Genomic DNA, 72,089 nt, shown 5'->3' with positions numbered 1-72,089 from the left:
AACGATGAATAACACAATTTATCATCAACCAAACGGAAGGTACAGACAACACACACGCTAGCATTAAGACAACAAACTAGCATGCTTATCAACGGGGAAACTCAAGATAGTTCCGAGGAACACACAAGACACCTCTTGGTCCAACGAAACACAATGTTGAACACTTAGCACGATTCAAGACACCAAAGTCCTACATGGATACCTACCATATAGTTCTAGACGTACGAAACATCAAGAAGTCACTCAAATAGATCCACAAAAGAACAACGGGAAGCCAAAAGACCAAATACCGAGTCAAACAAATCACGGGGAATAAATCCCGAACAAACACCACTCGTGTACCCGCGGGTGGACCCACGGGTAGTGCCCCACCCGTGGTTCCGCCTGCGGGAACACCATCCCACAGGCTATGTACCCGTGGGTAGGCCGGCGGGTGGTGCCCCGCCCGCCGTTCCGCCCGTGGGAACAACCCTGTTCCAAAACAAATCCCTTCGGGGATTTTCTTCTCCAAACACAAATTCAAGTCCAAAACATGGCAAATCTCACCAAACACAACAAAATGACTTGAACCATGGAAAATGCCAAGCAATGGCACAAAGGAACCCTAAACACAAGCTCTAGATATGCAATATCACAAGACAAATGCATAAACCCTCATATTTCATAGCAAAACACAAGTAGAATCCAAGAAATCACATATAGGTAAGCAAAATAGGTTTTGTAGAGCATGGGTTACCTCTTGAAGACCAAAAGACTTCACTTTACACCACAACAAGCTCTCCACAAGGCTTACTTTCCAAACCCACTTCAAGATTAAACCAAAAGATCATAAAGATCCTACCTTTAAGAAAAAGACAACTAAGATGGAACCAAAAACTCAAGATGAACTTAGATCTTACCCTCCTAGATGCCCAAATAGGTGAAAGGTTGAATCTTGGAAGAAAATCTTGGAATCTTGACAAGGGTGTCAACTTGGCGGAGAATAAGCTACACTTCTTTTCTAGAGAGAAGGTAGAACTATTTTTCTAGGAATTGTAAGGAATGAAATGAAGAAGTCTTCTAGGTTAGGTTACAATACTAACTCTTGGTGAAAAGACAAGAATACCCTTACTAACCTTTAGAAAGTGTAAGGAACAAGGGAACTCCCCTCAAAGCACAAGGTACAACACAACTTAAAGGTTGACTAGTCAAATTCTACTCCTTGAGTATTAAAAATCAGGATTTTAGGAATTAATTCCTCAAATAAAAATAGGATTAATTACTCAATTAATCCATGGATTGAATGCGGATTTTTGGGGTGTCACAGGGCGGCCGGAAACCATGGCAGTCCCAGGCGGAATGCACTCCAGTCGCCGGAAAAACGAACGGGCGACATTCATGGCGACGTTCAGATTCGCCGGTCGTTGGTTTTCGACGTCGATGCGGAGCCATTCGTCGAGCCCAGCGGTGTAGAGGTCGACCTCCATGTCTCGTCGGACAGTAGTCGTGCGTAGGAGCATCGTTTGGAACTTGTCGTTGTATTCCTTGACGTGTTGGCCATCCTGGTTGAGTTTTGCCAGAGAGCTCAAGACGTTGCTACGGAGGCCTGGACCGAAACGTAAGATAAGCTGGTATTTGAACTGCTGCCAGCTCGGGTCCGGTTCCTCCATGTCTTGCCGAAAGTGCCATAACTGCGCGATGCCTGTGAGGTGAAAGGCCGCCGTGCTCACGAACTCGTGAGGCGGGGTCCCCTGCGTTTTGAAGAATTGCTCGCAGTGGTGGAGCCAGCTGGTGGGGTCATCCCGACCGTCATAACAAGGGAACTTGAGCCGGGTGAATTTAGGGACCGTCGTTGGAGAAGCAAGGGGACGCGATTGCGGGCACGCCGGAGGTGGTGGGGCGTTGTCCTCGTCCGTGTGCGTGCGACTGCTAGAGGCCTTGGCAGGCCCTTTCGCCGCCAAGAACTGGTGGAACATTTGTTGCAGAGAGGCCTGGTTGTCCTTCAAGGATCCAATGGCAGTCTTGAGGTCGAGAACCCCGTCGTGCAACGTGGTCTGGAGCTGGTGAACCTCCCCGCGTAGAGCCGTGACTGACTCAGCTAGAGATTGGTCGCCCATGACGGATGGCTCTGATGCCAAATCTGTTACAGGCAAGGGTGGATGGGATCTCGTCACCAGACGACATACCGGGTTGGAGTGGCGAGCGAGAGGGGGAATGGATCCTTGACTTCTACCTATGATTACAGATGGAAGTAGGAATAGCAAAAGAGAAACGAAGGCAAAGACAATTGTGAAGAAATCAGGAGTTCTTCTTCTTTCAAATAACATTAGCCAAAATTACATAAATATTCATGATGCCTTGATGTCTTGTAGCATCTTCCTTAAATACAAAAAGCAGCAACGGTCAAGAACCAAAAAATTAGGAATGAATAAAACAAAACATAAGAATAGGTAGTAGGAAAAGACTAATATGAAATATTCCAACTAATCTGAATTATTCCACTTGTTTCCATTTTATTAGCTTGAATCAATCCACTTTGGTAGCTTGTTTCTTGCGTCTTTGATATTGTCTGCCAGTGAATGTATCATTACAACTACGCACCCACTTCGGTGACTAGATTGCTAAACAAGTTTTATAAACTAACGATATAAGTCTATAACTCTAAGCGATGAAAAACATCTCAAATTTAGTTTTCATTTCCCGCACATATGTAAAAAAATATATCGGATAAGATTAGAATAGATCATCCAAATAGCTATAGCTGCTCATCACTACCAAAATCATCAACTCTCCATCATATCTAATAATTTTCACCTCAAATAGCCTGAATTTATTTGGTCTAACACCAAGATCATGTTAACAACAGTATCCCTTCCAAAACTCTATTGAAATTGGCCTTGAATCAAAACTTGTGATATTAAAATTCCATTCTAATTACTAAGCTTCAAAGTTAGAAAGCATAGAATGAAAACACCTTTAACAATAACCTTTATTAACAAAGAACGCATTTCCTGTTCTTGTTACAGAAGAAAGCAAGGGAAACAAAGCTGAAATAAAAATAAAATATAATAAAAAAAAAAAAAAAAAAGCAAGGGAACGAACCTGCAGTATTGGCTGGGGCGGTAGCTGTTGGGTCGCAGGGGAGACGAAGTAGTGGCGGTGGAGACATCGTTCGGCAGCTGTGACGGTGGAGACGGTGCGGTGGTGGCTGTGATGGAAGAAAGCAATAGAACGAAGGGAAAGGAGACAAAGAGACCTGAAACAAAAATAAAAAATTAAAAAAAAAAAAAGAAGAATAACGAACCTGCAGATCGGAAGGGGAGACGAAGCTGTGGCGTCGGCGGTTATGGCGGTGGAGACTCGTGCGGTGTGCGATCGACGGTGAGATGGTGTGTGATCGACGGTGAGATTTGGGGCTGAAGCGACGATCGACGATGTGTGCGTCTGAAGATTTGGGGCTGAACGAATTGAAGATTTAGGGTTGAAGCGCAGTTATTAGATGGACATTTAGGCCATGTTCGGTAAAAAATTGACCTATAGGTCAATTTTGGCTTATTTGACCACTATTAATTGTTTGATTTAGTTAAAATATCAATATAAATGTTTGGTTAATTAGCTTTTTGCAACTCCAAAAGGCTAAAATTCAAAAAGCTACTCCAAGCAACTTTTTCAATTAGCTTTTTGAGAAAAGAAATTATACCAAACAGCTATCAGCTAACAGCTAATTACTAGACACTTTTCTACAATCAGCTAATGTTATCAACTATTTATACCCTCTAATTAACACAATCAGCTAACAGTTAACAGCTATCAGCTAACAGTCATTTTACCAAATAGGACCTTAGTCACCGTTTTAAGAGAAATTGTGGCGAAACTAAAAAAGAATTCTATTTATTTTTTTTTAAAAAATACTTTCCGCCACCGTTTCGGGGAGAAACGGTGGCATTTTATTTTTATATTCTGCTACTGTTTCAACTAGAAACAGTGGCGGAATCTAAAAGTCTTATTTTAATTTTTAAATCCGCATCCGTTACACCTAAAGACAGTAGCAGAATTATCTATCAATTATTACAAAATTGCCACCGCAAATTTTTTAATTAAGAATACACTACTGTTCTTTTAACAACAGTAGCTAAATGTCAATCTCCTATGTTCTATTTTGTACTAGTGTGTTGAAACTTATAGTTCAAATATTCTTGATTTAATCTATGCTGATATTTGGGGTCCAGCTCCTATCTTGTTTGCTGAAGGTTATAGATATTTTGTTCTCTTTGTCGATGACTTCTCTCGTTTTACTTGGTATTTCCCATGAAACAAAAATCTGATCTCTATGATATTTTCGAGAACTTTCGTGCTCTTGTTGAACGATTTTTCAATCGTAAGATCAAATCTATCCAATCTGATTTAGGTGCCGTGTACAAAAAGTTGCATTTCTATCTCACAAAATTAGGGATCTATCATAGACAGTCATGTGCTTATACTCACGAACAAAATGGTCGTGTGGAGCGAAAACATATACAGTCGAAACCAGTCATACTCTCATGGCTCGTGCTTCTGTTTCATCTAGGTTTTGGAATTTTGCATTTGAAACTATGGTTTATTTAATTAACAGAATGTCATCTGCTGTAGTAAATAATTCCAGTCCTCATTCAAATTGCATAAATCTCCTCCCTCCTACTATTTTCTTCATGTCTTTGGTTGTCTATGTTATCCTCACCTACGACCCTATAATCATCACAAAATGTCTTACAGATCCTCTCCGTCTGTCTTTCTTGGTTATCCTGAGTCTTTTAGGGGGTATAGATGCATGGACTTACAAACTAATAAGGTGTTCGTATGCAGGCATGTTAAATTTCATGAGGCAGTTTTTCCTTTTGCTACTAAAAATGCTTTGTAGAAAATTTCAGATTCACAATCTAAACCATGGGTTGCATCTATTCTTCACCCCGTGGTGACCAAGTCTGCTGCCCGCGTTCAGTCCGAACCAGCACTGTCGACTGCACCAGTTCGGATCGAACCAGCACTACCGCCAGCGCCAGAACAGACCAACACTGCACTGCCAGCAGTGCCTCTTGAGGCCAAGACAACATATCAGGCTGTCTTGGTGGCAGCCACTTGTCCGAGGGCGTCCACGGGGCTGGTCCACTTGGCTGAATGTCTGCACGCACGATATGGAAACAGGGAGCCAGTTTTGCACACCACCACTGATCCTACTTGTTACACACAGGCTTTCAAACACTTGGAATGGCGCCAGGCCATGGATGCCGAATTTAATGCTTTACTACAGAATCAAACTTGGTGTTTGGTTCCGTCTCAATCTAACCAGAATGTGATTGGCTGTAAATGGGTCTTTTGAACCAAGAGAAAGACATATGGTTCAATTGAGAGATACAAAGCCAGGTTAGTAGCAAAGGGATTCAATCAGGTTCCTGGTCAGGACTTTTTTGATACATTCAGTTCAGTTGTAAAACCTACCATAGTCAGGTTAGTTCTTTCTTTGGCTATATCTTCTGGTTGGACTGTGAGGCAGCTAGATGTTCATAATGTTTTTCTCAATGGTAATTTGACTGAAACTGTTTACATGCGGCAACCACCTGGATACATTGATGTTCAATTTCCTAATCATGTCTATTTGTTTAAGAGATCTTTGTATGGGTTGAAACAAGCTCCAAGAGCTTGGTTTAACCACCTTCATGTGTTTTTATTGTCTATTGGATTCCAGGCATAAAAAATAGATGTGTCACTATTTTATTACTCCAGAATTCCACTTATGTTTATCTTCTAGTTTATGTTGATGACATTCTGGTGATGGGCAGTGATCCGAATCTTGTGAGTTATTTATTGTCAAAATTATCTACTATTTTCAAGATTAGGAATCTTGGTGAACCAGCTTCTTTCTTGGTATTGAAACCATTAAGTGCAGTTATGGGATCCTTCTATCTCATCAACGATATATGCTTGATATTTTGAAACGTGTTAGTATGACTGATTTCAAACTTCTGTCCACCCTAATAACTGTTTCGAAATCTCTTTCTAACTCTACATATTTATATGATGATCCTACGCAATATCGGAGCCTGGCTGGAGCTCTTCAGTATCTTACTATCACCATACTAGATTTATCCTTTGCGGTTAATCAACTTTGTCAACATATGCATGCTCCTACGGTCACTCATTAGGAACAAGTCAAGCGTGTGTTGAGGTATGTCAAAGGGACTCTATCTTATGGTTTACGCATCCGAAAATCTGAGTTTAGAGAATTGCATGCCTTCTCTGACTCAGACTAGGCCGGCTGTCCTAAGGATCGTAAGTCAACCAGTGGTTATGCTGTTTTTCTTGGATCAAATCTTGTGTCTTGGGTGTGCAAGAAGCAAAGAACTGTGTCCAGATCTTCTATGGAGGCTGAATACAAGGGTTTAACTAATGTTTGTGTGAGGTAATCTGGGTTTTCTCCTTCTTACGAGAGATTGGCGTTGCTGGGATCTCTATTCCTAAGATGTGGTGTGATAATCTTGGTGCTACCTATCTATGTGCTAATATCCTTTTTCATGCTCGCATTAAACATGTTGAGATTGACTATCGTTTTGTGAGAGACAGAGTTGCCAAGGGAGAGATTCAAGTCAACTTTATCTCCACCAAAGATCAGCTTGCTGATATATTTACAAAAGCTTTAGCAGGTCCTACGTTTTGTTTTCCTAGAGACAAGCTACTGTACATGTCACGTCTGTACCCTATGCTTGAGGGGGAGTATTAGGACTCCATGTATTTGAGTTTTTTTATGATTCACAATTCTAGTCTCCCTATGTCTCCTCTTCTATATATACTTAGAATCTGTACTCTTGTAATTATCACTGTTAATACAATCAATAACAATTCTCATCCTTAGCTAAAAATCAAGTATATCATGCAAGAACCAAGCATGTTAATGTAATGTTTCATAAGATTAGAGAGTTGGTTACTTCTTGTGAGGTTTTGTTACAGAAAATTCATACAAGTGAGAACACAGCAGACATGTTGACAAAGGCAGTTACCAGTGACAAGTTCAATCATTGTTTGGACTTGTTGGGTGTTTCCAAATGCTAGATTTGTGTGAGTTCTGTGTCCTTGGGAAATACTCCAGAGCTAGTTTTTCTACTGTGAAGCATAAAACTAAAGGGATTATAGATTATGTGCATTCTGATGTTTGGGGGACCTACCAGGGAACCTTCGATGGGTGGCTCGTGGTATTATCTTACAATTACTGATGATTTTTCTAGTAATGTTTGGGTGTATTTCTTGAAACACAAATCTGAAGTGTTTGAGAAGTTCAAGCTGTGAAAGGTTGAGGTTGAGAACTAGACTGGCAGAAAAATCAAGTACTTGAGGTCTAACAATGAGACAAAATATACTGAGAAATAATTTCAAACTTTTGTGCAGAACAAGGAATTCAAGGGCACTATATAGTGCGTAAAACACCACAACAGAATGGTGTTGTTGAGTGGCTTAATAGGACCATTGTTGAGAGAGCAAGGTGTCTCGGATTTAATGCTGGACTCTTTAAGCGTTTTTGGGCAGAAGCAATGAACATGGCATGTTACTTGATCAATAGATCACCACGAACAACACTTGGTGGCAAGGTTCCTAATGAGGTCTGGTCAAGTAATCTTGTGAGCGTGGATTCCCATGCGGATGTGCGGTGGACTAATGTGCGTGAGATTTGTACTCAATGTGCGTGAGTGTTGTGCTTAATGTGCCTGAGATTTGTACTTAATGTGCGTAAATGTGTAAAATGAGCAGAAAATATTGATGTCAGTTTCTTCCCCATCCCCAGTAACCATTTGCCCCCTCCTGATGACGATGATGCGGAGGCGAGCTATGGTGGTTAAAAATTATGTGAATAATACAATAGAAATCCACACTTTGCAGCTGTGCAAATTTTACTGTGCGTGCGTCATTTATATAAACATTCAACTGCACTGAAGGTAGCTGATAATCCAGAATCCATGGCCAAATTGAAGGAAGAAGTAACAAGAAGCTTGGGCGTTAATGTGCGTGAGTTTCTGTTCTGCTTCCTTCTGAGCTCGTAATTCTGAAATATGCACGCACATTAAGCACAAATCTCACGCACATTAAATACAATACTCATGCACATTAAGTACAGAACTCACGCATATTAACATGACGCACATTAAGTACAAATCTCAGGCACATTGAGTACAAATCTCACGCACATTAAGTATAAACCTCACGCACATTAATCCACCGCACATCCGCACGGGAAGCAACAAATACACCTGATCCCTTCCCTATATATATATATATATATATATATATATATATATATATATATATATATATATATATATATATATATATATATATATATATATATATATATATAAATGAGAATAGGACTACACCTCTCACGTACATTTCCAACTAACTCACCTTTGAGAAAAGAGAGGTGGAAGGAAATATGCACACAAAGTGTTTGCTTAAACGCCTCATCTAGGTAAGTTGTCATGAGAATGAAACTTTGAACTAAGTGATACGATAGTCTAGCATTCACGAGAGTGGCATCGGCACCTATACCATTTCCCCAAACTCTTCATTGAATATTACATGACTTAAAACCTAGGACACTCAAGAGTATCTATGCTAATTAAAGTTGTTTAATCCATGACTCTCTTTTATCAATTGTCTTTTACTTTATTACTTGTTCTCGTTATTTGATTTATCATACATGGATTCCTCTTAATCTAATTTTGAGTATGGGTAAGGATCGTTCTCAAATACCTAGGACATTAGCACGGCGATTTTCTTCCAGAAATCTTCCGTTCGAAATTCCGGCGCCGGAGATCGTTTTTCCGGCAATTTGATTCGACCATCGCCTCCACATGGTCAAGACGACCATGGGAGTGGGTGATCCTCCACCAGATCCCCTGAAAGCAGATAGTGCAAATTACAGATTACTCTAGAAATCAGTGTTATGTGTATAGATACAAAGATATAGGCATCTCAGTTGTTGCTTGTAAATTCTTCAGATTTCTGGGTTTTGTTTCTTTATTTGCTTACACATATATGTATGTATGTGGGTTCTTAGCATATTGTAAGATATATTAAATATAATATATTTAATATAATATATATTAAATATAATATAATATAATATATCTATAAGATATATATTAAATATAATATGTATATATATTATATTTATATATATTGAGAAGAGAGAGAGGAAATAACTCTTTGAATTGATGATTAATGAATGAACAATAGTAACCTATTTATACTAAAAGATAACCACTAATAAAGCTAAAGATTAGGAGTAATGCTCCATGTAAAGCTACAATTAAGGCCACAATCTATGTAGTGATACCATGCATAACCCACCTACTGCATCCATGCATTATTCATAACAAACTAATTTAATACTTGGTTTAACCATTACTAATAATAATAATAATAATATTATTATTATTATTATAACATTGCCTCCTTTAAACCAAGTTGGATATATTGGTCATCCCAATATCTCCTTCTTCAATTTAAGAAATGTCTTCGTCTTCAAGTTGGATATACTGACTTGTATTTCGTTCTATAAACCCACTTTACTCCAATTGGCTTCTTCCTAGGAGGTAAATCTGTTAACTCACAGGTACCATTCTTTTTAATGGCACCAACCTCCTCATCCATCGCCTTAAGCCAATGAGTTTCTGTAGCAGCTTCCTCAAAAGTTAAAGGATCACAATCTGCAAAGAGAGCAAATTGAACAATCTCTTCATCAGACAGGTCATTATCATGACCCAAAACATAATCTTGCAAGCGAGCAGGTAAGTGGCGCTCGCGCTGAGATCGTCGAACTGACGACTCTGGCTGTGAAGGAGACTGGACATTATCTGGAATCGGTTGCTCTTCAACAATATTTTCAACAGCAGGAATAACAACTGAACTTTCATCTTTAGCTAACCAATCCCAGGCACCATATTCATCAAAAGTGACATCACGACTTATAACAACCTTCTTAGTTTCAGGATTGTATAGTTTATAAGCCTTTGAAGCGTCACTATAACCAATGAATATGCACTTCTCACCTTTATCATCCAACTTCTTTCTCAATGGATCCGGCACGTGGGCATATGCCAAACATCCAAAAACCTTGAGATATTTGATAGAGGGTTTTCTCCCACTCCAAGCTTCTTCGGGCGTCTTATCATGGACACTCTTAGTTGGACACCTATTCAACACATAGACAGCACAAGCAACAGCTTCTGCCCAAAAAGGTTTAGGCAGATCCTTGGATTTCAACATGCACCTTACCATATCCATGATAGATCTATTCTTCCTCTCAGCCACTCCGTTTTGTTGTGGAGTGTATCTAGCTGTCATCTGATGTTGAATACCCTTCTTTTTCAGAAAATCATCACAGGCAATATATTCTGTACCTCTATCAGTTCTCAAGATTTTAATCTCATAACCACTTTGCTTTTCAACAAAAGTCTTAAGTTGTTTGAAAACATCACATTCTTCAGACTTTTGCTTCAGAAAGTAAACCCATGTTTTCCTACTAAAATCATCAATGAAAGTAATAAAGTACTTACAACCTCCATGTGAGGGAACCTCCAACGAACATAGGTCTGAGTGAATAATCTCCAACTGTTTTGTAGCTCTCCTTGACTTGCCCACGGGAAAGGGATCTCTATGCTTCTTCCCAATCACACAAATCTCACAGATACGATCAGGGACATTCACAACAGGTAAATCAGAAACAAGTTCCTTTCTCGCAAGATAGTTTAATCCAGAGAAATGGAAATGCCCAAATCGCATATGCCATAACCAATTATCATCACAAACTTCAGAATTAAAGCAAGCAAGGAGAGTATGCTTAATTTTCAAAGGAAATAGTCGATTTTGGGACATATTTACCTTTGCAATCAAAACTCCTTTAGCATTTGCAATGGTACAACACCCCTGAGCAATATGTATCTTATATCCTTTTTTCTGACAACTGACCCATACTCAACAAATTTTGGTGTAGTTCAGGAACATAGAACACATCGGATATAAAATTGTGAGTACCATCCTTCAACTGAATAGAGATTTTACCTTTTCCCAAAATTGGCACTTTTGACTTATTGCCAAATGTCACTTCAGTTCAGAAAACAATTCTTTATTCCCACACATATGGTTACTACACCCAGTATCCAAGAACCATATGTTTTTATCTGCAGAAAAATTATCGCTGGCTAAAAGTAAAGTTTCAGAACTCTCACCAGACTTTTCAGCAGTGTTTTCAGCAATGTTTGCTTGATGTCCACGATTGTCCTCATTATACCAACAATCTGCAATCTTGTGTCCATACTTGCCACAATTGTAGCAATGAAATGGAAATTTACATTGTTTGGTATTACCTCCACCTCGTCCTTGGTTGGAGTTACCACGTCCTCCTCCTTGGTTGAAGTTACCACGACCTCTTCCACTAGAACCTCCTCTTCCTCTTCCACGACTTCTACCAGATCCTCCACCTCTTTGATTAGTGCCAGTCACATTAAGGGTGACTTGGCTCTTCAAAGCTTCTTCTGCTAGTGGTTCCAATTTTGACGCAATCCTGTCAATATGACTTTCTACCATACCTTTCAGCTCTGCAATTGATAAGAGCTCAGTTTTGTGTGACTCTGTGATCGAAGCCACCACATGGTCATACTTCATCGGCATAGTTCGAAGAACTTTCTCAACCACTGCACCATCTTCAGTCGTATCTCCATATAGCCTCATCTTATTCACCATATCAATAAGACGAGTGAAATACGCATCTACTGTTTCTGTAGAGGTCATCTCACAATTATCGTACAACCTTCTCAACGACTGCAACTTAGACTTCTGTGCCCGATCGACTCCTTTGTTTGACACCTTTAAGATGTCCCAAGCTTGTTTTGCTGTTTGAGCACGAGCTAATTGCCCAAAAATGGAATAATGAACACCTTGGTGAATCTGACCCAAGGCCAATTTATCTCGCCGTATAGCGGCTGCATCAGCTCCTTCGGGTAGACCGGGATCAACAAAGCTCCAAAGATTTTGAGCTTGCAAATGTGTGGACATCATAATTTGCCAATAATTGTAATCGAGTTTCCCGTCCAATTTGGGACCCGTCCATACAATATTGAAATTTGCAGCCATATTTCACTACGGAAAATATCTCGGGGTTGAAAGGTTGACTGGCTCTGATACCAAATGTAAGATATATTAAATATAATATATTTAATATAATATATATTAAATATAATATAATATAATATATCTATAAGATATATATTAAGTATAATATGTATATATATTATATTTATATATATTGAGAAGAGAGAGAGAGGAAATAACTCTTTGAATTGATGATTAATGAATGAACAATAGTAACCTATTTATACTAAAAGATAACCACTAATAAAGCTAAAGATTAGGAGTAATGCTCCATGTAAAGCTACAATTAAGGCCACAATCTATGTAGTGATACCATGCATAACCCACCTACTGCATCCATGCATTATTCATAACAAACTAATTTAATACTTGGTTTAACCATTACTAATAATAATAATAATAATAATAATAATAATATTATTATTATTATTATTATTATTATTATTATTATTATTATTATAACACATATTCATTTATTTGTTTTTGGGGTCTTCTATTTACAAAAGTGTTTTTCATTAGTTCATGCCAGGGACGGAGCGAGAAAATTTGAGTTGGGGGGCCGATGTAGTAAAGAAAATTTACAATGTTAGCCGACATTATAATTAATCGTACCATATTATTATTATATATACCATACATTATTGTGATTATTATTGATAATAATTTCTAATTATACTATGTGTAATAAATTATGAAATACAAAATTATATCAGTACAATCGACATGTGTTGATCATTACTTTATCAATTTTTCACATAACACAAAATATAATAATAACAATAGCAACAACATTTATTTAAATGTATATTGTCACTTAACATCAAATAAAAAGTTTTGTCAATTATTTTGTCACCAAATTTTTTCATAATTAACTGATATTCATTATTTTACTAATTAACTGAATATTTCAAAATATGAGAGATAAAGACAAAAACCAAGACCAATTAAATAATCAATATTAATATTTGTCAATTTCAAAACTAATCATTTAAAGTTTTAAACTAGCAAATGTACATCTTAAAAATGTAAATAAATAATTAAAACACACCATAAATCACTAATTAATTAATCAACATCAACATATATAACTAATAAAACCAAAGCATATATCTCTAATTTGGAGATTTTTTAAAATTAAAATGTATACTTGATGTCATTCATTATTAAAATATTGATAAAAGAAATAAGATAATAAAGAAAAATGGTGACTTTAATTATTTGATTTATTTATTTTTATTTAATAATAGATTGTTTTATTTAAAAAAAAAATAAAGAAGGAAAAAAGTGTATTTTATCTCTACTATATCAATATATACATACATATTTACTAACAAATTTAGGGTGAAAATAGGGGTGGGGGTGGGGGCAAGAGCCCCTACCCATAACGTAGCTCCGTCCCTGGTTGATGCTATCTTGATTTTCATTTTTATCGTCTTGGAGTGTATATTTTGGGTCAGTTAATGGTCATTAGTGGGGTACAACTTGTTTATTTTATATTGTAGAATTTCCACACCTTAGTTTCTCCAAGTTGTCAATTGTTAATTGTTAATTGTGGGCTATTATAAGTTTGGGATTTTATTAGATTTAGTTGATAGAAAATGGTACGTAGATACATCATAGATTTATTGGATACCTGCAATATCTTTGCCTAGATTAGTGTTGGAAGTGGTTGATAAGAGGCTTTGGATTTTTCTTCTAAACTGCACAACATTTTAATTATTCAGTGGGCATATTGATACGCAGTGAAGTTCTTTTCCTTTGTAGGGGACCAATGGTTAGTTTGAATTGCATCTAGACATGAACTTTTGAAATTATCTTCTGATAGTGATCTCCACCATATAAAACTCCTAAACTTTTGTCTGTTTTCTTTCTTTTCTTTTCTAATACTTTTGTCTGTTTTCTTTCTTTTCTTTTCTAATTTTCTCTCCCATTGTGTTTATTTCATAGGAGTTGAGGCTTAGAGGATTCATGTTCGGTCCACTTATCGCCCTCGCAATCGGTGCCAAGTTTGCTCCGTTACGTTACTTAATATAAGCCAGGAAAATTGCCAGATATGCTGTGTAAAATTGTGCTTCAAGTACAAAAGAAAACAGCTTTTTCATTTTTTGTATCATTTCTTCTAATATTAATCGACCTTGTCATAGTTGCATTGAGATAAGTATTAAGTTATTACTTTGATAGATTCGCAACATGTTAATTGAGTGCTTCGTTTTCTTTTATTTCATATCATAATTTTGATGGGGAAGAACAAAAGTGTCAATCAACTTCTGAAACATATTTTCACAATGTATGCTTGAAGACATAAGCTAATTAACGTGCCCAACAAAATGTTTCTTGACATGTATTTTAAGCTGTATTGCAGTTCTAGCATGCTTTGCTTATGTACTTTCATGGAAGTGTGTTCTACGTCTGATGTACTACGGGAAATTATGGAATTTCTGACCACCTGAAAGTAATCTTAAATCAAGTTGAAAGTAAAAAGTGGTCAGAAATAGCAACAAAGGTTTTTCCGGATACCAAAAGTGGTCGGAACAAGGCTTTCGACTTGATTTAAGATCACTTTCAGGTGGTTGAAAATTCCATAATTTCCAGTAGTGATGCACTCAAAAAATTACAAGTCAAAAATAACCTAAATTCAAATAGAGACAAATCGTCGACATGAATTACAAGTCAGATAAACACTTGATATTTATACAAAATGCATGTTAAGTATAATTTATATTATTGTATTAATTTTATACTCTAAATTTATTGTAGTGCCCTAAACCACCCGAATCCATTGAGAGTGGCTATTATGTGATGAAATATATGTTTGATATTTTGCAAATACAATTAGAAGACAGATTAGATAGGATAAGTAATAATAGAGCTTTTACAAATTAGATTTAATTATTTATATTATACTAAATTTTTAAATTGATTTTAAATTTGTAGATCTTCGGTACTCAAAACTATTCACAAGAAGAAATTGATCAGATAAGAAATTTATGGTGCAAAAGTTGTGTTGATTTTTGGATTACATCTACATGATGAAGTGAATTGTTATTTAGTTATTAGTATTTGTGACATATTGTATTTGATTAGTTAGGATTGATTACATTTTTTTTGTATTCCTTTTATATATATATATATATATATATATATATATATAAGAGCGCTCATATGCGGCGGGGTTTTACCGTGCGGCGGTGCGGTCAAATTCCAGAATACACCAACAGTGTTAACAATATGCACCAACAGTGAAATAAAAACACACCACAATGAAATGCAATAAAACATCACAAAATACACAACAGACTCAAAAAAATACACCATATAACTCACCACCCCCAATGGTGTATTTCCGAACAGTGTATGGTGTTTTTACTCACACCTAATGGTGTGTGTTTGGTGATGCAGGGCTCTGTTTACTCTGTTTTGTGTGGTGTATTTTCCTAACGTTGATGGTGCATATTTGTTGAACTATTGGTGTTGCCGCACCGTAAGACACTGCCGCACCTGAACCCGCCTCTCTCTCTCTATATATATATATATATATATATATATATATATATATATATATATATATATATATATATATATATATATATATAAGACAATTATTCTGAATGTTGAATTATTGTATGCATTTTGGTGCAATTGAACAACTTATTATTGTATTTTATATTTGGAGATTTACAAATTGTGAGGCGGTTACAACTCTTGGAACCACATACACACACAATACTTTAGACGGTGATTTTCATTTGGAACTGCCTTATAAAGTATATATGTAATTCTTAAAATTGTTATATACGGCAATTCCAGCTCAGAGCCACCGTGTGTATACTGTTGAACGTTGTTTGCGTGTATGCGAACCAACCTGGACAGCAACAATGATTCGAACAAATGCAATAAAATGCGTAGCAGCTTCAGCTTCGAACAACAGCAATAAAAGGCGTGGCAGCTTCAGCTTCGAACAACAGCAATAATTAGCGTGGCAGCCTCAGTTTCGAATTGCAGGAATGAAGCAGCGTCGAACAGAAATAATAATAATTTAGAACAACAATAATATATCTGTGGCGTGTATAGTAATCACTCCCTTAAAAGCATTTGCGACCAGGGTATCGCATGCTCTCGACAGGAAACACAGATTCGCTATGAACATATGAGTTCAGAGTTTCTCAGGTAGAAAGCTATGAACATATGAGTTCAGAGTTTCTCAGGTAGAAAGAAGGATTTCTGCGTGTGTATTTAGCAGAGATGGAGTGTGTTTAATATAAACACCCCATCCAGTGAAATGCTACAAACGATGTGCGGGATATATACTAAGAATATAAACACCCCATTCAGTGAAATGCTACAAACGATGTGCGGGACAAAACTCTGGCCACGCCACACCGCGTCGCGCGTGCGAGCGGCGGCGGCGCGCGAGCTCTCCCCTTGTTTCCTCTTCATAACACTTCAAGCCTTCTAAATTGAGTGGTAGTTTAAATAGTGAGAGATAGTGAGATACACAAGCAATGTGGGACAAGGCTTGATACTTAAATGTTCCCAACAATCCCCCACACATTTAAGGTGGCATTGTTATACCGTACCAACCTGAGTTTACACTAGAGTTAATTTCCATATCAGTGTATAAAACTTGAACTGACATGTAGTGGAACCAAGTAACCCTTTCCCGAGAGTGAATTAGATCTTGAACTCATCGGTACATCGAGTTTTGAACTTAGTTGCACTCATTAACTTTGTGATAATCCCTGTTTTGTCTACCTCTACATGTAGACTTTTCAATCTTTCAAGTCTATCTCTGCATAGACTACCTATAACAGGCTACAGATTTGTCACTGATTTTTCCAGTTTTGTAAGTCTTTCCGTGATCTCATATGCCCAACATATGTGGTACATCACGAATTTCTTACCACATTGGGTTTCAAGCCCATCTCCCTTGACGTATCAAGGACGGTCTTTCGATTTAGACCTTTCGTGAAGGGGTCTGCTATATTCTTTTCAAATCTCACAAATTCCATTGTGATTACCCCATTCAGCATTAACTGTCTCACAGACTCATGTCTGACTCTTATGTGTCTTCTCTTGCCATTGTAGACACTGTTTTGTGCAACACTGATGGCAGTTTGTGAGTCACAGTGTATTGGCACTGCAGGTGCTGGATACCCCCACAACGGCACGTCTGTCAGTAGGTTTCTCAGCCACTCTGCTTCCTGACTTGCTAGATCTAAAGCTATAAATTCAGCTTCCATCGTCGATCTGGCAATGCAGGATTGTTTTGACGACTTCCATGATACAGCGGCTCCACACATAGTGAATACATATCCACTTGTTTGTTGAGCTTGCATCATCGCCACCGTTTACCCAGTTCGCATCACAATACCCTTCCAGCACAGCTGGAGACCCTTTGTAATCTAGGCCCCAGTCTACTGTACCTCTCAGGTATCTTAGTACTCGTTTTAGTGCATCCCAATGTGAGATACTCGGGTTGTGGGTATAGCGACTGAGTTTGTTTACTGCGTATGCAATGTCGGGTCTAGTATAATTCATGAGGAACATCAGACTACCGATTATTTTTGCATACTCTTCTTGTGACACACCAACCTCCATGTTCTTTGATAATTTAACACTGGGATCGTAAGGGGTCTTGGCCGGAGTTACTTCATAACTCCCAAACTTCTTTAGAAGTTTCTCTGTATAATGACATTGAGATAAGAGATAACCCTCTTTGGTTTTTGTGACTTTTATCCCAAGTATCACATCGGCCTCCCCTAGATCTTTCATGTCAAATTTTTCACATAGATTTCTTTTCGTGTCTTTTATAGCCTCAATATTAGGGCTGAAAATCAACATGTCATCTACATAGAGACAGATGATTACAATACTAGACTTTATCTCTTTAGTATATAAGCAGGCATCGGACCGGTTAGTAGTATAACCCAGGTCTAATAAAGTTTTATGAAATTTTTCATACCACTGCTTGGGGGCTTGTTTCAAGCCATACAAAGATCTCTTAAGTCTGCATACTTTCCCTTCTTGACCAGGATCTACACATCCGGGAAGTTGTTCCATATAGATTTCTTCTTCTAGTTCACCATTGAGAAACGCAGTCTTCACATCCATTTGGTGAACTAACAACCTGTGTAAAGAAGCCAAAGCAAATAGAACACGAATGGTTGCTATTTGTTACCGGTGAATAAGTAAAGAAATAGTCCTCACCAAATTTCTGAGTGTAGCCTTTTGCCACAAGTCTGGCTTTGAATCTTTCAATTGAGCCATCTGGTCTCAATTTCCTTTTAAAGATCCATTTGCAACCGATAGGTTTGCAGCCTCTTGGTAGATTGACCAACTCCCAAGTGTGATTTGACCGTATAGAATCTAATTCATTTTTAACAGCCTCTTTCCACAATGTGGAATCTACCGAGCGCATAGCTTCTTGAAAGGTTTTTGGTTCTTCTTCTATGACCAATTGACATATGAATTGATCACAAATTTCATTTATGTCTTTCAATTCTGTCATGTAAGATATGAAGTCAGAACCAAAACTTTTCTCTATTCTAGCTCTTTTACTTCTTCTGGGTTCCTCCGAAGTGTTTGAGAAACTTGGAAAAGAGTCAATAGAATTTTGTTGAAGGCTAACATCAGAAGAGGGACACGGTGTTTTCAAAGGAAAGACTGCTTCAAAGAAAACGGCATCTCTTGCTTCACCCATTGTGCGATTTTCCAAATACATGAACCTATATGCAGCACTGTATTCAGCATACCCAACAAAAATGGCGTCTAAGGTTTTAGGTCCCAAGTTGGGCCTTTTGAAGGACGGCAGTCCTACTTTTGCTAAGCAACCCCATACTCTTAGGTAACTAAGGTTTGGGGTATGCCCCTTCCACAGTTCATAGGGAGTTCTATCAAACCCTTTGTGCGGTACTCTATTTAGAATGTGGTTTGCAGTTATAGCAGCTTGCCCCCACAAAGAGTCCGGTGCACCTGAGCTGATTAACATTGCATTAATCATCTCCTTGAGAGTTCGATTTTTCCACTCAGCAATGCCATTTTGTTGAGGAGTGTATGGTGCTGTTACTTCATGAATAATACCAGAATTTTCACACAGAGTTTTAAGAGAATTAGATTCATATTCTCCGCCTCTATCCGATCGAAGTCTTTTTATCTTTTTGTCTAACTGGTTTTCAACTTCATTTTTAAAAACCACAAACTTTTGTTCAGCTTCGTCTTTTGATCTCAATAGATAAAGTTTTGTAAAATGGGAAAAATCATCATTAAACGTAATGTAATAACGTTTTCCACCTCTACTTTCAGTGGTTTTGAAGTCAGCTAAGTCCGTGTGAATTAGTTCTAAAACAGATGTTTTCCTGTTACATACTGTAGAAAACGAACTTCTAGAAAATTTAGATTCAACGCAAATTTCACATTGTGTGCATGCTTCACTTGACAATTTTGGCAATAAATTCATGCTCTTTAGTCTGTTTAGGCATTTAGTGCCAACGTGTCCTAATCTATCATGCCAACGATTTAAAGAAACAACTATATACGTAGAAGAGGAAGCTTTATTATTAGCAACATTGTCTGAAACGAGATCACATTTGGTTGTGCCTACTAGAGCAACCTTATTTCTAGCTACAGAAGCATCTAAAACAAAAAGGCCAGCACGAAAATATCCCTTTCCCAGGTATTTTCCACAGCGAGTCAGAACCATGCGGTCAGACTCAAAAACCATTTTTATTCCAGCCTTATTCAATAGGCCTCCGGAAATTAGGTTTCTACGTAGGGAAGGAACATAAAGCACATTTTTCAATAACAGAAGCTTTCCAGAAAAAAGTGTTAGCTCAATTGTTCCTCTACCACTTACCTTAGAGATGCTGGAGTTACCCATAAAGACTTGTTCGTCTCCGGTGTTGAGCTCGAGCACCTTGAACAGGTCTTTGTTGTTGCAGAAGTGACGAGTCGCACCCGTGTCCACAACCCACTCATCTGGATCTCCTACCATGTTTGCTTCAGTTATCACTGCAGCTACCATTTCGGTATCTCCTGAATTTTCCACTACGTTCTCTTGATTCCTTTGCCCTTCACCAGTAGGTTTTGGACCTGTCTGGTTCGTTGAACCCTTTCGTTGATAACATTGTGCAGCCTTATGGCCACGTTTCCCACAAACATAACATTCTTTATTGTTTTTCCCTTTTTTCTGAACTTTACCATTTTTCACACGGTTATTATTGTTTGGTTTCGAACTCTTCTTTTGGTTTCTGGCACCGTCCCCATATTTAGACCTGTCAAACCCCCCACTCGATTCAACTATATTAGCTTTAATACTATCAGAAAAATTACCAGATTTTTGAACCAATCGGTTTTCTTCTTCTATATTGATAGTGTTGATTAGCTGCTCCAGAGTCTGATTCTTCAGTTCGTGCTTCGTTTTATTCTTGAAGTCTAGCCACGAATCGGGCAGCTAATCAACCAATGCGTCCAACAGAAATGCATCATTCACCAGGGCTCCTTCAGATTTCATGTCAGCTACCAGGTTTTCAAAGTCGTGTACCTGTTCAGTAACGGTTTTGTCGTCCGTCATCACGAAGTGCAACCATCTATGCACAACATATTTTCGCCTTCCAACATCATCAACGCCAAACTTGGCTTTCATTAGCTCCCATATCACCTTAGCAGACCGGTATGGCGAGTAAATGTCAAAAAGCGGATTACTTACTCGTTGAAGAATTTCTGCCCGTGCAGTTTTATTATCTTTCTCGAATTTTGTTCGAGTTGTCTGCAGCGCTGTAGTGGCTTGAACCTGAGTCATTTTTTCAGCTGTTGAGTTTGCAGAGGATGCTTGCTTTTTTGTTGCAGCAGTTTTGTCAGTTTGAGCAGGAACTTGCGCCACTGTCTCCGTACTCTTCTCAGAATCCTCAAAGATGACATAATCTACATCTTTGGATTCGAGAATCATCATCACCTTACCAGCCCATCGCTTGTAGTTCAAGCCCCAAGTGAGAGGTTTAACCGGCGTGATATCGGGGTGAGTGTTCGACATTGTTGATTGACAAATGCTTTTAATTTGTTGAACGTTGTTTGCGTGTATGCGAACCAACCTGGACAGCAACAATGATTCGAACAAATGCAATAAAATGCGTAGCAGCTTCAGCTTCGAACAGCAGCAATAAAAGGCGTGGCAGCTTCAGCTTCGAACAACAGCAATAATTAGCGTGGCAGCCTCAGTTTCGAACAGCAAGAATGAAGCAGCGTCGAACAGAAATAATAATAATTTAGAACAGCAATAATATATCTGTGGCGTGTATAGTAATCACTCCCTTTAAAGCATTTGCGACCAGGGTATCGCATGCTCTCGACAGGAAACACAGATTCGCTATGAACATATGAGTTCAGAGTTTCTCAGGTAGAAAGAAGGATTTCTGCCTGTGTATTTAGCAGAGATGGAGTGTGTTTATATACTAAGAGTATAAACACCCCATCCAGTGAAATGCTACAAAGAAGGAGAGAAAGCACGCACGACTCCTTATTGTGCGGGACAAAACTTTGACCCCACCTCACCGCGTGCGGACCGAGCCGAGCGGGCGGCGGCGACACGCGCGAGCTCTCCCCTTGTTTCCTCTTCATAACATTTCAAGCCTTCTAAATTGAGTGGTAGTTTAAATAGTGAGAGATAGTGAGATACACAAGCAATGTGGGACAAGGCTTGATACTTAAATGTTCCCAATACATATATATATATATATATATATATATATATATATATATATATATATATATATATATTAATAAATATTCTATACGAAGGTTCCAAATGGAACCGCCGTATAAAGTATATATGTATTTCTTAATTTATACTTTAGACGGCGGTTTCCACTTGGAACCCCCGTATAAAGTATCTATTTATTTTTTAAAATTAATCTTTATGGCGTATAAGTTTATGATTATACGGCGGTTGTTTAATCGCCGTATATATGTGATGCATAGAGGTTATTATTCACACTTTAATTTAGAGGACATACCGCTATGATTCATATTTTTTTTTTTCAGTGAAGGTTGTGCCCGTACTTGTACTAAATGGAAAATTGTAAGTTTTTCATTAATATTGTACAAATTAAGTTGTGTAAGTACTACTATGCCAATTTAGCCATTGTGGTAGTAATTATTTTTTATAACTAATTACAATCAAGAATAAACGCAATGTTTATTCATTAAGTTTTTTTATGACATAAAATACTTAGAGAAAAAGTTATATGGTGATCATACTGGATACTACATACTCGCATTCGCATTAAGAGGAACTATCTCCATGGTTCTTGTTTTCTATTTCTTTCGTTGGGAGAATGTAACTATATTTTCCATTAAGTCACATTAATGTGGTGCAAGTTTAATATGAGTTCTCTTAGGGCTATTAAGTGGTAGCATTAAGATTGTAACAGAAATAACGATTTCCATTACAAAGCCTATATCGATGGCATATAAGGCTATTTAATTTTGGTCCTCCCACTGCTCCTATTACAGTTGACACTACACCATCTAATTACATATATAAGAGATCAAGTGGTAGACAAAATTTTTAAACTCTCTAGAGTTCTTCAAACATTATATGGTCATAATCAATTATGGCTTGAGGTAAACTTGATCCTAACGCTTTTGGTATGAGGTTAGATTATATGTATAATACATGTTTATAATTTAGATATATTATATATATTTAATATCATAGTCTTCCTAATTAGATATGGTCAGGTGATCGGGAGAGGCCAGGGATCCTCACCGTAAAAAATGACATACACACACAAAAGAATATGTCTTTTCATAAAAAAAAATAAAATAAAATAAAATAATCTCATCTATATGGACTGGTCAACTACTAAACAATAGGGGGGAAAGGGAAAGGCATGGTGACATTTGCTCCTATTAGTATATATACTAATTAATACATAATACTACATAAATAGATTTTTTTTTTTTTTTTGAAAACCAAACAACTTTGCATTACTGACTTAACAAGTTGGAAATACAATCCGGTGGCACTAATGACCACGAGCCCGAGACAGCCGATGAACCAGTCGCCCTTGCTAACACGTGGGCTACTCGATTCACTGACCTCCTGATATGGCGAACTGACACGTTCCAAATATCCCTAGCAATCAATTGACATTGCTTAACAATCGTACCTATGTAAGAGTTATCTACTAAACGAGAATTGAAAGCAATACAAAAATTTAAACAATCTATTTCAATTATTAAACTATTTTGACCTATGTCTTTCAACCATGTAAGAGCTTCTTTGATCGCAACCGCTTCTGCCATATAGGGATCGATGTCACATTCCAGGCGTCCACATTTAGCTGCCATGAACCGCCCATCTTGATCACATACCACTGCGCCGTAGCCCACCCCATCCTCGAACGTTGCCGCGTCTACGTTACATTTCACTTGGTTTGCAGGTGGTGCCTCCCAACTTACTGGTGGAGCTGCTGCCGGACTCCCACTTGAGTTTTACCGTATGAATCGTTCCATATTTGTTGTAGATTCAACACTTGAGGCAACAACACCGTTGTATTGCAACCCACATTGCGCCACACCCGATCATTACGTGCATTCCAGACTACCCAAAAAATGCAGCCATGCGAACAGCTTGGCTGGTATCCCCCAATTCCATCATATACTGCATGAATTGTTGTACCGAACGGCCGTGTAAGAAGACTCCGCGTGCGCATCGCCATAGTAAATTGCGAATCTTGGGTGGAACCGGTAGACGCCACAAGGCTTTCCAGGCCGAGAACCCATTGATGTCTTCATGACTGGTCGTCGCCTCTGTGAGCAACCTATAGCCATGTTTAACCGTATAAAGTCCCCGTAGGTCGCCTTGCCACCTCCACGTATCGCTGAGGTGTACACATAAAGGAGTTTCGAGGATCCGTCTAGCATCATTCTCCTGAAAAATGTCTCTGACGAGTTCAACATCCCATTCTCCAGTGTCTGTTAGCAGCCTGTTCACCTTTGCGTCCTCATGCCCCAATAAACACGGAGTGGCCAGGTTCGGATGCGCGGAATTGGCCAACCATGGCCACCCCCATATTCTCGTGTCCGCTCCATTGCCTATCCGCCTTGCTGCCCCGAGTCGTAACACTTGTTGACCTGCCAATATGCTACTATTAGGGGGGACTTGTCAACTACTAAACAATAGGGGGGAAAGGGAAAGGCATTGTGACATTTGCTCCTATTAGTATATATACTAATTAATACATAATACTACATAAATAGATATTAATATACCTACTAAGCCTACTATCGTAATTTTAATTTTCTTAAACGGTAATTAGTTAGAATAATATATAATGATTACTATTGATTATTAATATAGTAATATATATGAACTGATTTGAAGAAAATTTGTTTAAGAAGTCTTACATTAATATCATATGAGAAATACGTTCGAATTAAGTCATGAATGACTACAAATTCCCTATAAATATACATTATTTTCCAGGCCACATCCATCGAACTCTCACTACACTATCCTCTTGCCTTCTTAGTTTCTATCTATATAGTATCTATATAAACAACCATGAATCCGGCAACAGTGTCATCCATGTTGGTGTTAGTCTTCTCCTTGGTTGTTATCGCTGCAGGTGACCATATTTATTATTTCATTTACAAAATTTATTAATATCAAAAAGTATTAAATTATATTCATATTGTAACATACAATAATTGTGACACAATAATGCATATATTTAGGTGCTGAATCATTGGAGAAATCCTCATACAATTTATCATTGATAGAAAAATCAAAAAAAGAGCTAGTGCCGGTTGTGAAAACAACTATGATGAAGTTCAGAGATATTGGCGTTGCGCGGTGGAAAATAGGCGGTAGTTACAAAACGTGTTCCCCTTGCAGCTGTTATGAGAGAACGGATCCGAAGAAGAGCTTAATGGAGATGCCGTGTTGTTCTGAGATCATATGCACCGTTGTTCCCCTAGGTCCTGTCATTTGTACCGTGGTGGCCATGGCTTGCAATTGCGACAATTGCCACAATTAAAGTATTTAGAAAGAATCTATTGAAACAAATTTTAAAACATTTTTAACAGAAAAATGTATCATTTAATGGAGAACCTTTCAATTCAAAATTATAAGTTGTTTCTCATCTGCGGCTCTACCTCAATCAAATCTTTTTTTTTTTTTTTCTTTAAGAACCTTTTTTTTTTTTCTAAATATATATTTTTAAATTTTTACTGTCATGTTCAAAAGACTTTCAATATAAGTAGTAGGGTGACTATTCATTCTTCCAAAAGGCTGAACCACAACCCTAAGGGCTAGTAGGGTGACTATTCATGTTAATAATGTTGGTTGTGGTGAATAAGTGGATATACAAAATAAATATAAAATATATATTTATACGAAAATATAGAATATAATTTGTAGCAAATTAATTCCAACAAATTTTTGGTACAAAACCAAAATGGAATGGATCAGGTGCATTTGAGGTTTCCCGTGCGGGTGGACGCACATTAAACATTAATCTGACGCATTTAAAGTATACAATACACACACATTAAGCACACAAATAAAACACCTTCAGAACACAACTTCACGCATGTTAAGCACAAGCCTCACACATGTTAAGCACAAGCCTCACGCATGTTAAGCACAAAAACACACGCACCTTAAGTTTTAAAAATAACTCACATTAAGTACAAAACTCACGGACCTTAAGCACACGACTCATGCACATTAAGCACAAAAGTCACGCAGATTAAGCATAAAACTCATGCACTTTAAAGTTTCAACAACAACTCACATTAAGTACACACTCATGCACATTAAGCACAAAACTCACGCACATTACGCACAAGACTCACGCATATTAAGTACAAAACTTACGCACATTAAACATTACACACTCACACACATTAACAAATCTCACGCACATTAAGCACAAATCTTACGCACATTAAGTACAAAACTCGCGCACATTAATCACCCGCTCAACCGCACGGGAAACACTTAAATGCAGCTGAACCTGAACCTATATATAAGGTTGAACCTCCTCATCATTAGCTCGAAATGTGCCCTCAAATCCATTGTGTGCTTGGTCTCTTTCTTACTTTTGACCAACAAGTCATCCACATACACCTCCATGTTATTTCTGAGTAACTCCCCAAACAATCTGGCTACCATTCACGTGAAAGTTTCACCTCGAGTTCTTAACGCTGAATGGTATTACCTTGTAGTAATATACTCTTTTATGAGGTGATAAAGGTCGTTTTCTCCACATTCCCTCTCTCCATGAAGATTTGGTAATATCCTCGAAAGCATCCATTGAACTTAGCAGGGCGCACCCACCCATCTAGTTGACTAATATGTCAATCCTAGACAAGGGAAAAGGATCCTTAGGGCATGCCTAATTCAAGTAAATATAATTAGCACACATTCGCCAAGCCAAGGGCTTGGGTACCAACAAAACATTGGCTAACCAAGTCAGGTATTCAACTTCCCGAACTTAGTCGGTTTTAACTGGGTAGCTACTTCCCTTTTTGCAAACTCACGGCACTACGGATAGAACAACCAAATTAGTCGCTAAGAAATATAGATGATGATCGCCAAGTTGACGTCAGGCATATCATTTGAGCCCCAAGTGAATATAATCTTGTGTTCTCTTAGAACCGTTAGCACAACTTCCTTAACCTCGTCGGGCAACCCTAGACCCAGTTGCACCTTCCTCTCCGGGTGGGCGGTCTTTAAGGTTGCTTCCCTAACTTAACTTTCGGCTCTAGTGGCTTGGCTGACTCTTCCTTCATAACTTGCTCGGTGATGGCATATACTCGCATGTCTTGTTTTCATATCGACTGAAAGCTTTGAGATAGCCAGACATCGACATCCTCTGTTCGGACTAGGCAACCCCAACTCCTTCGGGTGTTCGGAACTTAAGACAAAGATGCTCGACATAAACAATGGCGCCTAGATCCCCAAGATTCGGTGTGATAAGGATCACGTTGTGGGTAAATGTCACCTTGATCACTATGAACTCCATGTATACTTTCTGCACTCGAGGAAAAGGGCTGATCTCCACTAGTAGGAAAATGCACTTTCCTAACTTGATGGAATTGCCAATAAACCTGACGGGGTGTCCTAACCATTTGCAGCTTTGCCCAATGGAATATATACTACATAAATGTACATCATATATATTTTCGTTCGCTCTATAGTAGGTTTATAATGTTCATTCTATATTTTTATATGTTCATAAAAACAAGATTAAATTTACACAAATATAATGTTACACTTAAGTAATGCTTTTATGTATCTATTGATTTATTTTTTAAAGAAAAAAAAAAGTGATATGGGTGTTAGTTAAAATATCTTAATTAGAGTTTTTTAATGATATATTTATATACATTAATTTTATATCTACAAAAAAAAAAAAAAAAAAAAAAGAGACGAAAATAAATTGAAGTTAAAAAAATAAAAAAGTATTAAGAAAAAAATAAGAATGTGCTAGGTGCTTGTAGCAACATGTATTATGGTCCAGGATATAACTATTGTAATTTTGCGATCTAAAAATGTTAAAAGAGTATTAGAGCATCCCCAATAGGTGATCTTATCTAGGTTTTGGAACAGTAAAATCTTCAAGTTTTTTTTAACTAATGTGGACTCTTACAGGGCGTTTGGTTGGGAGTAAGGAATTGCAATTCGGTGGGAAAAGAATAAGGTGTGGATAAAGTAGGAATTCAAATTATATTGTTTGGTAGGGATGAATAGAATTATTGGTTAGGGAATGAAAGAAGTGATATAAAGACTAAAATATCCTTGTGTAATAATAATAGTAGTAATAATTAAGGGTACTTTTGTCATTTCATCACCTTTTCCTTTTCTCACAACCACCGAATTGCAATTCGTAGGTGGGTGTCCATGAATTGCAATTCAGCAAAAGGAGGGAATTGCAATTCCCTCCAACCAAACGGCGTAATTGTGACTTTCACTGAATTGCAATTTAACTACAGCCAAATTATGTCCAACCAAACAGGCCATTAGTGTTTTGGGTTTGGTTTTCCCTGTAAATATATAGTTTATGTCAGTTTTTGTCAGCTAAAGCACTGACCAACCACGCCCACTGCCCAGTCGTATATTTGGATATATCCCTGCAGGCCGGGAAATAGCTTTGTTATTTTATTTTTAATATTTTGGCAGTTGTTTTGCGCTTGCACAACAACGGCCACAATTTTTTTATTTTTTTAATAAAATTGTTTTTGTTATATAATATGATTTAGCCATGTAGTAAATAATTTAAATTTTAAATATTATATTTATTAGTAATTTAATTTTATAATTATCGTTTCAACTAAATATAGATACATTAAAAATTTATAATTATAAAATTATTTGAATTTTGATATGTTTAATTTAAATATAATAAAAATAATAATTATAATTATAATTTTTATAAATTATAATGATAATAAATAAAGAAATAATTAAAATACAGAAATGGTAAATTAGTGGGTCCAGAAAAAGTTGTGAAAAAATTTTAAACTAATAGGATCGAGTCTCACCAGCGGCAGTGTGAGAGCAATCTCTCAAAGTGAGGGGGGTTCCTTGTGCGCAGTGAGCAGAAGTCTAGCCTCTGTAGTTCATGTTCAGTTGAGTTACCATGATTTACATCCTCCCAAATGCTCTGTCGGGTCGGGGTATGGGGGCCCTTAGGGTTGGGGGTTAGCCTTTTGGAAGAACTAATGGGAATAAGAGATTTTGTGATTGAGTGAAATAATGGATGATGAGGTGGATGTTGGGGCTCACAAAAATCTGGGGTAAAATCCCCAACTACTGAGGATGCCCATAGGGTATCCGCATTCATGAAATCTTCTTTAATTTTAGGCACAAGTCAAATAGAACCATCTACTACTGCGAAGTGCTCAATTTTCACCACGAACTAAATTAAAGTCTAATCAGCCATATTTACTAGCTAAATTTGTTTACTGGGAAGGATCATATAAACTTCTTCTTGGAGATCTCCATGAAGAAAAGCATTGTTGACATCAAGTTGGTGTAAATCCCATTGTTTGACAGCTGCCACAGCCAGCAAGGTCCTGATAGTAGTGATTTTAGCCACTGGACTGGAAGTATCTACATAGTCAATTCCACAAGTTTGGGTGTACCCCTTTGCAACCAACCTGGCCTTGCACCTTTCAATTGTCCCATCAGGTTTATACTTGACTTTGTAAACCCATCTACACCCTATTGGTTGCTTGAAGGGTGGTAATGTTGTTAATTCCCATGTATTGTTGGCTTGCAAAGCCTCTATTTCTGCTTGCATAGCAGTCCTCCAACATTCATGCTGAATGGCTTCATTGTAAGACTTGGGCTCTTTGATCCCAAGGATATTGGTGGCAAAGGTTCTGAAACTTGGGGATAGCTTTTGATAGGACAGGACAGTGGATAGGACATGAGGAGAAGTCCTATAAGTAGATAAGTTGCAGTTATAATCCTTGAGATAGCCAGGTCTTGAAGTGTGTCTGCTAGACCTCCTAGGCTGTGGATTGAGCTGTGGCTGTAGAGAAATGATCCTTGAATCTGAATTAGATTGTGGTGAAGCAGGCTGTTCTAAATCAGCATTGTTTTGAGCAGGACTGGGTACAGAATCATCAGGTTCTGTGGGGGCACACTCACTTCTTATTTCTTCCCTTTGAACATTCTTTTGCAGACTTTCTTCTATGTTGCTGTTATCACTTGCGAAAATAAGATCCTGACAGGAACCTTGAACATCCATCTGATTTGCTACTTTGTATGGGAAGATGCTTTCATAAAACACCACATCTCTTGAAATAAACACTTCCCCAGTGTTTAAATCAAACAGTTTGTATCCCTTTACCCCATTTGGATAGCCAAGAAACAAACACTTTCTAGCTCTAGGTAAGAACTTCCTTTGATATCCCTTCTGAACAGCAGCATAAGCTAAGCAACCAAAAACTTTGAAGTGACAATATTGTGGAGCCTTTTTGAACAGGACCTGATGTGGAATCTGACCTTTTAAAGCTGCTGAAGGGAGTTTGTTAATGATGTACACAGCATGTAGTATGCAATCTCCCCAAAAACTTTCAGACAAGCATGCTTGGAACTTAAGAGCTCTTGCAACTGCTAGAATGTGACCATGTTTTCTCTCAACTACACCATTTTGTTGTGGTGTATAAACACATGTTGATTGGTGGATGATGCCATTCTCTTGGTAGAAACTTCCCATCTTGAACTCTTGTCCATTATCTGTTCTTTATGCACTTGACCACTTTCCCAAACTGTGTCTTAGTAAGAGCACAGAAATTCTGAACCAGTATTCTGGCTTCAGCTTTGTGTCTCATCAAATAAACCCATGTTGCCCTGCTATAGTCATCCACAAGGGTTAAAAAATACTTGTGCCCATACATAGTGTGTGTATGATATGGCCCCCAGATATCAATGTGTACAAGATCAAAGCAATCATTGGAAACAATTGAACTGTTAGTGAAGGGCAGTCTTTTTTGCTTAGCTAGATGGCATATATTGCAAACATCCTCTTTATTTATTTTCAAATCCATGTCATATAGAGGTAATTGTTTCAATTTTCCATAGGAACAATGTCCTAATCTAGCATGCCAAATTCTACTGGAAATACAAACATTGGCCTTAACATGATCTACTTTATTGAAGACAGAAAAATCAGGTTTTACAAGATGATATAACCCCCTCTGCAGTCTAGCCAATCCAATCATCCTCCCACATCCCTGATCCTGTATAACACACAAATCATCATACAGTTGCAGTTTGCACTTGGAAGCTCTAATTAATTCACTAACAGAGATCAAGTTATAGTGGAATCCAGGGACACAGAACACATTCTCTAAAACCAAGCTGTCAGCACAAATAGATCCAACATGTGTGATTTTAATCTTATCACCATTGGGTAATTCAACAAACATGCCTTCAACTACCTTAGCATTGGTCAGTATATCAGGTTTGCAAACAACATGATGTGTAGCCCCACTATCTAATATCCAATTAGAAGGTTTAGAATGAGTACCTTCCATCTGTAGATTGGGAGCAAAATTGGCAGCAATCAAATTGGTTTGGGGTGCTATCCCTTCAGATCCACTGAGAGGTGATGAGCTTTGAACTTTACAATCCCTCTGCAAGAGCTGTCTAAGCATTCTAAATTCATCCTGACTGAAAGTCAGGGATCCATTTTCACTAGGATGTTCATCAGATATAAACTGCACTTGGTTAGCAGGACTAACATTTCTACTTCTTAGTTAGCAAGACTAACATTGCATCGTTTCCAGTAAGGAAACTTCACTTCTCCTACACTTGGCACAACAATGGTGCCGTCAACGAACCCTAACTTGTTCTTGGACAGCAACGCCATCTCCATTGCCCTGGCCCAAGGATGATAATTCCGGCCATTGAGGACTGAAGACACAAGGACGAGCGAGGGATTCTCACTCGGATGTAGGAAGAAAGGGCTACCAGCGTCATTTGGATCGAAATTCACTCTGGTAGTGTTAGGATTGCTCGATGGTGTCGCAGTCGGCGGAGGAGCTGTCGCAGCTGCTTGTGGTCTGATCGGTGCGCCGTTCCAAGCCATGACTGCAGCTCAGCGCTCTGGTACCGTATCACGGAATTGAATTGAGAGAAGAAAAGAAAAGGCCCTCTTACTCAGCCTTAGAACCTGAGAACTTGGAATGGGAACCTTACAGAGAATTTTCATACAATGCTTGCAATGTAACAGTGCTTCTGTGTATAAAACTAAGCTAACAGAATACTAATCTTCTAACTGCCTTAACTGCTAACTACTAAGGGGATTAACTAACTAACTAACTAGATATTAATCCTCTAATAATAGCTCCACCGGAACTATCATCTCTTAGTCTGTCCATTGCTGGCTTGACAATTGCTCAAGGTCAAGTCTTCGATGATTTTGTTGTGTCACTTTCATCATCATCCGGGAACAAGACGTGCTCACGTTGTTCCTTAAGCACAGACTCCATTCTCTCTGGAGGCCGCTGATTCAAATGAAGATCGAGTATGCATGTTTCATGTTGCATGATCAGGGATCAATAAAGTCGTCTATTGCCCGCATAGACTTAGCCTACTGATCCATTTGGTAGTCAGTATTTGAGAGAAGAATAAAGTTGTGTATTTCCTTAATTGTTGGTTTGTACCTTAAATATCATGCCAGCTATTAATGTAACAATATTTCACTATCAATGTATTTTTAGTGTTGACGTATTTTGACAAAACTACTTTATTTTAGAAGTTTTTCAAATTATATTAAAACTTCGCTATTTCTATCCTGTAATTATTGGAGAAGTTTGGAATAACAATGAATTTTGAAGGTTCGTTGCAATTTGAAGATTGGAAGCTTCGAAATATAGTAGTTAATTTTGGTTCCATGAATGGTGTTTTTACTATTGTCATTTTATAATTTTTTTTTTGAAGATACGAAATTAATTCATTAAATCGTCAACCAGACATTCAACAAAGGAAAGAGGAAGGTGTATCAAACCACTCCCCGCAATCTGACACTGAAAAGGCCTCCCGAGCAACAATATGGGCGGCACGATTCGCAGATCGCCTAGCAAAACTGAATTCGACATCGCCAATCGCGGATGCCAATTCTTTAATATCACCAAGTCTTAAATCAAACGAAGAAGTAAAAGAATTACAAGAAAGAGCAGAGTCATTTACTAATTTTTATCCATCGAATTTCAATTGGACTATAAATGGTCTATTGATTATTGATCTTTATCAATTTTCGTTATTGACTTCCAATTTAACCATAAGTAGTCCATTGACTATTAAATTTTTTCAAATTTGGTCCTCTAGTTAAATATCATTTTAATAAACATTAAATTTAAGGGTAATAATATAAAAATGTAGTTTTCACAATGATAAACTCAATGTATTAAATTTATGAACTCAATTTGTCCACCTCAACAACAAGCTTTTTTATTGTTACATTATTATTCTTAAATTTAATGTTTATTAAATTGATATTTAACTGAAGGACGAAATTTAGAACAAAATCAATAGTCTAGGGAACATGGTCATATTGAAAGTTGAGGATTAGTGAAAATCAATAGTTAAGGAACCATTTATGGTCCAATTGAAAGTCAAAGAATAAAAATGGGTAAATATCAATAGTCAAGGCAATCGTTATATCGTGCACCAGGGCGCACAATGCATTGTGTGTCGCGCCCTACCCAAAATGACGTCGTTTTGGTGCATGGTCCAAAAAAATTATATGTTTCGAATACATATAGACTCATAACAGAATACAAAGAAACTCATAACTAAATACACATAATCTAACATGATACACACTACACAGGAACTCATAACTGAATACATAGAAACTCTTAATTGAATACACAAAAACTCTTAACTAAATACACAGAAGCTCTTAACTGAATACACAGAAACTCTTAACTGAATACACATAAACTCTTAACTGAATACCCAGAAACTCTTAACTGAATACACAGAAACTCATAACACAATACACATAAACTTTTAACTGAATACACATAATGGGATTTTGGCCGTTTGGACGGACGGAGTGACGTCAGCAGTTAAAACGCGCGCGTTTTGTGACTGTGCGCACATTGCTATGTGCGCCGTGGTGCGTGATATAAATTGCCAAGGACCATTCCTGGAATTATATATATATATATATATATATATATATATATATATATATATATCTATATATATGTGTGTGTGTGTGTGTATTCAAATGAGGACAAGTATATTATAGAGGACTGTGAGGACAAATGTAGTGTGTGCCATTAGCCGGTATGTCGTGTGCATGGCCGAATGTAGTTGTGTGCCACAGTTTGTATGTCGCGTACTAGATTTGTTAATTTATAGAGTCTGGGTTCGAAACCTGATGTTTACATTTATTCTTGTATTCCATTATGTATGCCTGCTATTAATTTGTTGTGTGCCCATTATTTGTCCTCACAGTTCTCTATATATTGTTGTCCTCATTTGAACTCAACCCTATATATATATATATATATATATATATATATATATATATATATATATATATATATATATATATATATAGAAGAACACTCATATGTGGTCATGTCATTAGGTGTGGCGGTGTGGTCGTATATGTGTCGTTGAATCAGTTTAATCTAACGGCAGTGGCTAATTTTGAGGATTTTCGCGCGTTTTGGTAAGTGGGTGTGTTATGGTAATTACAGTGGCCATTTATAGCGGTCGGATTCCAGAATACACCAATAGTGTTGACGACATGCACCAATAGTGTAATAAAACACACTGTTGGTCCCGGTAGGGCCAGAGAAAGTCTAGAGGGGGGTGGGGGGTGAATAGACTCTAATCGATTTTTTTCGATTATTCTCCTTTCGGAGATATGTGCAGCAAAAATATTGTTTTAGGTTAAGTTTTATTTGCACTCTTTCGTGTTTATAAAGATAATGCGTTGGTCGATATGATATGATATGATATGTAGAGCACGAAAGTAAAAGCAATATGTAAAGAGAGAGAAACAGAGAGATTTTTATAGTGGTTCGGCCAACTGTGCCTACTCCACTCTTCTTTCACAACTCGTGAAAGGGGTTTGCACTATCACTCCTAGTACAAACTACTTCAAGCCGGCTTCCTTGATCACTAAGCCGGACAACCACTTGAAAGGTTTTTCAACTCCTTGAGTTTGCTCTGCCTTTATCAACTACTTCCTGAGCTGAGATGTTGGAAAAGAGATTTGATGTTTCTCCAATAGATTGAAGCTTGTCTTGATGTCTGAGTAGATCTTCACTTGAGAAAAGAACAATACAGCTTCAGGTTGTGAAGTATGAGGATGGATATGCCTTTGAAAAAGTTCACAACAGACACTGGTTATGAAAAGCTAAGTAGATAGAACTGCTTTGAAGAGCTTTTCTTTAGATTGAGAGAGTGAGTTAACCAGCCCCTTCTTCAATGGTGAAGAGAGGTAGAGGTATTTATAGGTGGAAAAATCCATCCGTTGGAGGGAGATGAAAATTTCAAACCTAATAACCAGTGTGTATTACTCAGTGGGCATTGGGCATTAAATGCACTTGTACTGTGTAACCGTTGGAGCCAAAAGCATTATGACTTTTGTCCTTGTTCTCTGACAAAATAGCACAAGTCTTTTAATGTTCCTTGTCTTTAGTGAAAATCATTCCTTGGACACTTTTTGTCCGAATGATTTGCCCAACTGATTGATGGACAACATTCTCATTGTTTCCTTTAACGAGGGTTGTCTTTCAACAAGTCTGTCCTCGACTTGTTTGTTTAGGCACAAAAGATTGTCATCATCTTTCATCCTTTCTTCTTAAACGAAAGTTCTTTTTTGTCGAAGCAGTCCATCCGAGACTTGCTTTAATCTTTCTTTCATTTTGAAAGCATCTTTCGATCATCTTCGAATCTTCATGTAGACCTATTCTACTAGTCTCGTGCATGATTTAACATCTCATGCATATGTCATACGAGACTTTCTATTAAACGAAAAATAGGGGTCTACATCCTAAGGCAGTTTGGTATTATCAAAATCTAAATACATTTGTTCCTAACACACACCACAGTGAAACACACCAATAGTGTATTCTCGAACACTGTATGGTGTATTTTTTCATATCTAATGGAACGTTTTTGGTGATGCGTACCTAATTTGTGTATGTTTTTTCCTGTGCATTTCATAACATGGATGGTGTATATTTGTATAACAATTGGTGCGGCCGTACTGACCACACGGGAAGGCGTTGCCGCACCTAAACTTGGCACCAATGAGAATCTACAAATACACCAGAGTAAGGTTAATAATGCACCAATTACACAAATAAAACACACAACAATATGATTTCCCTTATTCCGGTGCGCTATGACGAGTTTACCCTTGCGGTTCGCTGGGTAGGAGAACGTGCGCGAAAATACTGGAAGAATCTTGATTAATGTGATTCATTTATTTTTTTAATATGTTCATAATCTTCCAATATATGTGATTCTTTACCAATATTCTTAAATGTTGGTTTTCTTCGACCATTTATTTTAAATTTATATCATCTGCCATTTATTTTGGATTTTTCTGAATAATATTGTGGCTTCAGGCATCAACTAACCTTGCTATATTCCTTAACAGAGTGATTAGTGTGATATGTGTTGTTTTAGGTAGGCTATTGATTATGTTAATTTTGTCCTGTTTCGTAGAAATGCAATTACAACACAATTTTTGAATTTCAAAATTACACTATTTGCTAGCCGTTGGTTCTGATTACAGACGATGAGTTTCTTAACTGAGTGATTAGTGTTTTATGTGGTGTTTGTTTTTACGTATGAGGGTATGATCATGGAGGGTGATCCGGGGTTCAATTGGAAGGAAGTTGTTCACAGTCACCGGGGAGCGTTATTTTGACTTTTAGATTTGTTTTTTGCTAATACATTTTCTAATATAATTTTCCTATTATATTTAATTAATTAATTGATACTTTTCCAAATATATCTTACATAAAAGGTTTCGCCCGCTTTTTATAATATTGATCCATATATATGTTAATCCATTTATTAGGGTAATTTATATAGGTAATTACCATATACTATTTACCATCTAAATAAGTAAATAACACATGGTCATTACCAATTGTATTTATCATGTAAATTTATTATGCTAATTAAACATAGAGAATTTCTTCTTACAATGATTTTATATGTTTTTTTAATTGAAATAATATCAATTACCCGTTCACTTTCTTTGATTACTTTAGAATAAAATCTTAAATGATAATTATCTTTACAATCAAACAAAATATTTTTTTTAGCTAATGAATATAGGCAAATCTTTCAAAATATTAATATTTGCAATAAATAAAATATTTTCAAAATAATCATTATATTGTTAATTTTTTTGGTACATATTATAATGATAATGATAATTAACACTATCAAAAATATTTAATAAAGAGTATTTAAATGGTAATAAAAGTGTCTTTATAATCAAAATATCATTTTTTTCATTAATAAAATCATGTAAAGGAAAACATACTATTAAATAAATTTTAAAATTGAGTGTACTATAATATTGTTACTAGGTAGTCGATAATTTCCTTCCTTTTATTATTATAATAATTAAGAAATTAATTAAAATTAAGCTAATAATAGAAATAATGAATTGAGCAACATGAGAAAATAATTGTAACTAAGTTAACAATGGAGAATAATAAATTAAGAAATTGAAAGTAATTATTGAGTTTTTAAATTGTAATTAAATTATCTTTATAATTAAAATAAATATACGCAAATCGTCCAAAATATTAATATTTATAATAAATAAAATATTTTCAAAATTATCATTATAATGATAATTAATAGTATAAAAAATCTTTAATACAAAGTATTTAAATGGTAATAAAATTTTCCTTACAATCAAAAATTATTTTATTCAATGAATATACAAAAAGGTAAAAATCGTTGTAAAAAAAAAAAAAGAGAAGAAGAAGTAGGAATTAAGGAATTAATTATAATTAAGATAATAATAGAATTAAGAAATTAAGTAAAATAAGGAAATAATTGTAATTAAATTAATAATGGAGAATAAGAAATTCAAGAATTGAAAGTAATTATAGAGTACTTAAATAGTAATAAAATTATCTTTATAATCAAAAAAATATATTAATGCTTTTGAAAATTATTTTCCCCTTTTCTCATTTTTTTTTTGAAAGCCAAAAGAATCAGATTGCATTAGCCACCATGGGCTGAATAAAAGCTGGAGGAATATCCCTCCATAACGAACGACCTGCTACAGCAGTTACATGTTTAGATAAGGAATGAGCCACATGATTGGCGTCCCTACTAACAAAACAAACTAGAGTTCTAGGCATAGCATTAATTAAACGGTTACAAGACAAAAGAGTAAAACCAAAATAATTGCGAAACGAACTAGAGTTATTAAGTCCCGAGACCAAAACTGATGAGTCCATGTAAATTCTTCCACCTGAGTACCCATTATCCTTTAACCAAGAGAGGGCTTCACATAACGCCATTGCTTCCGCTAGGAGAGGATCATACTGACACACCAAAGGACCATTTGCCGCTGTTACAAAAGAGGAATCTCCATCCAATACCACAAAGCCATAAGTCGGTGCATGATGTGTACCGTGGAAACCGGCATCCACGAAGCAATGGAAAGCCGCCGCTGCATGTGTGGACTAAGCAGCTGCTGCCGTGGAGTGCTGTACAGTGAGTCTACTACAAGCTTCAATTCGGCGCTGTTCACAATTCTTCCAAGCGGTCCAGGACGCCGCATGGCGTCGAAGCAGCAAGAGTGGCGTCGGCAAGCTACCTTCCTACACTGCCATGTTCCTAGCGGACCAAATAGCATGGAGTAAACCACATATTTGGCCTTGTACATCAATACTAAAACTTGTTGCACCACCGAGCCACTCCTCCGTCCATTGCAAAAAACTCCTGTTGGCAAAAGAGGGGATATGAATTTGAGACATATACCAAACATTGACAGCATAAGGGCACGAACAAAAAATATGCAAAACACATTCCTCGTATAAGCCACATGACGGGCAAATATTAACTAGGTCCACCCTCCTATTTATCAAATTATCAAGCGAGGGCAATATATTCAAAAGGGCTCTCCATAGAAACACCTTCCACTTGGGGGGAACCTGTAACTTCCAAACATTATTCCACACAGGAGAAGGCTGTGAATTTACAAAACCCAACCTTCTATAGCCGTGATATAAGCATTGCATCCTGTGGATTAAACAACTGTTGTAAATAACCACCATTCCAACTTCCCGTGTGGGCATCAATCAGATCCGAGACTAACATAGCCTGGCCATTATTCACTTGTTCAGATTCAACATAAGGGTTTTGGGCATCTGGTAGCCAAGGAATTGTCCAAACCTGAGTAGATCTTCCATTGCCAATTCTGCGCCTGCAGCCGGATTTTAACAAATCCAGACTGGCCATAATGCTCCTCCAAACGTAGCTAGGATTACCACCCATAACAGCCTCATAAAAGGAAGTAGTCGGGAAATACCTTGCCTTAAAAACACGTGCCATTAAGGAGTTGAGATTAGTAAGTAGCCGCCATCCTTGCTTGCCCAACAGGGCCAGGTTAAACTCGTGCAATCGCTTGAAACCCATTCCTCCAAACTTCTTGGGTTTACACATCCTATCCCAAGCTAACCAATGAATGCTTCCGTCATCACCACTCCGTCCCCACCAATACCTGTTCATTAGCCTCTCCAATGAAATACATAAAAGAAGTCGGGAGTAGGAAAATACTCATTGTATAAGTCGGCATGACTTGTGCTACACTTTTCAAAAGGACCTCCTTCCCTGCCTTAGACAGTAACCTTTTATTCCACGATCCAAACCTCTGCCTCAGCTTTTGCTCAACATAAGCAAGAACCGCCCTCCTGTTCCTGCTAACAACAGATGGCAACCCCAGGTATTTCCCAAAATCCTCAGCTTGTGCGACTGCCAAGGCCCCCGAAACGAGTTCTCGCGTCCCCTCGTGAGTATTGCGGCTAAATGAGACATTGGACTTATGGAAGTTCACCGCCTGGCCAGAGAAAGACTCATAGACACTCATACACTTCTTCACCTCCATCGTTTCGTGCAGATTAGCTTTAAAGAAGAGCATGCTGTCATCTGCAAAAAACAAATGAGAAATGGGAGGTGCCCCCCGGGCCACCCTGCATCCATGAATAAGACCCTTAGCCTGAAAATCCTGCAAAAGCAAAGATAACCCTTCTGCATAAATGATAAACAAGTAAGGAGACAAAGGATTCCCCTGCCGTAACTCCCTTGTAGGCACAATTTCCTCCGTAGGCCTACCATTTACCAAAACTCTATACCGCACCGTTTGGACACACATCATAATCAACTGAACCCATTTAGCATCAAAACCCAAACCCATTAACATGTCCCTCACAAATGACCACTCCATCCTATCATATGCCTTGGCCATATCAAGCTTTAGAGCGGCCCACCCCACCTGGACTAGCTGTTTCCTTCTCAAGTAATGGCCCACCTCAGAAGCAATTAGAATATTGTCCGAGATCAACCTACCTGGGAGAAATGCACTTTGCGATTCCGAAATAATACCTTCCAACAAAGGTTTCATACGGTTTGCCACCATCTTAGCCATAACCTTATACAAAACATTGCACAACGCAATTGGTCGTAAATCAGACACACGCTCAGGGGCACATTTTTTAGGGATCAAAGACAATATTTGCATCATTCAAACATACAGGAAAAGATGGCTGAGAAAGAAAATTAAGCACAAAGGAAGTGACATCCTTACCAATAACATCCCAGAATGCTTGGTAAAAACTGGGATTCATGCCATCCGGCCCCGGGGATTTATCCTTGCCCATAGAGAATAATGCAGCCTGGACTTCCTCCGGCTCAAACGGGTGTAACAGATGGGCATTCTGGGCTTCGGACACATGTGTTTGCATAGAATCAACACTGAAAGTCCCTGGATACCCCCCAGATGCAAAAATTTGCTTATAGTATGTAGTGACCAGAGAATCCAAAGCTTTACCCTCCTTCCAGACCCCATTATCATCTTTCAATTTCACAATAACATTCTTCTTCCTCCGGTGGGATGCGAATTTATGAAAGAATTTGGTATTTCGATCAGCCCCCTGAAGCCAGTGCTGCTTTGCACGCTGCCTCCAGAAAGCCTCATCCTGAGATAGAGCAAGATTTAGACTATTGTCCAACTGCACAAACTGGGCCAACGAAACAGGGTCACGGCTGCCCCGTATCTTATCCATTTCCTTCCTTAACTCACCAATCCGTTTACCGAACTTGTGATGGCGGTCCCCACCCCACGCTTTGAGCCCCTTACCGCACAAATCAAGCCTAGCCTGCAAATTCAACCCCTGTGACCCGGCCCATTCCCGCTCCACCACTCCCCTACACCCCTCATCCAACAGCCACGCGTTCTCAAAGCGGAAATCACCAGGCCGAGCAGCGTGCACCGATCAATAAATATCCAGGAAAAGAACCGAGTGATCCGACGAATCTGTACGAATATTATACAGCCCCGCCTTATCATAACAACCCAGCTAGTCCATACATGCCACCACCCTGTCAAGCCGCTCTTCCACCCAGTCCACTGTACCCTTACCTCGTTCCCATGTAAACGGATAACCAATCATAGGAAGAGACAACAATCCACAATCCTCGAGCGCCTCACTGAAACCCTCTATCAAGCCATTCGGGTGCGGTAATCTTCCCCTCTTCTCCGATTGGGCTAATAAATCATTAAAGTCGCCCAAAACCACCCAAGGTAACTCAGAAGCCCCCTTAAGTGATCTCAAGTAATCCCATGAAGCCCTCTTCCTGTTCCTCTACGCATAACCATAATAACACGTGAGCCACCATTGTAGCCTCCCCGGAAGAAACACCACAAGATCAATATGATTATCTGAATAACTGATGAGGCTAGCAAAATTGTTTTTCGACCACAAAAAACACAATCCTCCCCTACGACCGTCACTGTCCACCTTGAAACACCCCTCAAAACCCAACTTAACACGATGCCTCTCAGACTGATTCCCATCTACCATTGTCTCCATCAAAAACACAAAATCCGGCTTCCTTTTGGACACTAGGTCCTCGACTTCACGAACCGTCCGTGGATTGCCCAAGCCATGGCAGTTCCAGAATAAGGTACTCATTGGGAATGGCGGGCCTGATCCCCAGGTTCCACCAAACGAGAAGTATTAGCATCCATCTGCATGTCCCTTGCAACCTCCACCACACCACCATCCACACCCCTACGCCGCTTTGGATCCACCCGAACCCCCAACTCCATCCCCACCGCATCCCCCGGCACCTCTACTGCCAACCCCACCGTACCGTATCCGGCACCCCCGCATGAAACCCCACTGCCAACCACCCCGGTAGTCCCCACTGCCGGAATTCCTCCGACCACCCCGACAGTCCCCACTGCCGGAGTTCCCCCAATCGGAGCCCCACCAAAATCCAATCACCCGACGCCGCTCCTGTTCCAGGTGAAACAACCTATCTCCCAACACCTTTGCCGGATCCATCCCCCCCCGCCTTCAACGCCGGCCTATACAAACACTGATCAGGCTTCAATGGTGAACGTCTCGCCTCCAAACAGAACTTATCCGTATGACCCAGCTTGCCACAAAAATAACAGAACATATGCAAGCGTTCATATTTAAAGTTCACCCACGCCCACGAACCATCCCGGAGTATCATCTTCATGCGGCGCTTTAACGGCATAGCAACATCATGTCTCACCCGCACTCTATAAAACGTAGACCATGGCCGTGTAAAATTACGCTCATCAACCTGCAGGTATACCCCTACAAAATCCCCGACTTTCTCTAGCACCTTCTCCGTGCGATAGCCAATCGGCAAGTCAAAAACTTGAACCCATAAATCGGCTGAATTCAAAATTACCTGCGTGGGATGCTCATCACCATTAAGGGGCTGACAAATCAAAGTTGCATTCTCAAAAGCCCAGGGCCCCTCCTCCAACACTCGCCGCCTATCCGCTTCGTCAAAGAAAGTGAATTTATTTTAATAATAATATTATTTCATAATTCATATTACATATCGATTTTTATAAAATAAATACAATAAAATGAGTCATATATATGTACACTTTACCTTTTATTTTATAATTTAAATATATAATAAAAAAATTAATCCGTGCATTGGGTAATTTACTAGTAGATATTAATATACCTACTAAGCCTACTCTATATAGTAATTTTTCTTAAATGGTAATTAATTAGCATAATGTTCAAAAAAAATATTGACTATTAATATAGTAATATATATATATATATATATATATATATATATATATATATATATATATATATATATATATATATATATATGAACTGATTTGGAGATCAGAAAAAATTGTTTTAGGAAATCTCAAATTAATACCTTTTGAGAAATACATCTAAATTAAGACATGAATGGACTACAAATCCCCTATAAAAACACATTATGCCCCAAGCCACATCCTACTCTCACTACACTATCCTCTTGACGTCTTAGTTTCTATCTATATAAAAGATCATGAATCCGGCAACCGCATCATCCATGTTGATTTTAGTCTTCTCCTTGGTTGTTATTGCTGCAGGTGAGCAAATTTATTATTTCATTCACAAAATTTATTATTAATAGCAAAAAGTATTAAATTATATTCATATTGCAACATAGAATAATGAGCAAATACTAATTTTGGCCCCACGAGTATTAGCAAAATGACAGTTTTGGTCCACATGTTTAATTTTTACCAATTTCCATCCACGATTATTATATTAGTGGCAAAAATTATCATGCCGGTCACCCCTTCATTTTAGACATGTAGAAATTAAGGGTATTTTCGTCCTTTTTTCAAATTAAGATCCCAATTTGAGCATTAATAATGAAATTTAAGCCCTAAGATCTATCTCAATTTACAATTCTCCTCCTCAAACTAAAGTAGAATGAGGAGGAGAGTAAATTCTCCTCCTCAAACTAAAGTAGAATGAGGAGGAGAACTGCAAATTGAAATCGATCTTAGGGCTTAAATCGCTTTATTCATGCTCAAATTGGAATATTAACTTGAAAATGACGAAAATGCCCTTAAATTTTTTTGTTTTCTACATATCTTAAATGGAGGGGTGACCGACGTGACAAAATTTGGTACTAAAATAATAGTGGTGGATGAAAATTGGTAAAATAAAACACTAATTATGGATGAAAATTGGTAGGAATTAAACATGTAGACAAGAATTGTCATTTTACTAATACTCGTGGGATCAAAATTGGGATTTGCTCTAGAATAATTGTGACACAATGATGCATTTCAGGCGCTAAATCGTTGGAGAAATCCTCATACAACGTATCATCGATAGAAAAGCCAAAAAGAGATCTAGTGCCATTTGTGGACACAACTATGATGAAGTTCAGAGATATTGTCGTGAAAGCCTCCAATGGTGTCAAAACGTGTTCTACTTGCAACTGTCATGAGAGAACGGATCCGAAGAAGACATTATTGGAGACGTCGTGTTGTGTTCAGGTCGAATGCACCGCTCCCCCTGTCGCTTGTTACCCGGTGGTCGTGGCTTGCGATTGTAATAATTGCGCGTGAGAATCTATTTGAAACAAATATAATTTTAAAACATTTGTAACAGGAAAGGAAAATTTATCATATAATGGAGAACCTTTCAATTTAAAATGAATAGTTGTTATTCCTCTGCGGATCTACCTCAATCAAATTTTTTTTTTTCCTTTATTTTCTTTAATAATTTTTAAAAATATATATATATTTTTTATTTTTACCGTCTTCTTGAAATGACTTTTAATATATATATATATTTTGTCAGCAACCTTGGCAAGGTCATTACCACCGCAAATTATGTTGTGTAACCGTGTGTACCATGTATGGTGCACACGGTTGCAAAAACGACGTCGTTTTGACTAAAAACGCGCGTCCCGCTTAAAAAAAAAAAAAAATTAGATTCAAGATCATCAAGATTATCAAATAAACACAATATAAATCCTAGACATTGGCTCTATCAAGACTCAATCATAGAATCACGTATACAATTATCAAAGGAGCCAACGAATAAGATATAGCTAATAAAGAATGTGTAACTTTATTTTCTTATATAACCACACATTTTGGAGATGTTAGTCCTTTAAACCCTTTACCAGCCCCGTCCCAATAATCTCAGCTATCAGGTGTTAGGCTTGGTCTTTACGGCCTTTCACCTGAGCTATTATGATGATGGATGATTCAACAATTGTAGACTTTATAGTTTTGTGAAGACCTCTTGGACAGTGCAATCATGTGTCTAAAGAATGCCGTAACGTGGGGGGTGGTGATCTCCGCTATTCTACTAAGATTTGCAGCTTGTGAAGATATTGGATTCACCTTCAATGGCTTCCGGTCGGCCAATCTGAGCCTAGATGGAATAGCAGAGGTGACATCCAATGGCCTATTGAGGCTAACCAACGATACCCAGTTGCAGAAAGGTCGTGCCCTCTATCCCCTCCCAATCAAATTTAACTATTTAAGAACTCACCAAATGGCTCGGCTTTCTCTTTCTCCACTACCTTTGTGTTTGCCATAGTGCCTGCGTATTCGATCTTGGCCGGCCACGGCATGACCTTTGCGATTTCCCCAGCAGGGGGGCTTCCAGGGGCGTTTCCGAGCCCCTTTCTCGGCCTTTTCAACCAGACCAACAGTGGAAACGCCACCAACCATGTGGTGGCGGTGGAGCTAGACACTCTCCAGAACCATGAGTTCAATGATATCGATGGAAACCATGTAGGGATTGATATAAATGGTCTGAATTCCATTGTCTCAGAACTAGCAGGGTACTATGAAGCCACCGGTAATGGTAATTCTTTTCGTAACTTGAGTCTTGTTAGTGGAAAGCCAACACAAGTTTGGGTTGAATATGATGACAGGGCTAAGCAGATGAATGTTACCATTGCTCCCCTGAATGTTGGTAAACCGAATAGGCCAATTCTTTCTTGGTCCATTGATATTTCAAAGGACGTATATGAAACTGTATCCATTGGCTTCACAGCAGCTACGGGTGCAGTGGTATCAACCCATTACCTTCTGGGTTGGAGCTTTAAACTCAATGGAATAGCTCGAGCACTCGACATCTCTCGACTTCCAAAGCTCCCGCGAATCGGGCCTAAGAGGAAACCAAGAATATTGGTGATTGGGGTACGTGCCTCTGATTTCTATGATTTCCCTAGTAATGGTTGTCTCAGTAGTGGCTTATTTTGTACTAAGGAAGAAGAAGTTCTCAGAGTTGCTGGAAGACTAGGAAGTGGAGTATAGACCTTAGAGGTACGACCATGGAACGGATCCACAAACTACACATGTAGTTGGAACACTAGGCTACCTCGCACCAGAGCACATCAAAACGGGCAAGGCCACAACTAGCACGTACTGATGTTTTTGCTTTCGGAGCATTCTTGCTTGAAGTTACGTGTGTCAGAAGGCCCATTGAACCACAAGCACCCAATGACGATATCGTTTTGGTGGAATGGGTTTTTTTCTTGGTGGAATATAAGTGAAATTCTGTATGTTGTTGATCCTACTCATGGGGAAGATTATGTTGTAAAAGAAGTCGAGTTGGTTTTAAAGCTTGGATTAATGTGCTCTCTATTGGAGCCAACGTTTAGGCCAAGCATGCAACAAGTTGTTATGTATTTAGAGGGCTCTATAGCTCCACCGGAACTATCATCTCTTAGTCTCTCCATTGCTGGCTTGACAATTGCTCAAGGTCAAGGCTTCGATGATTTTGTTGTGTCACTTTCATCATCATCCGGGAACAAGACGTGCTCACGTTGTTCCTTAAGCACAGACTCCATTCTCTCTGGAGGCCGCTGATTCAAATGAAGATCGAGTATGCATGTTTCATGTTGCATGATCAGGGATCAATAATGTCGTCTATTGGGCGCATAGACTTAACCTACTGATCCATTTGGTAGTCAGTATTTGAGAGAAGAATAAAGTTGTGTATTTCCTTAATTGTTGGTTTGTACCTTAAATATCATGCCAGCTATTAATGTAACAGTATTTCACTATCAATGTATTTTTGGTGTTGACGTATTTTGACAAAACTACTTTATTTTAGAAGTTTTTCAAATTATATTAAAACTTCGCTATTTCTATCCTGTAATTATTGGAGAAGTTTGGAATAACAATGAATTTTGAAGGTTCGTTGCAATTTGAAGATCGGAAGCTTCGAAATATAGTAGTTAATTTTGGTTTCATGAATGGTGTTTTTACTATTGTTATTTTATAATTTTTTTTTGAAGATACGAAATTAATTCATTAAATCGTCAACTAGACATTCAACAAAGAAAAGAGGGCGGTGTATCAAACCACTCCCCGCAATCTGACACTGAAAAGGCCTCCCGAGCAACAATATGGGCGGCACGATTCGCAGATCGCCTAGCAAAACTGAATTCGACATCGCCAATCACGGATGCCAATTCTTTAATATCACCAAGTCTTAAACCAAACGAAGAAGTAAAAGAATTACAAGAAAGAGCAGTGTCATTTACTAATTTTTATCCATCGAATTTCAATTGGACTATAAATGGTCTATTGATTATTGATCTTTATCAATTTTCATCATCGACTTCCAATTTAACCATAAGTAGTCCATTGAATATTAAATTTTTTCAAATTTGGTCCTCTAGTAAAATATCATTTTAATAAACATTAAATTTAAGGGTAATAATATAAAAATGTAGTTTTCAGAATTATAAACTCAATGTATTAAATTTATGAACTCAATTTGTGCACCTCAACAACAATCTAATTTTTACATTATTATTCTTAAATTTAATGTTTATTAAATTGATATTTAACTGAAGGACCAAATTTGGAACAAAATCAATAGTCTAGGGAACATTATATTTATGGTCATATTGAAAGTTGAGGATGAAAATTAGTGAAAATCAATAGTTAAGGAACCATTTATGGTCCAATTGAAAGTCAAAGAATAAAAATTGGTAAATATCAATAGTCAAGGCAATCGTTATATCGTGCACTAGGGCGCACAATGCATTGTGTGCCGCGCCCTACCCAAAACGACGTCGTTTTGGTGCATTGTCCAAAAAACATCATATGTTTCGAATACATATAAACTCATAACAGAATACACAGAAACTCATAACTAAATACATATAATCTAACATGATACACACTACACTAGAACTCTTAACTGAATACATAGAAACTCTTAATTGAATAGACAGAAACTCTTAACGAAATACACAGAAATTCTTAATTGAATACACAGAAACTCTTAACTGAATACACATAAACTCTTAACTGAATACACAGAAACTCTTAACTGAATACACAGAAACTCATAACACAATACACATAAACTTTTAACTGAATACACATAATGGGGTTTTGGCCATTTGGACGGACGGAGTGACGTCAGCAATTACAATGCGCGCGTTTTGTGACTGTGCGCACATTGCTATGTGCACCGTGGTGCATGATATAAATTGCCAACGACCATTTCTGGAATTATATATATATATATATATATATATATATATATATATATATGTATATATATAAATACATATGTGGTCATTTCATTAGGTGTGGCGGTGTGGTCGTATCTGTGTCGCTGAATCAGTTTAATCTAACGGTAGTGGCTAATTCTGAGGATTTGTTGATTTTCGCGCGTTTTGGTAAGTAGGTCTGTTATGGTAATTACAGTGGCCATTTATAGCGGCCGGGTTCTAGAATACACCAACAGTGTTGACGACATGCACCAATAGTGTAATAAAATACACCGCAGTGAAACACACCAATAGAGTATTCCCGAACACTGTATGATGTATTTATTCATATCTAATGGCACATTTTTGGTGATGCGTACCTAATTTGTGTATATTTTTTCCTATGCATTTCATAACATGGATGGAGTATATTTGTATAACAATTGGTGCGGCCGTACTGACTACACGGAAAGGCGTTGCCGCACCTGAACTTGGCACCAATGGGAATCTACAATTACACCCGGGTAAGGTTAATAATGCACCAATTACACAAATAAAACACACAACAATGTGATTTCCCTTATTCCGGTGCGCTATGACGAGTTTACCCTTGCAGTTCGCTGGGTAGGAGAACGTGCGCGAAAATACTAGAAGAATCTTGATTAATGTGATTCATTTATTTTTTTAATCTGTTCATAATCTTTCAATATATGTGATTCTTTACCAATATTCTTAAATGTTGACTTTCTTCGACCATTTATTTTAAATTTATATCATCCGTCATTTATTTTGGATTTTTCTGAATAATATTGTGCTTCAGGCATCAACTAACTTTGCTATATTCCTTAACAAAGTGATTAGTGTGATATGTGTTATTTTAGGTAGGCTATTGATTATGTTAATTTTGTCCTGTTTCGTAGAAATGCAATTAAAACACAATTTTTGAGTTTCAAAATTACACTATTTGCTCGCCGTTGGTTCTGATTACAGACGATGAGTTTCTTAACAGAGTTATTAGTGTGATATGTGGTGTTTGTTTTTACGTATGAGGGTATGATCATGAAGGGTGATCCGGGGTTCAATTGGAAGGAATAAGAACTGAATGTATTGTATTTCACGATAATGTCTGAGAGTACAGGAAGCGAATATATAGATGCTAGATAGAATCCTAGTCTAATACGAATAATATAGTCCTCGTCTAATATGAATAATATACTCCTAATACTCCCTCTCATGCACAAGGTTGGCTAGCCAAAACATTGAGCTTGTCACGGAGAGAATTAAAACGAAGAGACGACAAAAGACTTTTTGAAGATATCCGCTAGTTGATCCTTGGTTGAAATAAAGTGCACCTCTAACTCCTTTTCGGCTACTTTATTGTGAACAAAATGATAGTCAATCTCAATATGCTTCATGCGGGCATGAAAAACTGGATTGGCACATAAATAAGTAGCTCCCAAATTATCACACCATAGTCGAGGAGGAGACGCAGGAGGGATGCCTATTTCGTGTAACTAGGAAACAAGCCATGTAACCTCTGCAGATACATCAGCTAGTCCCTTGTATTCTGCTTCAGTCGAAGAGCGTGCCATAGTCCGTTGCTTCCGACAAACCCAAGATATAAGATTACTTCCCAAGAACACAGCAAAACAACTAGTAGATTTGCGATCATTCGGATCGCCAGCCCAATCTGAGTCAGAATAGGCGTGAATATCCATAGATGTAGACCGAGAGATACGCAGACCAAGATTTAGGGTGCCCTTGACATACCGCAGGACTTTTTTTAGAGAGGCTCAGTCCGTAATAGTGGGAGCATGCATGTGCTGACATAAGAGATTAACAGCATAAGATAAATCAGGACGAGTTACCGTAAGATACTGGAGAGCACTAGCAAGACTCCTGTACTGTGTAGGATCCGCATAGGGAACAACAGCTTCGTCGGTGATTTTCGCAGATGAGACATGCGTGACTACTGGCTTGCAGTCCACCATGACAGCACGTTTGAGAATATCCTTCATGTATCGTTGTTGTGATAAAAGCATACCGCTAGACAACGGTACAGTTTCAATACCCAAAAATAAAGAAGGCACACCCATATCACGAACCTTGAACTCAAGTGCTAATTTATCAATAAGAGCAGTAACACGATCTGAGTCAGAATCCATAACGAAAATGTCATCAACATACACCAAGAAATAAAGACGAACACTGTCATGAGAATAAATAAAAAAAGACACATCCGTCTTCGAAGGCGAAAAACCCACAGAAACAAGAAAATCGTGCAGCCGTGTCAACCGAGCACGCGATGCCTGTTTAAGGCCATACAAAGATTTTTGAAGCAGATACACATGATCTTGGCACCAACGGGAATCTACAAATGCACCAGAGTAAGGTTAATAATGCACCAATTACACAAATAAAACACACAACAATGTGATTTCCCTTATTCCGGTGTGCTATGACGAGTTTACCCTTGCAGTTCGCTTGGTAGGAGAACATGCGCGAAAATACTGGAAGAATCTTGATTAATGTGATTCATTTATTTTTTTAATCTGTTCATAATCTTCCAATATATGTGATTCTTTACCAATATTCTTAAATGTTGGCTTTCTTCGACCCTTTATTTTAAATTTATATCATTTGCCATTTATTTTGGATTTTTCTGAATAATATTGTGGCTTCAGGCATAAACTAACCTTGCTATATTCCTTAACAGAGTGATTAGTGTGATATGTGTTGTTTTAGGTAGGCTATTGATTATGTTAATTTTGTCCTGTTTCGTAGAAATGCAATTACAACACAATTTTTGAGTTTCAAAATTACACTATTTGCTCGCCGTTGGTTCTGATTACAGACGATGAGTTTCTTAACTGAGTGATTAGTGTGATATGTGGTGTTTGTTTTTACGTATGAGCGTATGATCATGAAGGGTGATCCGGGGTTCAATTGGAAGGAAGTTGTTCATAGTCACCGGGGAACGTTATTTTGACTTTTACAGGACGTTTGGTTGGAGAAGGGGAATTACGTGGGAAAGGAATTGCAATTCCATGGGAGATGAATTATTGGGAATAAAGTGGGAATTTAAATTCCAGTGTTTGGTTTATAGGACTAGAATTACTAGGAATTTGAATTCTAATGTTTGGTATACATGAGAATTGAAAGGGATTTAGTATAAAGTCAAAAATGTCCATTGTTGTTGTTAGGCATTAATTTTAGGTTAAAAAATGAAGGGGTAATTTTGACTCATCACTATTTTTTTTTTCCTAAAATCCCAGGAATTAAAATCCCAAGGGGGACAAGGAATTTTAATTCTATGAAAATGTGGGAATTGCAATTCCATGAAATTACAATTCCATTGAATTACAATTCCTTTCAACCAAACAAGGGAATTTTGTAGCCTTTGGAATTAGGTGGGAATTAAGTGGGAAGGGAATTTAAATTCCCTTCAACCAAGCACCCTATTAGATTTGTTTTTACCTAATAAATTTTCTAATATAATTTCCCTATTATATTTTAATTAATTAATTGATACTTTTCCAAATATATCTTACATAAAAGGTTTCGCCCGCTTTTTATAATATTGATCCATATATATATATATATATATATATATATATATATATATATATATATATATATATATATATATATATATATATATATGTTAATCCATTTATTAGGGTAATTTATATAGGTAATACCATATACTATTTACCATCTAAATAAGTAAATAACACATGGTCATTACCAACTCTATTATTTATCTAAATTTATTATGCTAATTAAACATAGATAATTTCTTCTTACAATGATTTTATATGTTTTTTTTTTTTTACTTCAAATAAAATCAATTACCCGTGCACTTTCTTTGATTACTTTAGAATAAAATCTTAAATGATAATTATCTTTATAATCAAAAAAATATTTTTTTTTAGCTAATGAATATATGCAAATCTTTCAAAATATTAATATTTGCAATAAATAAAATATTTTCAAAATAATCATTATATTGTTAATTTTTTTGGTACATATTATAATGATAATGATAATGCTAATTAACACTATCAAAAAATTTAATAAAGAGTATTTAAATGGTAATAAAAGTGTCTTTATAATCAAAATATAATTTTTTTCATTAATAATATCATGTAAAGGAAAACATACTATTAAATAAATTTTAAAATTGAGTGTACTATAATATTATTACTAGGTAGTCGATCATTTCCTTCCTTTTATTATTATACTAATTAAGAAATTAATTAAAATTAAGCTAATAATAGAATTAATGAATTAAGTAACATGAGAGAATAATTGTAATTAAGTTTTTTTTTTGAATGTTACTGACCCTATTACATTGTAATTAAGTTAATAATGGAGAATAATAAATTAAGAAATTGAAAGTAATTACAGAGTATTTAAATGGTAATAAAATTATCTTTATAATCAAAATAAATATATGCAAATCTTCCAAAATATTAATATTTATAATAAATAAAATATTTTAAAAATTATCATTATAATGATAATTAATAGTATAAAAAATATTTAATACAAAGTATTTAAATGGTAATAAAATTTTCCTTACAATCAAAAATCATTTTTTAGTCAATGAATATATGAAAAAGGTAAAAATCGTTGTAAATGAAAACTATAAAATAGATTTTAAAACTTAGTGTACTATAATATTGTTATTAGGTTGTCGTTTCCTTCCTTTTATTATTATACTAATTAAGGAATTAGTTTGACCCAAAAAAAAAAAAGAAGAAGAAGAAGACGAAGGAATTAAGGAATTAATTATAACTAAGATAATAATAGAATTAAGTAATTAAGTAAAATAAGGAAATACCAGGACTATGTGGTCTAATGGTACCCGGGTTGGACTTCCATTTGGAAGATTATGAGTTCAAGCCTCAGTGGAGGCGTTATTGGTTCTTTGTGTTTCTGTAGGTTGAGAAAGTATATGAACAGATACTACAATGTAATAGAGCCAGTAACTTTCAAAAAAAAAAAAAAGTAAAATAAGGAAATAAATTTAAGAATTGAAAGTAATTATAGAGTACTTAAATAGTAATAAAATTATCTTTATAATCAAAAAATATATATTAATGCTTTTGAAAATTATTTTCCCTTTTCCCATATTTATTTTAATAATAATATAATTTCATAAATCATATTACATATCGATTTTTATAAAATAAATGCAATAAAATGAGTCATATATATGTACACTTTACCTTTTATTTTACTATTTAAATATATAATAAAAAAAATTAATCCGTGCATCGCACGGGTAATTTACTAGTAGATTTTAATGTAATAGAGCTAGTAGCATTCAAAAAAAAAAATACCTACTAAGCCTTCTATATATAGTAATTTTTCTTAAATGGTAATTAATTAGCATAATTTTCTAAAAAAAATATTGACTATTAATATAGTAATATATATAGAGTTAATACCCAAAATCGTCCTCGACTATAGTGGTTTTTCTCAATTTCGTCCTAAACGGCTTTGCTGACCTAATATCGTCCCAGACTTTTGTGTTTCGCTCAATTTAGTCCTCCATTTGTTATTCCGTCAAATTGGTGTTAAATTAAGGGACAATTCAGTAATGTCAATATTGATCTCTCTTTACTTTCAACTTGTGAAATGCGAAATTCCTCTTTCTTGTACGAATTACACCTAGAATTACTCCCGGACCTGCAAATCAAATTTTATATTCGCAGTTTTAGGAGTAACTCTGGGAGTAATTCGTAAAAAAAAAGGGATTTCGCAGTTCACATGTCTATGAGTAAAAAGATGCCAATATTAAAATTACTGAATTGTCTATTTATTTAACACCAAATGGACATAATAACAAATGAGGGACTAAATTGAGCAAAAATAAAAAAGTCTGGGACTAAATTGAGCGAAACACAAAATTCTGGGATGATATTAGGTCACCAAAGTCGTTTAGGACGAAATTAAGAAAAACCACTATAGTCGAGGACGATTTTGGGTATTAACTCAATATATATATATATATATATATATATATATATATATATATATATGTATGTATGTATTATAAAGAAAACATTATTGTGGACATTATTATTCATTTTGTAATAGTTGTAACTGATATACTTATTACCATTTATATGCACTTATTATTGCCTTGTACAGATAGATATCTTTGTATAAGAAAGACTGATGAATGAGAAGATCCTTGGTTTTTCCCTCTCTATTCTCTGTATAATTCTTCTTCTTGTTTATTGCAATTTTTATGATTTTCTAACAATATGAACTGATTTGGAGATCAGAAAAAATTGTTTTACCAAGTCACCCTCGGGGCTGTAGCATCAGGACAATCACGACTTTTGAATACAAATGTGATTAATGCAAAGGAGACTTCTATTGAACAGAAGAATTGCTAAAATATTGCCAGCTTGATTCGTGAATAACATAGGGTATTGGTGATGCAGTAGATTTTTAGCATCAAACACAATAATTACTAGTTCATTGAGATACGAGCTACCAACACAGCATATCAAAGGCACATGGCCAGGTATTCATTTTTATGATTTTAAATATATGCTATTTGTTGAACATGTATTTGACATGATGTCAATTGTCAGTTATTTGTTGTGTCATGAATATTAAGCTGTATCTCACACCTTATACATGAAGCTATAGGCTGTTTTTTAATATAGTTTTGCCCAGAAGATAAACCAAGAGCACTAATTTATCTGTCACTCGTTATCTTGCCCATCAGTTATGATTGTCACATTGTACTCCAGTAAAAGTACATGACAAAATTATGTTAAGTGTTTAGTTATTGGGCTATTTTTTTTAATAAGGTCTGAAAGACCCTGAATGTGGATTGATCTTTAAGGTGACTAATGGCTCATGAATGAAATTTGAATCTTCTATTTCTAATGCTATGCTACTCTCCAAAAGTCAAAATTGACTCACATCATGTTGGTTTGCCTGAAGCAAACAAGTTGTGATTTTTTTTACACATAGTAATCCCCGCCTGAAAATTTTGACCGGCGCAGTTTGAAAATTAAATTCGTGAAAAATACTTCTTGAACTCCTTTTGGCATGAGATTTTTTCTGGAGAACCTAGAGTCGTGGTATTTGATGTCTTTAAAAAGTTTTTGTTAAAAATATGCTTTGGTGATTCCAGAAAAATTAAAGTTTTGGCACTGTGCTGTCAATTATTTTCTGCCTGGAGCAATGTTGGGAAAAGTTTTAGAAAAAATACTTCTAGACCTTGGATTGGCATGAAAATTTTCGTGTACGTTCTAGATTTGCTGAACTAAATATTTGCAAAATTTTGTGTCAAAATGTGTGATAGTACTAATTGCCACGTAATGCGGTAATTAAATAAACACAAGACCAAATAAAGCAATTAAATGTCTTTTATTGATCGGGGTGAAGACCCTAAGTACAATCTAAGTGGTTGCTCTGAGTACCGACTGACTGCGGTCGGGATTCTCTAACAACAACATATCGATCGTCCAAAAGTCCCTCCCACTGCTGCTATCGCGGGTATTTATAGCCGTGGAGCCGGAGACACAAGTCCGGCCGTCCGGCATGTCGGCCACGTAGCAACCACGTGTCGCCCTCCCGGGTGCCCTGCCTGTCAGCACGTAACACTGCCACGTGCCTCTTCTTAGCTTTCTCGCCTAAGGGCTACCGATCGGTGGTCGACAACGCTGGTCGGGTATTACCCGGTCGAGAACCGACCGGGTTCTTCTACGAAATCCGACCTGTAACCTGCAAAAATAAGAACAAAAGGACGAAGGCATGCTGGTCAGGGTATTCCCTACCAAGAACCCCCCAGCCCGTGTCTTTTTGACCGTCCGGGAAGAAACGGGACGGGATGAAGAAGCCCAACCGTCCGCCGCTAAACCGACCGGCCAGCTGTCATTTCCTCCGCGCCACGTGTCGATGACTGCCGGCCTCTGCGACTGCAACGGTCACCTCGGAATCAGGAGCGGTCACGTCATGCAAGTGGACTGGTTTCCCGCCCAAACGCTCTCCTATAAATAGGCCTTTGAGGCCCTCATTTGAACTTTTCTCAAACTTCTAAATCGATCGGTATACTCAGAGAGTCCCGAGCGAAGCACTTCAACAGATCGGTTGAGCAAACAGCTTTCGAGCCTTTCAAAGTCTCCGCACTCGGTAAGTCCTCTAGTCTCAAGCTTTTATTTTTGCTTTACGTTTTCGTATAGCGGTTGGTAGGCCATAACTGACTTCGCCCCAAATGTCCCGAGTCCCACACTAATCCCGACCGTCCTTTAGGTAGACAAAAATGTCAGATTCGGAGAGTCAGAATGCATCGGTTGCGGACTACGATGACGAGGTCGAGCAGATCAGCGAGGAAGTGGACATAATGTCCTACTCGTTGGAGGTCGTGCAACGACCACAACAAACTCCCGAGCGAGCCCCCGAGCTACGAAGATCGTCTAGCTCATCGGGAACATCGGGGTCGAGCTCAAGCGGGTCGGGGAGCTCGAGTGAAGAAAGCGAGGAGACGTCCACGAGCGGACGAAATATCCCGACTGAGGACGTTCGGGACACGCCTATTAGGGTAATTGGGGATTACCATCTGGCCGAGCCCCAAGAAGTCGATCAAGATAATGCTACGGAACCGGTCGAGGAAGACCCGGTCGAGCCGGCAGCGCCGGCTGGGGATGGGTTCGAGTTCCTAAACAGCGAAAGCGTCGAAGGTCAAATGAGCGAGTTGACAAAAGGAGAAGCGGCCAAAATCGCCGCAACACTCAGCGGCCGGGTAGAATTTGACACCAGTCGCCAGCTCGGGAATGTCATCGAGCGTCACCGGGGAAAGTGGCTCGGGATGCATTACGACTCCCTGATGGCCCCAATCACTTTCCCCTTTTCGGGCCTTCTCACAGCGTTCCTGGGCTATTACCAGGTCGTCCTCGGTCAACTCTGCCCGAACGCGCACCGGATGATCGCTTGCTTTCCTCAGATATGCGGTCGGCACGACGTAGCCTGCACAATGGAGTTGTTCAACTTCGTATACCAGGTGAAGGTCCTAACAGCTTCATACGGGGGCGTGTTCTTGATGACCCAATCCCGAGCCGACATGTGCTCGATCGAGGGCTTGCCCGGGAATAACCGGGGCTGGAAGAACAGGATCTTCTCGGTCAAGTATGACCTGTGGATCCTCCCGGTTGAGAGGGCTTGGAGCCAACGTTTCTGGAAACAACTCATTCCGGTCGAGACAAAGGCCCTCCGGGACGCGGTCACGAAGATCTCGAGCGAGATCTATGAGTACAGAATCTTCCGAACGGCCGAAAGCTACGAGGCGGCCCGATTGCCTGAGCCGATCTACGACCTCACCGAGAAGTACAAGCCCGAGCCAATGGGCGTGACGATCGCAAGGGCGCCCGCTCGGGGCAAGCGGAAGGGAAAAGGTCTAACACTAACCAATCCTCCCCGACCTTAACACCCCGAGCGCCCTTTATTCCCGGTCTAACCATCTTCTCCTTTTTATTTGCAGAGATGGCAGGTTTTGGTGATGATGACGCCCCTTTTCCCCCGGTGACCAAGATCGTCCTTGGGAAGAAGAAACCCAAGACCAAACCGGCCAGGGAAAAAGAGATCCCGGTCGCCCAACCGATAGGCGCCTCGACCGTCACTACGCTGGAAGGCTATGTAGTCGATGCGGCCGATGTCCTGGTTGCCCGGATGGCTGTTGCCAAGGGCAAGGAGAAAGTGCCCGAGAAGGGGGCGACTGACGGCGCCCTAAAACGCCGTAGAGAGCAGCGCAGCCCAAGCCCCTCGGTCGGGGGTACTAAGGGAAGCTCGTCCATTCTTGCTCGGATTGGCAACGCCGGGCCAGCCAAGGAGGATCTGAGCAAGCTCACTCCGACCCAGGTGGTCGAGAAGATCAGCTACGACCTGGCCGAGGTAAGACCCTTCCGTCTTCTTGTCTTTATTTGCAAGTAGTCCCACTCGGGCTTAACCCGATCGTACTTTGTAATTGCAGATCTCCCGAGCGACCCAGCTCCTCCAACGCCGGGTTTTGCAGGCCAACGAAGCCGAGGCTCTCAAAAAGGTCGCCGACCGGCGACTGCAAGAAGTCAAGGATCTCCAGGCGGAGTTAAAGAAGGCTAAGGAAGAGCGAGATCTTTCCGAAAAGGTCGCCGAGCTGAAGGGTCGGTTTAACAATTCAGGCGAGCTAGCCCAATTCCTCTTCCAGGATAACAAGTCGGGCACACAGTTCCTCAGGGCGGTTCGGGATACGAAGGTCGGGGAAGAACTGGTCTGGACGTTCGGGCGGCGGGCGTACAAAGCCGGCCAGAGGAAGATGCGTGAAAAAACGCAGAAGATCATGGAGCAAGCGCTCGAAGGAGAATATCTTCAGCTAGTCTTGACAACGCTTCCTTAAGACATTCCCGACCCCGGCCCGCCACCGTTCGACCCGAAGCAGGAAACGGCCGAGCCAAGCGGGACAACTACGGCCACCCCGAGCGACGTGGAGCCTGCGAAGAAGTAGATGTAATTCTTCTTCGTTTTTGTATAGAACTTGATCGGGAGCCCGGTCCCGAGTTTGTACCGGGCACCTTTTGAAATTAGTGAATTTATTTTTTTGCTTAACTTCCATAGCTCGTACTTGTTCATACTGTACTTTTATTCTTTTACATGTTGACCATCTAATGCCCGACCTCGCGGCCTTATGGCCTGATCGTGCACCTTTCGACCGGAACATCGACGTTCTGATGACCTGCCCGCTTGGGTTTACCCGACCTTCTGGCCTTGTTGATTTTTGAAAAACTATTAAGCCTCTTCGATCGGGGTGTTCCCGAACGACGAACCTATACGTCGACGGCCTACCCGATCGGGTTTACCCGACCTTCTGGCCTTGTCGATTTTTGAAAACTATAAAGCCTCTTCGATCGGGGTGTTCCCGAACGACGGACCTATAGCACTTCCTTCATCCTAGCCCCACACTATTGTGCGCTCGAGGCACGAGTGGGTGCAATAGTGGAAAGAAGTTGGACGGATCGGGGAAATCTGCTGTAGCTCTGGCTTCCCCGATCGGTGGCGTGACCCTGGTGTCCGCCGAAGAGGAGCGTACTTGGCCGGTCGATATATTCGCCCGGTTGAGTTAAGTTTAGCTATTAGAGCCAAAACATTGATGGCTATTAGAGCCTAATTGGACACCCCTATCGATAAGAACCGAGGGAGAGGTGTTCGTGGAGCGTAGAGCCCCTCTTCTATGTTGATGTTGAGCCTCGATTGGGTAGGCTACGAGCGAGGTCCGGATTACTCTAGTGTTAATCAATAGTAACGATAAAATACCGATCGGGCCACCGTGTGCAAACGTTTAAGCAATCACCGATCGTATATACATTGAATTTTCCCACTCGCAGGCCGTTAACCAAATATTTACAATAATAATTTACAATCAAATGACGAACGAAGCCAACTCGCAGGTCGAGCCCCCACTTCGCCTAAAATTACAAAAAATAGGCTAATGCCTAAACATAACGAGGTGCTCGGAATTCCAAGTTCCCTCGATCAACCGACGGTTGTCGTCTCCAGTCGATACGTTCCCGGCCGCACTATAGCACTGATAATGTATGGCCCTTCCCAATTCTGAGCTAGCTTCCCGCCGTCCAAAGGTTGACTGGCCTCCCGTCGACGTAGAACATAATCTCCCACCTGAAATATCGAGGGTTGACCCGAACATCCTTTGAACTCTTAACTCTCTTTTGATACTCGGCCATACGCCGAGCGGCTAGCTCTCGTTTTTCCTCGACTATGTCGAGATCCACGACCATCGAGTGTTCATTCTCCTCCGCATTGTAAGTTCGTTCTCGGGCGGTCGGGATCCATGCCTCAATCGGGAGTCAGGCTTCAGCTCCGTAGACAAGGGCAAACGGAGTCTCCAAAGTCGCTTCCCTCGGGGTCGTCCGATAAGTCCACAAAACATATGGCAACTCATCGGCCTAACTACGACCAGCCGAGTGCAGCTTCTTTTTCAGACCTTCGAGAATGGTCCTATTGGCGTTTTCCACTTGTCCATTTCCCTGCGGGTAAGCCACCGACGATCGGACATGGGTCGTCCCGATCGTGGCCAAGAAATTCTGAAAGTACTGGCTTACGAATTGGCGGCCGTTGTCGCTGATGAGATGCACGGGCACACCAAAGCGGGAAAATACATTGCACCATAAGAACCGAGCACACTACTGAGAGGTGATTGTGGCTAAAGGCTCGGCCTCAATCCACTTGGAGAAGTAATCGATGGCGACAATGACGAACTTTCTCTGGCTCGCATGCTGAGGGAACGGTCACAAAATGTCCACCCCCCACCTTGCGAAGGGAATTTCAGTCGTGACCGGCTGATAGAAGGTGGCCGGTCGTCCGGGCATCCGAGCAAATAATTGGCATGTCTCACATTTCCGAGCGAGCTTCTCACAGTCCAGCTGGAGGGACGGCCAATAGTACCCGATTAACATTATTCGGCGAGCCAACGATCGGCCTCCTTGATGTGACGAACAGATGCCCGAGTGCAATTCCTTCATTACGTGATTAGCCTCAAATGCGGTCAAGCAACGCATAAGAGGGCCTCCATACAATCGCCTATAGAGACGACCATGCAAGACTTGGAACCTCGGGTGTAACACCCCGTGTTACGGCCTTCAATCCCGGATTAATTATTTAATTAATCCCGTTAATAATAATTAAATATGATTTAATTATGTTAGGTTTACCTTTAATTAATTAGTAAGGTCCACCATGAACCATGGACCCTTGCCCGAATAAGAATCTTAAGCCTGTTAGGAATAAAGGAAGTAGGCCTTTTACTATTCAGATTATGATTAGGATCCTCTTTAATTAATATGGTCCACTATGGACCATGGACCCTTATCCCTAAAACAAGCCCTAGCCCTATAAGGAATAGAATTAGTAAACCCATACCATTCAGGCCCTAACTAGGAGTCTTAAATATATAAATAGGGAACTTAGGAGGCACCTAGAATCCCCACCACAATAATCTCTCACCACCCAAAGAGTTCCAAGAATCCCCTTAGGAGAAATCAAGAAATCAAGAAAGCTTAAAGAAAGATCCTTCATAGCCAAGGAATTAATTAAGGCTAAGAGGTAACCCATGTCTCAACAAAACCTATTTTCATAGTTATAATTCCCCCTTAGGGTTTCCCCATATTATTGCATATTGGCGAGTTATGATGATTATTATTGGTAATTGATGTGATGATCCCATGGGGGATCTTGATAATCTTGATATTGGGAGATTCTTGATGATTATATGGAGTTCTTGATGATTATGTGTTGTTCTTGATAATTGTGTGATGCTCTTGATGTTTATGTGTTATTCTTACCGAATCTTGCAATTAGAAGACGAACCGTATTCTTGTTGATATAAAAGTGATTAGAACCCTAGGTTGTATCGTACGATCTTATTCTTGGATTATCGGGTGGGGAAATCGCATGTTTGGGTGTTGATTATATTTAGAAAAGCATGATAGGTTATGTGTCGTTCGTTTCTTGTATTCGATTCATTAATTGTCTACGTGTTGTCGTTAATTGCGTTGTAAAGTGTCTAAGCATGGTTACGGGTTCCACAGCGGTTCCCGGGGCGTAAAGTGTGTGAAAAGAGTCAGTGGGGGGTAGGGGACCCGCCACCTACCCACGGCCGTGAAACACCGCCCGGCAGCGGGTGGCCGGCGGGCGGGCAGCTGCCCGCCGGCGACCCGCTGCCCGGAACAGTAAAGTCCGGCGGGCAACCGGCGGGTAGCCCCCCACCCACCGGCTACCCGCTGGAAATTATCCCACCTTGGGATCCCGGCTTCCCCGTTTGATGTTCCCCCGTTCCCCGTGGTGTCCCAATGGACTCCGTTTATCGTGCCTATGTCTAGTTTGATGTTTCGGGTACCGTTCGTAGGTTTATGAGTCTATTATATTGCATGCTAGTTGAATTGGCACCCCGTTGACCTAGGTGGTAGAAGTATGAATCCCTTATGACTATTCATAGTATGTGATGGATCACGCATAGGTTTTGTTATACGTTTTCTCCCCCTTCCTAATGTGTAATGTGGGTTGCATGTGCTTGCTATGTGTTATGTGTGTGTGTTACCCCAATTCGGTTGCGATCGGATTGGTTATCCTGAGCTGCGGTTCAGAAGCTGGCTGCGGTCAGATTGATACTCTTGGGCTGCGGTCCACCGTTTGGTTGCGATCAAACGTTTCTATACGAGCTGCGGTTCGTCCTTTTTCCTGGCTGCGGTCAGATGACATTCTCTTGGGCTGCGGTCCACTGTTTGGTTGCGATCAAACACTATGATGAGCTGCGGTTCATCGGTCGGTTGCGATCGACCCCTCCGTGTTGCGATACGGGGCAGGGTGCTGCGGGGCCGTGTCAGAGCTATATGCGCTGACCCTCATGTATGGGCATGCGATTGGTCCTGTGGTGCCAACAAAGTGTGTTATGTGTTGTGCCATGGACGAGTTGTGATTACGAGTGTCTTGGGGGATGTGACTATGGGATTTATATTGGGGATTGTTCATGTTGGGTTATGATCATTGTTTATGCTTTGCCTTATCTGCCTTATCTGTTGTGAACTGCATATGCTCGTTATAACTATTGCTTGTGTCTGGCCTTATCTGTCGAGTCATTCCCGGTTTTAAAGCTAGAGTTCGTAGGATATATCTTCATGCTCAAAATGGTTTTCGTATATCTATATATATCTCTATATGTATTGTATTTCAACGCGTTGGAGTGGGTTACCAACATCTCTCGCTGAACAGATATATTTGGCTTTAAGTCACTGGAGTGTGCTAGAACTTAGAAGTAGATAGTTTCCCTTTTGGTCTGCGTGCCACGTTTACGTATTTACGTTTTGAGGATATTAGTTAGTTAGCCTGTGCACTTGGGTTCTCTAGCCCAGGTGTGGCATAGCACCCCGAACGCTTGTGTTTATATCTTGGGATTTAATAAGATTCTACCTTTACTATAAAATGTCTTGAAAATCTGGGGTGTTACAGTTGGTATCAGAGCTTAAGTTTGACCCTAGGATAAGACTCTTAAGACCGGACTTTAGGACACTAGGCTTGAACTCTAGGTACTTAGGAACATAGGATCCAGGAATCTTAGGACGCGCAGTGAGATTGTGAAACCTACACATAACCTCCCCTCACTTCATCCCTCTCTAACTTAAAGGAACCTCCCCATACGCTTACCACACCAAGTAAGGGTGCGAATAGATAAGTTTACTTCCACAACTGGGAAACGTACACTTACCCGATAAATCGCCTCGTCCTAACTCCCGTCAAAAGACTTGACAAGGACCCTGACCAAAGAAAAGGAAGATTTGGATGACTACTAAGAAGAGGCGTTACAGTCAGGACTGCTAAAAGGGACGGACTGCAATACGCACCAACCCAGGGTAACCACGATAACCCCCGAGTCAGACAAATGACATGCACCTTCCGACAAGTTGCCTTATCTCGGCAAACCCGGGTTGCGGCTACAACAAACAGGAAGGAGAACTAGGACACCTATTAAAGTAGCGAAGGAACGACACCATTAGTCGAATCCTTGGGTGCAAGGTAAATATATCGCGACACCTTGCGACCCCACCACCCCAATTTAAAATATCATCCGCCCTGAAACCCCAGCATCTTGGTACCCCTATTTGTTGAAAACTCCCACCCGAATCCTTAATTACCTTAAGAGCAAATTCGCAACCGTCATGACCTTGCTCACCCTTTGTTGCGCTTAACCCAAACCCTCGGAAACCCTAAATTGTTATTGCCCTTACTCTAAGTTCATATCCCCACTCCGTTTGGAAACCCTGTTAAAAACCGTAGAGCAGCATAAGGCCCTTACCCTGCCCAGGGGCGTGAAGAACCGACATTCATTGATTCAATATTAAAATAAGTTGTTAGATAGGAATCGGCGAAGTAGGTGGAGGTTACGAATACGTATCACCCCACCCTTACACGAAAACCGTGAAGGCTTCACGAGAAACCATAGCCTGTACGTACGCCACCGAAGAACGCCATGCGTTGACAAGAGCGGGCAAACAAATACGTTCAATGTGTCAGGGGCCCTCGCTACAGAAAACATCGTCAAATAGGTGCAACAGGCCGAACCTCAAGGAGGACATAAAGCCTTGCTAAGAATTTCAACCACCAAGGAAGGGATGAAACCCAATAGGACAAGAAAGACTAACCCGAAACCCCCTTACCCTTAAGAACCCTCAGCAAGGATTAGGAGTCAAGACCTAGGGGTTTGACCCACTAAACCGACTGGGTCCAGACTTCTGGACATCCGAGGGGAACGTGCACGGAAACCATCACGAGAATTCCCCTGGAAGCCATAGAGACGAAGGGGACTTCGACACGGGAAGAGAAGATCAAACGAAAATCTTAGAATCAAACAAAGCCAAGGAAAAGGGATCACCAGTTCGACTGCACGCCACAACCAAGCCCCAAACCGGCGTAATCACTCGAAGCCAAGAGTCCTTAGCCCCTTTCCCTCCCCTTGCCAATCAAGTACCATTTCGTTAAAGAATCCGTCCTATCACTCCAAACCTCGCTCTTGATCCCTCATTACAGACAAACCCGTACAAGGTGGCAACCTTCCTTCCTGTATTACGACCTTGAGACATCGACCCTATCCGCCCCTCGACTTTGAAACCTAGCCCTTGCACTTCTTACACCCCTTTAAACCCAGACCAAGAAAACATAGATATATATATGTATGTATATCTACCTCTAGAACTCGTGCTTAAGGATTAATGAACATTGTACGATGGGTCATCCTATGTATCCAAGTCCCTTTTATTGTGCACAAGGGCATGGGACTTGTCAGGACATGAATCTGTGCATTTTTGGGGTCTTTCCCGAAGGAATTGACTATTCCTAGTCACTTTCCCGCGGGTCCCCAACGGGTCCTTGACGGGACCTTGGCGGGTCCTTGGCAGGCGGACGACCGCCCACTGGTACAATGTGCTGATTTCTTAACCCCTCATTTTATTGATTTGTGGCGCACTTGTGTGCCTCAATTGAGGAATGTGAGTCTTGGGTAAGGAACCATGGACCACCCAAACATAGTGTCCTACGTAAAAGACCTTGACGCACGAGACACCATCGGGAAATCACAATCAATTACATTGCACGAGTAATTGAAATCGGATCCTACGATACAACCGACTAGGGATGTTTGGCGTAAAGGATTGCGCAAACCAAGGAGGCGAGTTGGGAACTCGTACTAAGAACCCACGAAAACCTTAAAAGTCAAAATGCTAAGGAGGGACCAGGACTCCTCCAAACCATGGACATCGTTCGAGCAAATCAGAGGACTCCTTACAAGTTGTATGGAATCAAGAACTACGTAGCCCATGGTGCTAAGCAAAAGGGTGAAGAACACATTCGCGCCAAGACTTCAAGGGTCATTAAGGACCCACAAGGAGATGAGGTGACTCGTAAAGTCGCCGAGTCATCCCACAACAAGATTTGGTAACCGACTGCACTTTAAAAGAAAAAGGTCACGCAAGGACACCTTCATCATTAAAAATAACACAAACAAGGCACAACAATGCCGAACCTCGGGTAAGACATGAAGTCTTACTAAGAATTTCATCCACTAAAGAGGAGATGAAATTCAATAAGAAGAGAAATTCAACCCAAAGTCCATCGACTCCTAAGAGACTTTGGGAAGAATTTGGGAAGTGCGCCCTAAGAGATTGGCTTGGTTGACCCAACTCGGTCAAGACCTTGGGCGCATTAAAGAAGTAAGTGTTTAATCACCACGGGAAATTCCCTCAAGAAAGAAGAGAAGGATGAAACCTTAGCCTGTGAAGCAAGGTCTAACAAGGATCTTAAAGTCAAGCAAGCACCAACACCAAGGAAGGAGGATCATCAGCTCGTCGACGCATCGTGATCAAAGCATCTAACCAGATTATTCACTTGGGATCGAGAAACCTTAACCCATCCTAGCCGAATTCCTTTCCCTCCCTCGGAAAATCGGCCCCTTCCTTATTTCAAAACCCTTTCTACCCTTCAGACCCCATTCTCAATCCCATGTTTTAACGATTCCATACAAGTGGCAACCTCACAACCTAAGTTGCAACCTCGAAAACTTGATCCTAATTCCTGATTTCACCGTGTCCTCAAGTTTGAAACCCACCCTCTTAGCCTTGTAAACCTAATCGTTCCCAAAAACCCAACACACATAGGCGTGCAAGTATACAATTTCCCCGTGGAATACCTTCTCTATAGGACCACGGTTCTTCTCTTAACCCGTTAACCCTGCAATGATTTCCAAGCTTCGGGGACGAAGCTTCTCGTAAGGGGGGGAGAGTGTAACACCCCGTGTTACGGCCTTCAATCCCGGATTAATTATTTAATTAATCCCGTTAATAATAATTAAATATGATTTAATTATGTTAGGTTTACCTTTAATTAATTAGTAAGGTCCACCATGAACCATGGACCCTTGCCCGAATAAGAATCTTAAGCCTGTTAGGAATAAAGGAAGTTGGCCTTTTACTATTCAGATTATGATTAGGATCCTCTTTAATTAATATGGTCCACTATGGACCATGGACCCTTATCCCTAAAACAAGCCCTAGCCCTATAAGGAATAGAATTAGTAAACCCATACCATTCAGGCCCTAACTAGGAGTCTTAAATATATAAATAGGGAACTTAGGAGGCACCTAGAATCCCCACCACAATAATCTCTCACCACCCAAAGAGTTCCAAGAATCCCCTTAGGAGAAATCAAGAAATCAAGAAAGCTTAAAGAAAGATCCTTCATAGCCAAGGAATTAATTAAGGCTAAGAGGTAACCCATGTCTCAACAAAACCTATTTTCATAGTTATAATTCCCCCTTAGGGTTTCCCCATATTATTGCATATTGGCGAGTTATGATGATTATTATTGGTAATTGATGTGATGATCCCATGGGGGATCTTGATAATCTTGATATTGGGAGATTCTTGATGATTATATGGAGTTCTTGATGATTATGTGTTGTTCTTGATAATTGTGTGATGCTCTTGATGTTTATGTGTTATTCTTACCGAAAAGAGTGTGTGAAAAGAGTCAGTGGGGGGTAGGGGACCCGCCACCTACCCACGGCCGTGAAACACCGCCCGGCAGCGGGTGGCCGGCGGGCGGGCAGCTGCCCGCCGGCGACCCGCTGCCCGGAACAGTAAAGTCCGGCGGGTAGCCCCCCACCCACCGGCTACCCGCTGGAAATTATCCCACCTTGGGATCCCGGCTTCCCCGTTTGATGTTCCCCCGTTCCCCGTGGTGTCCCAACGGACTCCGTTTATCGTGCCTATGTCTAGTTTGATGTTTCGGGTACCGTTCGTAGGTTTATGAGTCTATTATATTGCATGCTAGTTGAATTGGCACCCCGTTGACCTAGGTGGTAGAAGTATGAATCCCTTAGGACTATTCTTAGTATGTGATGGATCACGCATAGGTTTTGTTATACGTTTTCTCCCCCTTCCTAATGTGTAATGTGGGTTGCATGTGCTTGCTATGTGTTATGTGTGTGTGTTACCCCAATTCGGTTGCGATCGGATTGGTTATCCTGAGCTGCGGTTCAGAAGCTGGCTGCGGTCAGATTGATACTCTTGGGCTGCGGTCCACCGTTTGGTTGCGATCAAACGTTTCTATACGAGCTGCGGTTCGTCCTTTTTCCTGGCTGCGGTCAGATGACATTCTCTTGGGCTGCGGTCCACTGTTTGGTTGCGATCAAACACTATGATGAGCTGCGGTTCATCGGTCGGTTGCGATCGACCCCTCCGTGTTGCGATACGGGGCAGGGTGCTGCGGGGCCGTGTCAGAGCTATATGCGCTGACCCTCATGTATGGGCATGCGATTGGTCCTGTGGCGCCAACAAAGTGTGTTATGTGTTGTGACATGGACGAGTTGTGATTACGAGTGTCTTGGGAGATGTGACTATGGGATTTATATTGGGGATTGTTCATGTTGGGTTATGATCATTGTTTATGCTTTGCCTTATCTGCCTTATCTGTTGTGAACTGCATATGCTCGTTATAACTGTTGCTTGTGTCTGGCCTTATCTATCGAGTCATTCCCGGTTTTTAAAGCTAGAGTTCGTAGGATATATCTTCATGCTCAAAATGGTTTTCGTATATCTATATATATCTCTATATGTATTGTATTTCAACGCGTTGGAGTGGGTTACCAGCATCTCTCGCTGAACAGATATATTTGGCTTTCAGGCACAGAAGATTAAGTCACTGGAGTGTGCTAGAACTTAGAAGTAGATAGTTTCCCTTTTGGTCTGCGTGCCACGTTTACGTATTTACGTTTTGAGGATATTAGTTAGTTAGCCTGTGCACTTGGGTTCTCTAGCCCAGGTGTGGCATAGCACCCCGAACGCTTGTGTTTATATCTTGGGATTTAATAAGATTCTACCTTTACTATAAAATGTCTTGAAAATCTGGGGTGTTACAGTTGGTATCAGAGCTTAAGTTTGACCCTAGGATAAGACTCTTAAGACCGGACTTTAGGACACTAGGCTTGAACTCTAGGTACTTAGGAACATAGGATCCAGGAATCTTAGGACGCGCAGTGAGATTGTGAAACCTACACATAACCTCCCCTCACTTCATCCCTCTCTAACTTAAAGGAACCTCCCCATACGCTTACCACACCAGGTAAGGGTGCGAATAGATAAGTTTACTTCCACAACTGGGTAACGCACACTTACCCGATAAATCGCCTCGTCCTAACTCCCGTCAAAAGACTTGACAAGGACCCTGACCAAAGAAAAGGAAGATTTGGATGACTACTAAGAAGAGGCGTTACAGTCAGGACTGCTAAAAGGGACGGACTGCAATACGCACCAACCCAGGGTAACCACGATAACCCCCGAGTCAGACAAATGACATGCACCTTCCAACAAGTTGCCTTATCTCGGCAAACCCGGGTTGCGGCTACAACAAACAGGAAGGAGAACTAGGACACCTATTAAAGTAGCGAAGGAACGACACCATTAGTCGAATCCTTGGGCGCAAGGTAAATATATCGCGACACCTTGCGACCCCACCACCCCAATTTAAAATATCATCCGCCCTGAAACCCCAGCATCTTGGTACCCCTATTTGTTGAAAACTCCCACCCGAATCCTTAATTACCTTAAGAGCAAATTCACAACCGTCATGACCTTGCTCACCCTTTGTTGCGCTTAACCCAAACCCTCGGAAACCCTAAATTGTTATTGCCCTTACTCTAAGTTCATATCCCCACTCCGTTTGGAAACCCTGTTAAAAACCGTAGAGCAGCATAAGGCCCTTACCCTGCCCAGGGGCGTGAAGAACCGACATTCATTGATTCAATATTAAAATAAGTTGTTAGATAGGAATCGGCGAAGTAGGTGGAGGTTACGAATACGTATCACCCCACCCTTACACGAAAACCGTGAAGGCTTCACGAGAAACCATAGCCTGTACGTACGCCACCGAAGAACGCCATGCGTTGACAAGAGCGGGAAAACAAATACGTTCAATGTGTCAGGGGCCCTCGCTACAGAAAACATCGTCAAATAAGTGCAACAGGCCGAACCTCAAGGAGGACATAAAGCCTTGCTAAGAATTTCATCCACCAAGGAGGACATAAAGCCTTCGAGAATGGTCCGATTGGCGTTTTCCACTTGTCCATTTCCCTGCGGGTAAGCCACCAACGATCGGACATGGGTCGTCCCGATCGTGGCCAAGAAATTCTGGAAGTACTGGCTTACGAATTGGCGGTCGCTGTCGCTGATGAGATGCACGGGCACACCAAAGCGGGAAAATACATTGCGCCATAAGAACCGAGCACACTACTGAGAGGTGATTATGGCTAACGGTTCGGCCTCAATCCACTTGGAGAAGTAATCGATGGCGACAATGATGAACTTTCTCCGGCTCGCATGCTGAGGTAACGGTCCCAAAATGTCCACCCCCCACCTTGCGAAGGGAATTGCAGTCATAACCGGCTGATAGAAGGTGGCCGGTCGTCCGGGCATCCGAGCAAATAATTGGCACGTCTCACATTTCCGAGCGAGCTTCTCACAGTCCAGCTGGAGGGACGGCCAATAGTACCCGATTAACATTATTCGGCGAGCCAACGATCGACCTCCTTGATGTGACGAATAGATGCCCGAGTGCAATTCCTTCATTACGTGATCGGCCTCAAATGCGGTCAAGCAACGCATAAGAGGGCCTCCATACGATCGCCTATAGAGACGATCATGCAAGACTTGGAACCTCGGGGCTCTAAGCTTGGCCTTCCGAGCACGCTGAGGGTAGTCTGGGAGTCGACCGTGCTCAAGGAACTCCTTTAGATCGGTGATCCAATTGTCTTCTGCCGGTTGGATAGGATTGACCGGCAATCGGTGGATACTGTGTCTTGGGATCACCAAAATCCGAGCGATCTTCGACATATGTTCCGGAGCATCTTGGGCCAATTTAGACAAGATGTCCGCATCGGCATTATCCAGTCGGGGTATGTGCCGGACGGTATACCCCCGGAACTGGGGAAGCTTCTCCATGGCTAGGTCTCGGTATAGCTGCAGTTGTTCTCCGTTCACTTCATAATCTCCGAGGACCTGCCCGACCACGAGCGTGGAATCCATTTGAGCTCGAATATATTCAGCCCCCAAGTCCCGAGCACATTGCAAACCGTTAACAAAGGCTTCGTACTCGGCTTCATTGTTGGTGGGATGAAACTGGTACATGAGAGCGAAATAAACTTTAAAACCTTCCGGGCTCGTGACTACCACTCCTCCTCCTGCTCCTTTCTTGCTGCTCGACCCATCAGTAGCCAGCGACCACCACTTGGCCTCAGGGCCCGCGACCTCGGGGGGTCGGGTATCCCGAGCGGTGCACTCGACCAAGAAGTCTGCGAGGGCTTGACCTTTGATGGCTGGTCTTGGTCGGTATTCAATCGCATACTGGGTCCGCATTAACGCCCACTTGACTAGGCGACCGGATGATGAAGCAGTTCGGAGGACTGGCCCAATCGGCTGATCGGTTAACACGCGAATTGCTCGACCCTGGAAGTAGGGAGCCAACTTCTTCGCAGCAATATACAAGGCATAGACGACCTTCTCGAGCCGGGAGTACCGGAGCTCGGGACCATGTAGCGCGTGGCTTACATAGTACACCGGTCGCTGGACTCCTTCCGGATCGGTTCGGCACAATACTGCGCTTACTGCTCGATCGGACACGGCGAGGTACACGTCTAGCTCTTCCCCGTGCTCAGGCTTCGACAGCACAATTGGTGACATGAGATACTCTTTTAGCTCATTGAAAGCCGCTCGGCACTCGTCGTCCCAGACAAACCCATTGACTTTACGCAATACCTTGAAGAAAGGTAAAGCGCGCTCGGCTAATTTGGAGAGGAACCGGCTGAGCGCTGCCAAACGACCGGTCAATTGTTGGACTTCTCGAACGGTTGAAGGTGGTTGCATGTCCAGAATTGCCTTTACTTTGGCCGAGTTGGGCTCGATTCCCCTCTTGGTCATCATGTAGCCGAGGAACTTCCCAGTTTGAACCGCAAATGTGCACTTGGTTGGGTTCAGCCTCAACTGATACTTCCTCATGATCTGGAAGCATTCCCGGAGGTCCCGAGTGTGGTCGGATCGGTCCCGACTCTTGACCAGCATATCATCAATATACGCCTCCATCGTTCGGCCTAACAGGTCGGCGAAGAGCATATTGACCATCCTCTGATAGGTCGCTCCCGCATTACGGAGGCCGAACGACATCACTCGGTAGCAATACAGCCCGTCCGGGGTCACGAAGGTTGTTTTGCTCTCGTCTTCATGGTGCATCATTATTTGA

At 39.7% G+C, this 72,089-nt stretch overlaps 2 protein-coding genes and 1 pseudogene across 2 annotated transcripts; 2 read left to right on the top strand and 1 right to left on the bottom strand.

Moving 5' to 3' along the window:
- The first annotated feature begins 43,234 nt into the window (after positions 1-43,234).
- LOC109157957 lies at positions 43,235-44,369 on the top strand. The gene is made up of 2 exons (XM_019305757.1): positions 43,235-43,331; positions 44,047-44,369. The coding sequence occupies exons 1-2, from the start codon at positions 43,268-43,270 to the stop codon at positions 44,325-44,327; spliced, it is 345 nt and encodes a 114-aa protein (XP_019161302.1). The 5' UTR covers positions 43,235-43,267; the 3' UTR covers positions 44,328-44,369.
- A 648-nt stretch (positions 44,370-45,017) lies between these two features.
- LOC109157958 lies at positions 45,018-46,640 on the top strand (annotated as a pseudogene).
- Positions 46,641-49,749: 3,109 nt separating this feature from the next.
- LOC109158008 (uncharacterized mitochondrial protein AtMg00810-like) lies at positions 49,750-50,400 on the bottom strand. Its single transcript, XM_019305828.1, has 2 exons — positions 50,064-50,400; positions 49,750-49,925 (listed from the first exon to the last, which is right to left on the bottom strand). Exons 1-2 carry the CDS (start codon positions 50,398-50,400, stop codon positions 49,750-49,752), a joined length of 513 nt encoding a protein of 170 aa, XP_019161373.1.
- Positions 50,401-72,089: the final 21,689 nt, after the last annotated feature.

The sequence above is a fragment of the Ipomoea nil genome, unplaced genomic scaffold (assembly GCF_001879475.1).
Source record: "Ipomoea nil cultivar Tokyo-kokei standard unplaced genomic scaffold, Asagao_1.1 scaffold2805, whole genome shotgun sequence".
Classification (NCBI taxonomy): domain Eukaryota; kingdom Viridiplantae; phylum Streptophyta; class Magnoliopsida; order Solanales; family Convolvulaceae; genus Ipomoea; species Ipomoea nil.
Note: the sequence above shows the minus strand (reverse complement) of the source record. Positions and strands in the feature narration are given on the sequence as shown.

Excerpts from the sequence above, each read along its gene's own strand:
- LOC109158008 (XM_019305828.1), bottom strand. The coding sequence starts at position 50,400 with ATGGATTCTGACTCAGATCGTGTTACTGCTCTTATTGATAAATTAGCA. Across the intron at positions 49,926-50,063 it reads TTATGCTGTTAATCTCTTAT|ATTGGGCTGGCGATCCGAAT; the intron begins GTCAGCACATGC and ends ATTCTGACTCAG.
- LOC109157957 (XM_019305757.1), top strand. The coding sequence starts at position 43,268 with ATGAATCCGGCAACCGCATCATCCATGTTGATTTTAGTCTTCTCCTTG. Across the intron at positions 43,332-44,046 it reads CTTGGTTGTTATTGCTGCAG|GCGCTAAATCGTTGGAGAAA; the intron begins GTGAGCAAATTT and ends GATGCATTTCAG.